Source organism: Pseudorasbora parva, chromosome 4 (assembly GCF_024679245.1).
Source record: "Pseudorasbora parva isolate DD20220531a chromosome 4, ASM2467924v1, whole genome shotgun sequence".
In the NCBI taxonomy this organism is placed as follows: Eukaryota; Metazoa; Chordata; class Actinopteri; order Cypriniformes; family Gobionidae; genus Pseudorasbora; species Pseudorasbora parva.
The window spans coordinates 55644234-55714753 of record NC_090175.1 but is presented as its reverse complement, the minus strand read 5'-3'; the positions used below and the strand labels follow the sequence as shown (position 1 = coordinate 55714753).

The 70520-nt window shown below is 38.1% G+C and overlaps 5 protein-coding genes across 11 annotated transcripts; 1 reads left to right on the top strand and 4 right to left on the bottom strand.

The window, feature by feature from the left end:
• Window positions 1-10662: 10662 nt before the first annotated feature.
• On the bottom strand, window positions 10663-15862 carry LOC137073599 (uncharacterized). 2 transcript variants are annotated; one of them, XM_067442266.1, is made up of 7 exons: window positions 15687-15862; window positions 14390-14689; window positions 13840-14097; window positions 13427-13687; window positions 12929-13186; window positions 12691-12779; window positions 10663-12471 (listed from the first exon to the last, which is right to left on the bottom strand). In XM_067442266.1, the coding sequence occupies exons 1-6, from the start codon at window positions 15748-15750 to the stop codon at window positions 12703-12705; spliced, it is 1218 nt and encodes a 405-aa protein (XP_067298367.1). In that variant the 5' UTR covers window positions 15751-15862; the 3' UTR covers window positions 10663-12471; window positions 12691-12702. The 2 variants fall into 2 exon arrangements, with proteins under 2 accessions (XP_067298367.1, XP_067298368.1); XM_067442267.1 differs by lacking the exon at window positions 12691-12779.
• A 2703-nt stretch (window positions 15863-18565) lies between these two features.
• LOC137073600 (CD48 antigen-like) lies at window positions 18566-22049 on the bottom strand. 3 transcript variants are annotated; one of them, XR_010904790.1, is made up of 6 exons: window positions 21871-22049; window positions 21321-21620; window positions 20761-21018; window positions 20477-20571; window positions 20250-20293; window positions 18566-20166 (listed from the first exon to the last, which is right to left on the bottom strand). XR_010904790.1 is itself a non-coding variant. In XM_067442268.1 (5 exons), exons 1-4 carry the CDS (start codon window positions 21932-21934, stop codon window positions 20489-20491), a joined length of 705 nt encoding a protein of 234 aa, XP_067298369.1. In that variant the 5' UTR covers window positions 21935-22049; the 3' UTR covers window positions 18566-20166; window positions 20477-20488. The 3 variants fall into 3 exon arrangements, 2 of the variants coding, with proteins under 2 accessions (XP_067298369.1, XP_067298370.1); XM_067442268.1 differs by lacking the exon at window positions 20250-20293; XM_067442269.1 differs by lacking the exons at window positions 20250-20293; window positions 20477-20571.
• Window positions 22050-26512: 4463 nt separating this feature from the next.
• On the bottom strand, window positions 26513-34834 carry LOC137074181 (T-cell surface antigen CD2-like). Its single transcript, XM_067442867.1, has 6 exons — window positions 34605-34834; window positions 29904-30212; window positions 28790-29047; window positions 27054-27120; window positions 26834-26867; window positions 26513-26622 (listed from the first exon to the last, which is right to left on the bottom strand). Exons 1-6 carry the CDS (start codon window positions 34660-34662, stop codon window positions 26617-26619), a joined length of 732 nt encoding a protein of 243 aa, XP_067298968.1. The 5' UTR covers window positions 34663-34834; the 3' UTR covers window positions 26513-26616.
• A 1326-nt stretch (window positions 34835-36160) lies between these two features.
• Window positions 36161-66933, bottom strand: LOC137073596 (uncharacterized). Of its 3 annotated transcripts, none has more exons than XM_067442262.1 (8): window positions 66793-66933; window positions 64825-64914; window positions 39900-40055; window positions 39248-39604; window positions 38456-38608; window positions 37741-38173; window positions 37365-37627; window positions 36161-37283 (listed from the first exon to the last, which is right to left on the bottom strand). In XM_067442262.1, exons 2-8 carry the CDS (start codon window positions 64865-64867, stop codon window positions 37018-37020), a joined length of 1671 nt encoding a protein of 556 aa, XP_067298363.1. In that variant the 5' UTR covers window positions 64868-64914; window positions 66793-66933; the 3' UTR covers window positions 36161-37017. The 3 variants fall into 3 exon arrangements, with proteins under 3 accessions (XP_067298363.1, XP_067298362.1, XP_067298361.1); XM_067442261.1 differs by lacking the exons at window positions 64825-64914; window positions 66793-66933 and adding an exon at window positions 41243-41587 and having other exon boundaries at window positions 39248-39361; window positions 39443-39604; XM_067442260.1 differs by lacking the exons at window positions 64825-64914; window positions 66793-66933 and adding an exon at window positions 41243-41587.
• On the top strand, window positions 46519-70244 carry si:ch211-132g1.1 (T-cell surface antigen CD2). 2 transcript variants are annotated; one of them, XM_067442263.1, is made up of 7 exons: window positions 46519-46655; window positions 53535-53834; window positions 53969-54205; window positions 64744-65043; window positions 65172-65408; window positions 66795-66956; window positions 68965-70244. In XM_067442263.1, the coding sequence occupies exons 1-7, from the start codon at window positions 46589-46591 to the stop codon at window positions 69261-69263; spliced, it is 1602 nt and encodes a 533-aa protein (XP_067298364.1). In that variant the 5' UTR covers window positions 46519-46588; the 3' UTR covers window positions 69264-70244. The 2 variants fall into 2 exon arrangements, with proteins under 2 accessions (XP_067298364.1, XP_067298365.1); XM_067442264.1 differs by lacking the exons at window positions 46519-46655; window positions 53535-53834; window positions 53969-54205 and adding an exon at window positions 63227-63634.
• The last annotated feature ends 276 nt before the right edge of the window (window positions 70245-70520 follow it).

The following is a 70520-nucleotide window of genomic DNA, read 5'->3' as shown; positions in this document are numbered from 1 at the left end:
CAGTTTAAGGGTAGAGTTAGGGTCAGGTGTGGTGGTGTGGGTTAGTTTAAGGGTAGAGTTAGGGTCAGGTGTGGTGGTGTGGGTAAGTTTAAGGGTAGAGTTAGGGACAGGTGTGGTGGTGTGGGTCAGTTTAAGGGTAGAGTTAGGGACAGGTGTGGTGGTGTGGGTCAGTTTAAGGGTAGAGTTATGGTCAGGTGTGGTGGTGTGGGTAAGTTTAAGGGTAGAGTTATGGACAGGTGTGGTGGTGTGGGTCAGTTTAAGGGTAGAGTTATGGTCAGGTGTGGTGGTGTGGGTTAGTTTAAGGGTAGAGTTAGGGTCAGGTGTGGTGGTGTGGGTAAGTTTAAGGGTAGAGTTAGGGACAGGTGTGGTGGTGTGGGTCAGTTTAAGGGTAGAGTTAGGGACAGGTGTGGTGGTGTGGGTCAGTTTAAGGGTAGAGTTATGGTCAGGTGTGGTGGTGTGGGTAAGTTTAAGGGTAGAGTTATGGACAGGTGTGGTGGTGTGGGTTAGTTTAAGGGTAGAGTTAGGGTCAGGTGTGGTGGTGTGGGTAAGTTTAAGGGTAGAGTTAGAGACAGGTTTTGTGGTGTGGGCCAGTTTAAGGGTAGAGTTAGGGACAGGTGTTGTGGTGTGGGTCAGTTTAAGGGTAGAGTTAGGGACAGGTGTGGTGGTGTGGGTCAGTTTAAGGGTAGAGTTAGGGACAGGTGTGGTGGAGTGGGTAGGTTTAAGAGTAGAGTTAGGGACAGGTGTGGTGGTGTGGGTCAGTTTAAAAGTAGAGTTAGGGACAGGTGTGGTGGTGTGGGTCAGTTTAAGGGTAGAGTTAGGGTCAGGTGTGGTGGTGTGGGTCAGTTTAAGGGTAGAGTCAGGGACAGGTGTGGTGGTGTGGGTCAGTTTAAGGGTAGAGTTAGAGACAGGTGTGGTGGTGTGGGTCAGTTTAAGAGTAGAGTTAGGGACAGGCGTGGTGGTGTGGGTCAGTTTAACAGTAGAGTTAGGGACAGGTGTGGTGGTGTGGGTCAGTTTAAGGGTAGAGTTAGGGTCAGGTGTGGTGGTGTGGGTCAGTTTAAGGGTAGAGTTAGGGACAGGTGTGGTGGTGTGGGTCAGTTTAAGGGTAGAGTTAGAGACAGGTGTGGTGGTGTGGGTCAGTTTAAGGGTAGAGTTAGGGACAGGTGTGGTGGTGTGGGTCAGTTTAAGGGTAGAGTTAGGGTCAGGTGTGGTGGTGTGGGTCCGTTTAAGCGTAGAGTTAGAGACAGGTGTTGTGGTGTGGGTCAGTTTAAGGGTAGAGTTAGGGACAGGTGTGGTGGTGTGGGTCAGTTTAAGGGTAGAGTTAGAGACAGGTGTGGTGGTGTGGGTCAGTTTAAGGGTAGAGTTAGGGACAGGTGTGGTGGAGTGTGTCAGTTTAAGGGTAGAGTTAGGGACAGGTGTGGTGGTGTGGGTCAGTTTAAGGGTAGAGTTAGGGACAGGTGTGGTGGTGTGGGTCAGTTTAAGGGTAGAGTTAGGGACAGGTGTGGTGGTGTGGGTCAGTTTAAGGGTAGAGTTAGGGTCAGGTGTGGGTCAGTTTAAGGGTAGAGTTAGGGTCAGGTGTGGTGGTGTGGGTCAGTTTAAGGGTAGAGTTAGGGACAGGTGTGGTGGTGTGGGTCAGTTTAAGGGTAGAGTTAGGGTCAGGTGTGGTGGTGTGGGTCAGTTTAAGAGTAGAGTTAGGGTCAGGTGTGGTGATGTGGGGCAGTTTAAGGGTAGAGTTAGGGACAGGTGTGGTGGTGTGGGTCAGTTTAAGGGTAGGGTTAGGGACAGGTGTGGTGGTGTGGGTCAGTTTAAGGGTAGAGTTAGGGACAGGTGTGGTGGTGTGGGTCAGTTTAAGGGTAGAGTTAGGGTCAGGTGTGGTGGTGTGGGTCAGTTTAAGGGTAGAGTTAGGGTCAGGTGTGGTTGTGTGGGTCAGTTTAAGGGTAGAGTTAGGGTCAGGTGTGGTGGTGTGGGTCAGTTTAAGGGTAGAGTTAGGGTCAGGTGTGGTGCTGTGGGTCAGTTTAAGGGTAGAGTTAGGGACAGGTGTGGTGGTGTGGGTCAGTTTAAGGGTAGAGTTAGGGACAGGTGTGGTGGTGTGGGTTAGTTTAAGGGTAGAGTTAGGGACAGGTGTGGTGGTGTGGGTCAGTTTAAGGGTAGAGTTAGGGACAGGTGTGGTGGTGTGGGTCAGTTTAAGGGTAGAGTTAGGGTCAGGTGTGGTGGTGTGGGTCAGTTTAAGGGTAGAGTTAGGGTCAGGTGTGGTGGTGTGGGTCAGTTTAAGGGTAGAGTTAGGGTCAGGTGTGGTGGTGTGGGTCAGATTAAGGGTAGAGTTAGGGACAGGTGTGGTGGTGTGGGTCAGTTTAAGGGTAGAGTTAGGGTCAGGTGTGGTGGTGTGGGTCAGATTAAGGGTAGAGTTAGGGACAGGTGTGGTGGTGTGGGTCAGTTTAAGGGTAGAGTTAGGGACAGGTGTGGTGGTGTGGGTTAGTTTAAGGGAAGAGTTAGAGACAGGTGTGGTGGTGTGGGTCAGTTTAAGGGTAGAGTTAGGGACAGGTGTGGTGGAGTGTGTCAGTTTAAGGGTAGAGTTAGGGACAGGTGTGGTGGTGTGGGTCAGTTTAAGGGTAGAGTTAGGGACAGGTGTGGTGGTGTGGGTCAGTTTAAGGGTAGAGTTAGGGACAGGTGTGGTGGTGTGGGTCAGTTTAAGGGTAGAGTTAGGGTCAGGTGTGGGTCAGTTTAAGGGTAGAGTTAGGGTCAGGTGTGGTGGTGTGGGTCAGTTTAAGGGTAGAGTTAGGGACAGGTGTGGTGGTGTGGGTCAGTTTAAGGGTAGAGTTAGGGTCAGGTGTGGTGGTGTGGGTCAGTTTAAGGGTAGAGTTAGGGTCAGGTGTGGTGGTGTGGGTCAGTTTAAGGGTAGAGTTAGGGACAGGTGTGGTGGTGTGGGTCAGTTTAAGGGTAGGGTTAGGGACAGGTGTTGTGGTGTGGGTCAGTTTAAGGGTAGAGTTAGGGACAGGTGTGGTGGTGTGGGTCAGTTTAAGGGTAGAGTTAGGGTCAGGTGTGGTGGTGTGGGTCAGTTTAAGGGTAGAGTTAGGGTCAGGTGTGGTTGTGTGGGTCAGTTTAAGGGTAGAGTTAGGGTCAGGTGTGGTGGTGTGGGTCAGTTTAAGGGTAGAGTTAGGGTCAGGTGTGGTGGTGTGGGTCAGTTTAAGGGTAGAGTTAGGGTCAGGTGTGGTTGTGTGGGTCAGTTTAAGGGTAGAGTTAGGGTCAGGTGTGGTGGTGTGGGTCAGTTTAAGGGTAGAGTTAGGGTCAGGTGTGGTGCTGTGGGTCAGATTAAGGGTAAAGTTAGGGACAGGTGTGGTGGTGTGGGTCAGTTTAAGTGTAGAGTTAGGGACAGGTGTGGTGGTGTGGGTCAGTTTAAGGGTAGAGTTAGGGACAGGTGTGGTGGTGTGGGTTAGTTTAAGGGTAGAGTTAGGGACAGGTGTGGTGGTGTGGGTCAGTTTAAGGGTAGAGTTAGAGACAGGTGTGGTGGTGTGGGTCAGTTTAAGGGTAGAGTTAGGGACAGGCGTGGTGCAGTTTAAGGGTAGGGTTAGGGGTAAGGGAAGTACCAACAGTATAATTACAAATGTAACTACAGAAATTAATTACAGATGTAATTACATGCAGGTATTTAAAAAAATGTAAGTACCATGTAAAAACATGTATGTACACAATAAATGCATTGTATTAAATTATTAATTACAATGTTAGTACATAATAGTTAAGGCCACCTAATATAAAGTGGGTCCAAAAGAGTTTTTAACAAGAGAAGAAATATGAGGGCCAAAAGATAGATTTGAATCGAATAAGACACCAAGGTTACGAATCAATGACAAAAGCTTAATGTGAGTTCCATGAACATCAAAAGACTGGTTTATCCTTTTGACTGTGGCAGTAGAACCAATCAATAATATCTCAGTTTTCTTATCATTCAATTTAAGGAAATTCTGGGACTTCCAGTACTTGATGTCCCTGATACATGCAGTGAGGGAGTCAGGCAGAGATGGCCTATCAGACCTGGTGGTGACGTAGATTTGAATATCCTCAGTATAGCAGTGGAACTGAAGTCCATGCCTGCGTATGATGTCACTGAGTGGATATATGTAGATGATGAATAATAGTGGGCCAAGAACCGAACCTTGAGGAACACCCTATGTAAGTGAACAGTAGCAGATCTAAAACCCTTGTATAGTGATATAATACTTTCTGTCACTAATGTAGGAAATGAACCAAGAAAGTGCAGAGCATGTTTATTGGGTTAAATTTGATCTGTAAAAATTGTAGGGGCCCTGAAATGTTGTTTTCCATAGGGCCCAGAATTTCTGGCAGCACCCCTGCTCACAGTATCAGATGTCGCGAGGGATATAAGGATAGAAATGGAGAGGGCTCATAGCCGATCTGTGTGACAGGATCAGGGCCGGCGCTCCGCACACGCACATCACGCACTGCGCGTAGGGCACCAAGTGCTTGGGGGGGGCACCAAAAAATCTGGGTCGTGAAAAAATCATCACAATAGTCTAGCCTACTAGTATAAATAACACATAAAATATTTCTAAAAGCATGTTAATATACAAATGCAATACAAAAGTAATATAGGCTGTTATGAAGGACTGTCACGTGTACATAATAATGTACTATGATTGTTTAAAATCATAGTTTACCGCGAACTGAAAGTATTAGTAGCATAGATCCTTCTATCGCAATCGTGCATAGACAATTCTAATGGAGAACGAGTATTCCTCTGCACTATAATTATTATAAGACATGTTTACATATATTTACCATGAGTGCTATATTCTTTGTTGTACATTCGCGAGCTAAATGTGTATGCCGTAAATGCACCGTTGTGTTGTTTACATAAAGGCAGCCGGAATGGCGCTAATGACGTTACGGCCGGGAGTTCGAGCCCCGCTCAGAACAGGATTCTTACATGATGATAAAATAAGCCTACATGACAATTTATAGGCTAGTAAGTGCGGATTTCATTTCTTGTGTAACAGTTTAGTACTTTGTACTGTTATTTGTCCATTGTTATCATAATTACACATCATTTATGTGTACTGCTATTGGCATCCTTTTGTATATTGTTATTTACCAATTTGTATGTATATTTTCAGAACCACAAACTTGCCCCGACTTATGGTGGAGAATAAATGTTACAGAAGAAACATCAGAGTCCTTATTGCATTCTAACTGGATGTGCCATAGTGATTGCAACCAATTACAACCAGACAATTTAAGTACTTCAAAACATAGGCCTAGACCAAATTAGTCGAGAAAAAGGTGAATCTCTGTGCCAGACTCCCTCTGGTTTTCAGTAGAATCCCTGAATATTTTGTCTTGTGGTTATCAATGGGGACGTGGCTCAGAAACTGTCATATGATGACCTGATAGCTGATTTTGCAGCTAGGAAATGTAGACGTGTGCCTCTGTAGGGCCTCTGACAACTGATGGTAGTGAAAATGTTTAATATAGTTCTATAGAATAGCAGAATGGACTCTTTATAGAGATGTAGTCCCTCTGTTGAGTAATTTGTACTGTGCAGTTATGCATGGTTATTAGCAGTTTAAAAGTTGCACTTTAAAATTCATACTTTATCAAATTCATAGACTTATTCTATTTACACAAAACTTTTTTTTTGCACTTTTAACTTTCTGTGTTTACATTGTTCAGTTTCAATTATTCATTTGCAGCAGTTATTTTGGAAGTAAAGAGAACCTAAATAAGAAATTCTGAATGGTAGTTATTTCTTTGGTGGGTGGGTGTTTGTTTGGGGAGGGGAGGATAGGGTAGGGTGGGTTGGGTGGTGGGGTGTTGGGGGGGGGGGGCACCGCCAAGCATTTGTGCTTAGGGCACCCAAATGGCTAGCACCGGCCCTGGACAGGATCACGAAAACAGACAGGTCAGTTATCCAGAAAACTCTTTTAAGCATTTTTAATAGTGCAGGAGTTGTTTTGATGGTGTAAAATAGTCCAGTGAAATAATCCAAGAAGGTTGATGCAAAAAACATATCCAAAAGAAAAGCAGACGTGACAACAGCAGACAAACAGGTACCAGCGTGAAGCAGCAGCACAGGTGCGCCTAGTGTTCTCACACCGGACGTGACATCAGACACTGAGACCATAATAAGTAACATATACCATGGCACTGAATGATTGCCATATATGGAATTCACACAGCACTCAACACTCTCTGGTCAAAACCGCGGTAACTTTTATTAGTGTAATAATAGTTTTTTTTACAAGAAACATATATTAACAATATAAATATGATTATAACTTTTCACAAAAAATAAAGTTGACAGTTCATGTTGTTTATATTATGTTAAAAAACAAAACATAAGATGCTTATATAATCAATATTCACTCACCCTTAACAGTCAAGGTGAATCTCTGTTCCTGCTTTATACTGTTGATGTCAATGGTATAAACTCCACTGTGTTCAACTTTTAAACCAGTTATAGTGATTACTCCAGTCTTCTCATCAAGAGCTGTGATGTCTTTAAATCTCGGATTCGGGGTGTTTAAACCGTCATCTACATCCCATTCAATCGCCTTAATAACATCAGCGCCTTTTCTGTGTTTCCAGATAATGCTGCTGACAGAAGGAGGAAGAGGTTTGTCTGGATGAAAAGAAACTTTATCACCCACTGCTTTCATCACATCTTCACCTGATGGATAAAATATGAGAGAGTGTGTTAGTCAACATTCAACAAGCACGTCTCTGTCATTCACTAATCATTCAATTTTCGTAAATTAGGTTACAATACTATAATATAATTAAAACAAAACTACTTTAGGTTCGACAAAAGTACATGTGCAAACTTCGATAAAATGTTATAAAGATCACTTACCTGAAGCAGCTTCTGTGGTGACGAAAACAACCAACATCAAGCATCGAAGGGACATTTTTGTTTAACAACGTACACGTTAATGCACTTTTCCTCTATATTTTACTCAGAATGTCTTTAACACGCCTGAGACACGGTTAAAGAACAGAAAATTTAGGAAGTGCGAAAATAGAAACCACAAACTTGTGGCATTGAGTTGGTCTTTTTATCTGAGTTATAATGTAGGACAGTTTTAAACTGTTTTGATGTTCACGCTTCCCTAAAGACACATCTCCATCTGAATTATATTTTTTATTTTAAATAGAAGTCAACACATTTTACACTTGAAATAAAACACCCCCTTTGCCTCGGTTGCGAAATAAAACAGAAAAAAGCCTTCTCTACTCTTCACCCCAAAGGGAAGTCAAACAGAACGTTTTTGAGTAAAATTTATTTTCGTGTTAAACTTCTAAATTAAGTGTAGAAGTTTATAATCGGTTGGCTACTGATTATGCTCTTGTTTGTTGCCATGGTTACCGATTGCTTTGTGCACCTGTTTCTTGTTCCGTTTGTTTTCTCCGGTGTATTTTAGCCCTCAGTTTAAGGCCTAGTCCACACGTACACGGGCATTTTTATTACCGGAGTTTTTCCTCCTCCGTTTTAAAATACAATCACGTCCACACAAGCACGGTTTTAAAAAAAAATCTGTCCACATGAGAACACAAAACTACGCTATAATTGTCTGGCTACGCTATGAACGGCATGCAATTCGACTTAAAAAGCCGAAATCTCTGGTTTCACCATCTACACGACAACGCTGTAACCGGAGTTTCTAAAAATCTTCACCCTGGCCGGAGTTTTCAAAAAAGTCCGGTTTCAGTAACCGGATACAGCGTTTGCGTGTGGACGAACAGCCAAACCGCGTAGAAAAAGCTGCGGTTTTGAAAATACCCATGTTCGTGTGGACGGCCTAAATCTCATGATTTGGTATTGTCTTTTCTTTAGTGAAGCTGTTGAGATCCTCTACTCTTCTTGCACCATCACACATTTTTAGCAGCTGTTTATTTATACACAAAATTTGGTGTAATTAAGAGATTCTCCTCTTTTCCTAGCCTAGAAATCTAGACGCACCCTAGCGACAGCAAATTTAATCTGCCCGCAAGTGTCGTCTAGCAACTCTCAATACCCTTCTGAACTGTATTCCCCTCACTCTGGACGGGCCAATCACGTCATGTATAGAGTCGGTGGGCGGGGCCATAATGACGACGGCCGAGTTGCATGCTTCTAGTAAACACAGAAACTGGCGAACGGCGGCGGTCTTTCGAATCAGCTTTGACCGCGATTCTGGAAGACTTGGAGTTAAGCTTTTCTCTGAGAAAAGAACAAAGAACGGCACTGAAGTCATTCTTAAAAAGGGAAGATGTGTTCGGGGTTTTGCTGACCGGATACGGTGAATGTTTAATCTGTCAACAAGCTCTGCTTCACCTTCGTTGCGCTGGTTGGTGGTAGCGCTATCCTATTGCGTGCAGAGGGAGTTTTTCTCTCTCATAGACCCGATCACTGGTCTTTTTACTCGCGAGTCGAGCCATTATCGAGTGTGCAGGTGTATAAGTTTCCTGGATCTCCTTTTTTAGTGTGTGTGTGTGACTGTGATGGACTCTCCTTTTGGAGAGATTGGTGAACCCTTCAGGGTTTCTCCAGCAGAATTCTTCTGATTAGTTCACTGTACATATCTGAAAAAATGGCTTCTTGAACAAGAACAAATAGGACGGTGCTTGTTTTGTTCGATGGGGAGTCAACCGTGAACGTTTTTTTGCCTGTGCATATTAATTTTGGAGTGAATATTTGGGAAGTGCTCCCAAAAACAATAGCTGTTTTATATGAACTGATTGTAAATATGTAACTAAATTATACAAACAAAACGGATGTACCCAATTAGAAATGTATTAAACTTCTTTTTATTGGCGTGAAATGCATGTATTGCTGTTCATACATCTCTCATCAAATCAAGAAACAATTTTACATTTGACAGAGGATTTTTAAAGTGACTTACATTGCATTTAGTGTGAACTATTAAATTTTATGTAAACCATTTTTATTTTATGAGGTTTTTCAACATTAATATGAGTTCCCCAAGCCTGAATGTTGTCCCCAAGTGGCTAGAAATTTTGATCGGTGTAAAACGAGTTCTGGCTGTCTTTCTCTGCCTTTGAGAAAATGAGAGCTCAGATGATCTGATCTTGAATTCTCCTGTTATGACGTTATACTAGTAAAGGTTACCGCCCCTTCCTCTGCTTTGCCCGCCCAGATAATTAGGCCCCGTCCACACGGAGACGGGTTCAGCTGTATACGTATATATTTTGTGCCGTATCAGCGTTTCGTCCACACGGATCCGGCGTTTTAGAAGCATGAATCCGATATTTTTTGAAACCGGGTCCCAAAATGGATAAATCTGAAAATGGCAATCTTCTGTTTTCGTGTGTACAGCGAATCCGTATATTTTCTGAAACGGTGATGTCATCACACTACATCCAGCACGGTGAAAGAGTTAAGGGATAAACTACGGGCACTAGGCATGCGCACATCAATATCGCGTCATTTAATTAACGTATCTGCATTATTGTCATAGACAATAAAAGAAATGGACAGAGCGTTCCCATAGACTTCAACGGCGAAAAGTGAGGTCAATTAGAAGCACTCACTTCCTGAGGCTGAGCGAACTGCGCAGGCTCAGACTGAGCTGGAGGACGTAGATGTGACGTGAGCCTCCTGTCTGACAGTCGTAGGTCTTCTAGTAGTTGTGGAAAGTGAAATCTGAATCACATTGTTTAAAGGCCCCGTTCTTCACGATTCCATCTTTCAAATTTAGTCATTGTGAAATGTTGCTGTTGGAGCATAAATAATACCTGTAAAATTATAAAGCTCAAAGTTCAATGCCAAGCGAGATATTTTAAGTAACAGCAGTCCCCTTTCAAAGCCTACAGCGAACGGCCGGTTTGGACTACAGCGCTGCACTTCCTGCTGTAATGACGTCACTAGAACCGTTTGTTGATTAAAGCTCCGCCCACAAGAACACGCAAAATAGGGGGCGTGGTCTCGTTGCTCTCTCACGTGGAGAAGAGCGCGCATTCAGCGCTTGCATCGCCCCGTTATGGTAAGAGGCGGGACCTTTCCGGGCAAAGTGTGCTAAGCTGCTGTCCAATCACAACACGGGAAACGCTGGCCCAATCAGAACTCGTTACATATTTCTGAAGGAGGGACTTCATAGAACAAGGAAATCATCAGGCCGTTTTTAGGACAGAGGAAACAGCGCTGTACAGATAAGTAAATTGTGTAAAAAATACTGTTTTTTTTTACACGTGAAACATGAACTCATGTTATATTGCACACTGTAAACACAATCAAAGCTTCGAAAACACGCAAAGAATGGGACCTTTAAATGTTTTCTCCCGTTGCTTTTAGCTCACTATCGGCTTCTCCCCATTCTTCTCCCTTGACTTTATCAGACTTTATGTCTCCACGTCCCCCCGACTGCCTCATAGACAGTAAAAGATTGCCTGCGAGCGTCTCCTCAGGTCTATACGGTAATTTCTCAACTGTGAGACAGAGTCGCGTTGGTTATGACGCAATAGTTAGCCTATTTTTACAAAAACTGCTTAGTGTAAGATACAAGGTAATGGAGCCTTTTATGCATTGTCGTGTTTTTTTAGAAATAACCACTGGGCAAATGGAGTCTTTAAACGCCTCATATGTAGTTATTCACTGTCAAAGTGACTCAAAAATGAATGGGAGTCAATGGGATCTATACTTTGAATTCGGACCGAAAATAGTAAACCATCCGGGTATCTTTGGAATACTCTTTTCTACATAATATAATTTGGGACATACTAATCCTATTTTCGAATACTATTTAGTATGGATAGTATGCGAGTTGGGACGCAGGGTCCATCTCTCTTGACTGGCAGCGCTGCAGCTGCTCTCCTGCTCGCCCCTGACTAAACCACGCCCCCTCCGCACGTAATCTCATTTCAAATGGAAAGATGTCAGCCAATCACAACAGTGGGTGTTTTCACTGAAGACTCACAGCAGACACGCCTCTGAAAACAAAGCATTCCAGACAGAGGGCTAATATCAGTATAGAAAAAATGCCTTTTATTTCTAAATTATGACATTTTTTGATATGGTAAAACAAACAATATAAGTACACCCCAGGAAACATTATAAAATAATAAAACAATCCATGCTATGGGACCTTTAAACAGAATTAGACACTTAATCTTTCCTCCAGCACAGGGTTCTGAAGAACAGTTTTTAAAGCCTCAAACCTGGCCGTTGTCATCTTGGTAGTGCATCACTCCCAGATAACAGTAAATAGGCAAAGAGGCAGGACGTGGGCGGAGCTGAGGTGACAATGACAACAGACAAACGGCAATCCACCTGTCACTCAAAGTGACCACGCCCTTAATTATGGAGATCTTTAAGGCTTTATATAATGTAAATAACTGAGTTATAAAAAAAAATTCACCCCCTCACTGTTGTCATGAAGGGCAAAATTAGCCATATAGACCAAAACCACAATTTTTGAGAAGGGTCCAGCTGTGGCTTGGGCGTTCGCGTCATAAAACAAAAACGCCTATTGGGCGTTCCTGGTAGCGTCTCATCGACCAATCGCGATGAGTCTCTCAAGGCACACTGGGTATGATGTCATTTCCCCTTCCATATGCGTGATTTCTCCCCCCAAACCAGTTCAGAGGAAATGCCCTGCAACTGACTCTTAACATTTTCATTGGCCATGTCAATCACAACGATTGCCTGCACCCAACCCTGATCCCTAAACCTACCCATCACAAGAAACATTCTGCATTTTTACATTTTCAAAAAAACATAATTGAGTACGTTTATAAATCCATTTACATTGTGGACACACACACACACAATGGTTTGTTTCGGCATAGACATACATGTGAAATCACATGCGGGGATGATGGACATTCACGCTGAAACACACGGCGTAGACATACACGCGGATAGCTCAAAATGCGCACAGATATACAAACTTTCTAAAGCCAAGTGGCGTGTATGTTTACGCCAAGTCATGATGACATGTTGCAAGATGCTAGATCTTATTTTGAAGCTTCTGTCTGAGAAAAACTAACTAGCGAATGTTGAACATATTAATCTGGATGTTGACAGCTAGAAGTTCAGCAGAAGATGCGAGGAAGAAGAAGAAGAAGGGGGCGTTCCAGTCTGCGAATACGGTAACCCCCACCAGCACGATAATGCCCATTTGTGGCCGCAGTTGGATGATATTGCAATTTTTACAAGACTGTTAACATGTTTTTCTGCTGTAAAGTTGGGCATTTTAACATTGGACTCAATGAGATTCTGCTCCTTCTGGAGCCTGTCCATGTCCATAGTGGCCAGTCGATGAATTACAGTTTAAGTCACTTTCGTATTGGCTTCAAGAGACACTGGGAGAAGTTGCCATTTGGTCCCAGCAAACAGAAAGGTCAAAAAGCAACAGTTAAAGTGATGAAGAACAGACGGTTCAGAGCTCCAGATGATTCAGTAAAGCTGGGATTCAGAGTCCATGGTGAGACGCGTCCATCACACACTCACAGCTGATATTTCTGAGGGGAAAACCGTACAATTGTTTTATTACATTATAAAAGAAATAGTAATGATTTTCCATAAAGAAAAATACAGTCCACAGGAAATCATTATCAACTTTATTACTACAGATGTATCGTAAAATGACTCGAGTTAATGAATGGTGAAATGTTTGTTTTGAGCAAATGATAAGCTCAGATGAAAACAGATTAAAAGATTAAACACAATAGTTGTCTTACCGTGAACAGCAATCATAGGAAAAGCATTATAATAATAATCATAGTCACTGAAGGAATGACAGGTGCGGCGACACATCCTTTGTTTGATGCTAATGAGGGGAAAAAGATGTTATGGCTATGAAACCAATCCTTGGAACACACATTAAACTATTATAATAAATTACGTGATTTTAGGCATAATCTTAGGAAAAAGTATATTTCATCAGATTATGTCGTTAGCTTCCATCCAGCGTCTCACCTTTAAACAGATCTCTCTCATAGACCGGATCACTGGTCTCTTGACTCACGCCGTTATCGAGTGTGCAGGTGTAGAAGTTTTCCGGATCTCCATTCTTTTCAACTGTGATGGCCTCTCCTATCGGATGAAGTGCTAAACCCTTCAGTGTTTCTCCAGCAGAATTCTTCCAGATTATTGGTTCATTGTATTTGCATGTCAAATACACAACATCAGGGTTACTAGTCTTCTCTAGCTCTATCACAGGTCTGGGGACACGCTCTGTGAAAGCAACAATTAAACTATGAACGTTCAGTCCACAGACAAAATCAAAATCAATCTATTATATCCTTGGAAAAAGTCTTGTAACAGTGTATCATTGTTAAATTATGTAATATCTTTATGCAAATGATGTAATTTTATGCAAACCATAACTAACAAAAAAAAGTACAGCATAATCTAAAGAAAAACAACATTTCCATTCATTCAGATTATGTGACTAGTGTCCCTCCAGCGTCTCACCTTTAAACAGATCTCTCTCATAGACCGGAGCACTGGTCTCTTGACTCGCGCCGTTATCGAGTGTGCAGGTGTAGAAGTTTTCCAGATTTCCATTCTTTTCAACTGTGATGGACTCTCCTATTGGAGAGATTGGTGAACCCTTCAGTGTTTCTCCAGCAGAATTCTTCCAGATTATTGGTTCGTTGTATTTGCATGTCAAATACACAACATCAGGGTTATTTTTTATCTTCTCTAGCTCTATTACAGGTTTGGGGACACGCTCTGTGAAAGCAACAATGAAACTATGAACGTTCAGTCCACAGACAAAATCAAAATCAATCTACTATTTACAAAAAAAAGTACAGCATAATCTAAAGAAAAACAACATTTCCATTCATTCAGATTATGTGATTATTGTCCCTCCAGCGTCTCACCTTTAAACAGATCTCTCTCATAGACCGGAGCACTGGTCTCTTGACTCACGCCGTTATCGAGTGTGCAGGTGTAGAAGTTTTCCAGATTTCCATTTTTTTCAACTGTGATGGACTCTCCTATTGGAGAGATTGGTGAACCCTTCAGTGTTTCTCCAGCAGAATTCTTCCAGATGATCATTTCATTGTATTTGCATGTCAAATACACAACATCAGGGTTACTAGTCTTCTCTAGCTCTATCACAGGTCTGGGGACACGCTCTGTGAAAGCAACAATTAAACTATGAACGTTCAGTCCACAGAAAAAAAACGTCATCAAATCAAACAACTACACTAGACTAGTCTTGTAACAGTATACCATAAAATGATGTAATATTATGCAAACCATAACTAACAAAAAAGTTATATAATACTATACACTGTTTTTGGAGTATATGAATGATGGTATTATTGTACAATGACATTGTTTTTCTGTATGTGAAGCTAAGTACAAACAAGCAATAATATGATGCCTTTACATTATTGATAATTGATATAATCAATATTCACTCACCCTTAACAGTCAAGGTGAATCTCTGTTCCTGCTCTTTACTGTTGAGGTCAATGGAATAAACTCCAATATGATTGAAATTTAATTGAGTAATAGTGATTTGTCCAGTCTCTTTATCAAGAGTTGTGATGTCTTTAAATCTCAGATTTGGGGTTTTAAAACCATCTTCTACATCCCATTCAATCGCCTTAATAACATCAGTGCCCCTTCTGTGTTTCCAGATAATGCTGCTGACAGAAGGAGGAAGAGGTTTGTCTGGACGAAAAGAAACTTGATCACCCACTGCTTTCATCACATCTTCACCTGATGGATAAAATATGAGAGTGTGTTAGTCAACATTCAACAAGCATTGGGTCGAACGGGTGCCTGGCCATGTAGCCCTGGCTTAAAGCTACACTGTTTGATATTTCCCCCCATCTAGCGGTGACAATCCAGTGAATATTAGTTTCTGTTCCTCTCAATTCCGATTTCGTTTAAACTCCTATGGTGGCCGATTTAGTCCAAGATTAACATGGCTTCCAGTTCGACCTCGTCAATGAGTGCCATCGAGTGTTAAAATGCGAAAAGCGAAGCTTGAATTTACGGGTATGTCCCTCTTTGGCTAATGTACTTTCAAGATGGAGGGGCAACATGGCGACCGGCATTCAAACCCCTCACCCGTATGTATTTTCAATGGCATATTATAACCTTACGAGAATACTTTATTACTTGAAAGAAGTAAATATACATTAATGAGCACGTATATTTTTGAAAGAACTAAGTGTTTTTAGCTAAGAATAAACTAAAAAAGTTACACAGTGTAGCTTTAAGGGTAACAAAGAATAATCAGCAAAAAAAAAAAATTAAGCAAAAATAATCAATGGTGAAAACTGAATTGTTGTCTTAAATGTTACCAGATTATTGGTTGATTTCTCAAATATTACAAAGCTGTATTTTTAGTGATAACAGTCACACACAAAAATACAGAAAGAAATATTGAATTTTTTTTTGGTGATATGTTTTTTGTTCTTACTGTAAATAATCCATAAAAGAGTAATCTACATTTTTAATTTGCAGGGTATAAGATGGAATAACATTCATAGCATAATACTCACTACTCTTGAGTACTTTTAAAAGGGCTACTTATTACTCCTACTTTGAGTAGTATTTAGGACAGTTTTACTCTACTTAAATTAGATTTTTTACAAGTAACAGTACTTCTACTTGAGTATGCTTTTTCAGTACTCTTTCCACCACTGCAACTTACAACTGTTTTAATCGGCCACGTCGTGTCAGTACCGATTAAAAATTAAAAACTCACCTGAAACAGCTTCTGTGGTGAAGAACACAACGACGGAGACCACCATCAAACGTCGAAGTGACATTTTTATAATTAAAAACTACACTTTGTTTAACTTTTCTTCTAGATTTTGCTCAGACATGTGAACACGCCAGAATGAGAAAATAGGCTACAAGGAAGTAGAAAACTAGTGGTAATTCATGTGGTAAATGTGTTAAAAATTAACTAAGAAAAAGGGCTAAGTACGCCCAGAGTGCAGTCTAGTCGATGGGGTGGGGTGACACGTACGCTCCAATAATAACCATTGGCAGAACCACAGATCCCAAGCCTGCAGCACCCTCTCAGAAACTGAAGCTTTCGCGCCTCAGGACCGGTGACCGGTGCCAGTATAGCCGCACTTCCGTGTTTTCTAATGGACGCGAGGTAAACTAAACAATCAAATTACACTTCAAATATTTTTTTCCCAAAGTAAGTAGTAGGCAGTTATCATCACGATGATTCCGTTTCAAGTGTTTGTTTTTTAAATAAGTTTAGTTTTAGTTAGTTATTTGATGCTATAAAAGCGGGTGTGTGACGACATGATTGACAGCTTAGATCCATGTCTTCTCTGAGTGAGGCACTAACAGACTTTTTTTTCGGGATTTTTGGGAGCAGATTGGAGCTTTAGCTTTAATTTCTACATTCCATAACTGTTTATTTCACAGTTATGTGAACATAATTCATTGTTCTGCATCTGCCAGAGTGTGGGTGGGCTTTTGATATCGCGACTGTACTTCCTGCCCTCTACTGCGCAGACTCGGTCCCAAGATGTCAGCGCCGTGCAGGCCGCCTGAAAGCTTCAAATCTGCCGAGCAGAAACGGATGATGTCGAGTCGTCCATATTTTTTTATGATCTATGGTTCTGATGGGCGTGCAGCACTGGAGACTTGGAAGGAAACGCCCACGGCTAGGATTGGATAAGATTTGCATATTTAATGAGCTTAAGCTCCCCTGTCAGTTCACATGAGAGAGGAGAGAATGAGGGAGAAGCGGCAACCAGAATGATTTTCTCGATCACAGGGCTCGTAAACATCTTTATCAAACAACACAATATTTTATTTCTCATCGACCCGCGACTGATTGGACTATTTAATTTTATATTAGACATAGTCTGCAAGATCGGACGATATAAGCGTGAACCGCACACACACACATACACGTTCGGCATGCGTGCTGCCGTTCAGATGTCAACTTGAGAGAGAATTAAAGCGCAATATAATGAGACTCATCGGCCTGCTGGGCTTTGCGAGCGATGGCCCATACGTGTCTGAGTCCAGCGTGCTAAATGTATGCTCTGCTAGACACGTACATATATACGCAAAACGATCTATAACAATGCAATACTATTACATATAAAAACACGTTTTACTCACATAAGTGTGTTGCAACATTCCTGTCGGATCCAAATCCAGCATCGCCTGGAGATTGGTTTGCAAACGATCCCGCAGTGAACTGAAGTGAACATGTCTTCCCCACGTCAGCTGGAACTTCATTAAAAATAAAGTTCAACCACTCATTCCTAATATTAGGATCAGAAGGAAGCTTATGCAGCGACTGTGTTCTTCCACAACCAGGAATAGCGCAATATTTTAATATTCCTCTGCATATTTATTGATGTTGAGCAGCTAGCACGAGCCCTCCATGAGTCGGTGGGCGGGGCTAAAGGATTAGACGCCGGAAGAGGCGGTGCTTCGTCTCGCACTGACGTCAGTATAAAGCACAGGACCGTTTGCTGAGCCTGGTGTCTATAAAAGCTTTTCTTTGGGACATTCTAAAACGCTTAACGTGGCTTAATGCACTAAGACAGTGTTAAAAATACACCAAACTCAGGAAATATAATATTAATAAATTATACTATGCACAAAAAAATCAGGTGAGCCCAGAATATGAACGCAACGTGTTTTATTACACGGGCTCACCTGATTTTTTTGTGCATAGTATACTTTATTAATATTTTATTTCCTGAGTTAGGTGTGTTTTTAACACTGTCTTAGTGCATTAAGCCACGTTAAGCGTTTTCTTATAATGGTTTTCTATGGGAGAAAAACGCTTAACGTGTAATAAAACGCGTTGCGTTCATATTCTGGGCTCATCTGATTTTTTGTGCATAGTATACTTCATTAATATGATATTTCCTGAGTTTGGTGTGTTTTTAACACTGTCTTAGTGCATTAAGCCACGTTAAGCGTTTTTCACGTTAAGCGTTTTAGAATGTCCCTTTTCTTTGACTAACAAGAAAGTTTTCAGCTCTGAAACTTACAGGATATTCATATATTACCATGACCTTTTATATATCAAAAGCTTAAGGGAAAGTTGATTCGTCAATTCATCACCCCTTTAAAAGGCTCTCATAAAGACATAAGCTACTTATACAGATAGTGTGTTGTCATATGTCACATTTTACAAGAATGTTCTGTTTTAGACAGTTCCTGCTGCTCTATTGACAGCACAATCTTTAATAAGAAGTAAGAAAAAGAAGGGAATGGTAAAACTTGTTGTTGTTGTTGTTTTTTTATACGTGCTTCTCTTTATTAGGATAAAAAACATGAGGGCTTTTCACACTTGAAATAGTTAACTCCGGGCATATTCTGTTTGCATTTGATGTTTTCCTCTCCAACGCTGAATTTATTATTTATATTGAATGCACAGTGTTTCAGTGAGTGTCCAAAGCACGTAAATATAAAAGTGTTAACTGTTACTTTAAGCCAAGGAGTAACTTTACCGAAGGTTAAAGTGTTTAGAATGACGATAAGCTCAGTGTGAAAAGCCCTATGAAGAGCTTGCCTTTGATTTCTGTATACATTTTGAACTGAAAATGATTAATTACTTTGATTGTGACAGGGTATGTCAGAAATATAGACATGAGAAAAACTGAATTTCACAACTTTATTATACATGCTACATTCTGACTTCACCATACGATATTGTTAAAACACTTCCAACATTTCATCCTATCTTTTTGTACCCTTGTCTCATGAAGAAGCCACGGATCACAGAAGACCTCTGCACGTCAGTGTAAAGACTGTGGAACAAGCAAAAGTTGTCAGAGGTTTAGTGGAAGAGCCGTGATTCCTGAAATTTGAAAGTGGAAGATTTCTTCCCTTCAACTTTCACAGGCTGAATGGTTGACCGATAACTGGCCAAAGTTGCCAATGTTTATAGAGGTTACATTTATTTTAGATTTAATTTGTCATGTACCTGCTGTGCAATAACTTTAAACTTAGTTCAATTTATTCCCCTTGGTCTGATTGTGTATTTTTTTTAAAGCAAACCACAGCTAGTATATGATGCCTTTGCTACTTAAAGGGTACTTCAGCACTGGAAATATGAATCTGTATTTAAACTGGGTCATTATTGTAGTAGAAATGTGAAATTATTTTTGAATTTGGTCCCTTCTAGACTGAGAAGACAGAAAATATATTTTTGTCTCATGGGGATGAAAGACTACAACTCCCAGAATGCTTCGCTGCCCTGTGAGGCCGTTCCCAAAGCCACCGCTACTGGATTACTGTGACTGATTACTCATTTGATTATACTCCAGGGTTTCTACTGATACAAAGCCATATGCTAATCGCTGAAGTAACCCTTTAAGGGGACATTTTATAAATGTATTTTTTTTGTGTGTTTTGGGGTTTGATTAATCTGAATTAGATTGAATCATGCATTACAGTGTAGAAATGTGTAACGTATATTATGTACTATGAAAAAAAAGGTTTATTCTGATGCTTGAGTAAAAAATATATATTGTGTCATAAAAATAAATGTTCAATCTTTGTTTTCATTTTTAGTGTGTTAAGCTTTGTGTTCAGTTTATTTAATATAATATTTTAAGACATAATATAAATAACAAATAGCAACTTTTTACTTTAAAAACATCAAAAAGTTTTTTTTTATAAAAATAAAAAAAATAATGTAAATAATTTTATTTTGTATTGTGATCCAGTATTGTTTATTTTAAAACTTATTTATATGATTTAACTATGCGTAAGTATATCTGTCTTGTGCTGGTTTTGAGATAACGCAGGTAAAGGGGAAGAGATGTGGTCTCTGGGCCACAGTAGTTTTACGATCGGTTCAGGGTTCGGAGAGGGTTTCTCTGGAATGTTTTGTGTCGACTCGCTGCTGGAATATACATATTCCAGCACACCAAATTTAAAAATAATTTCACATTTCTACTACATTAAAGACCCAGTTTAAATACGGATTCATCTTCCAGCATCTTCCTTCTGGAGCCTGTCCATGTCCATAGTGGCCAGTCGATGAATTACAGTTTAAGTCACTTTCGTATTGGCTTCAATAGAAACTAGAAGAAGTTGCCATTTGGTCCCAGCAAACAGACAGGTCAAAAAGCAACAGTTAAAGTGATGAAGAACAGACAGTTCAGAGCTCCAGATGATTCAGTAAAGCTGGGATTCAGAGTCCATGGTGAGACGCGTCCATCACACACTCACAGCTGATATTTCTGAGGGGAAAACCGTACAATTGTTGTATTACATTATAAAAGAAATAGTAATGATTTTCCATAAAGAAATGAAATAAGCTTACTCTTATAACTAAATCTTGCGTCTCCCACAGCAAACAGCAGTCACCTTAAAGAACAACAACAGCGACACGTTCAGTCATTTACAGTCCACAGGAAATCATTATCAGCTTTATTACTACAGAGGTATCGTAAAATGACTCGAGTTAATGAATGGTGAAATGTTTGTTTTGAGCAAATGATAAGCTCAGATGAAAACAGATTAAAAGATTAAACACAATAGTTGTCTTACCGTGAACAGCAATCATAGGAAAAGCATTATAATAATAATCATAATCATAGTGACTGAAGGAATGACAGGTGCGGCGACACATCCTTTGTTTGATGCTAATGAGGGGAAAAAAGATGTTAGGGCTATGAAACCAATCCTTGGAACACAATAAACACATTACACATTAAACTATTATAATAAATTACATGATTTTAGGCATAATCTAAGGAAAAATAAAATTTAAATAAAAATTAAATTATAAAATTTCATCAGATTATGTGATTATTGTCCCTCCAGCATCTCACCTTTAAACAGATCTCTCTCATAGACCGGAGCACTGGTCTCTTGACTCGCGCCGTTATCGAGCGTGCAGGTGTAGAAGTTTTCCAAACTTCCATTTTTTTCAACTGTGATGGACTCTCCTATTGGAGAGATTGGTGAACCCTTCAGTGTTTCTCCAGTAGAATTCTTCCAGATGATCATTTCGTTGTATTTGCATGTCAAATACACAACATCAGGGTTACTAGTCTTCTCTAGCTCTATCACAGGTCTGGGGACACGCTCTGTGAAAGAAACAATTAAACTATGAACGTTCAGTCCACAGAAAAATAAATAAATCATACACTAGACTTGTCTTGTAACAGTATACCATGGTAAAATTATGTAATATTATGCAAACCATAACTAACTAAAAAAGTAGATACTATATACTGTTTTTGGAGTACCATGTAATATGAATGATGACATAATTGTACAATCACATTGTCTTTCTGTATGTGAGGCTATACAAAAAAATCTATAATATGATGCCCTGGCCCATTACAGTATTAATATTAACATAATATAACAATAAATATTTACTTACCCTTAACAGTCAAGGTGAATCTCTGTTCCTGCTCTTTACTGTTGATGTCAATGGTATAAACTCCAATATGATTGAAATTTAATTGAGTAATATTGATTTGTCCAGTCTCTTTATCAAGAGTTGTGATGTTCTGAAATCTCAGATTAGGGGTGCCAAAACCGTCTTCTACATCCCATTCAATCGCCTTAATAACATCAGCGCCTTTTCTGTGTTTCCAGATAATGCTGCTGACAGAAGGAGGAAGAGGTTTGTCTGGTTGAAAAGAAACTTGATCACCCACTGCTTTCATCACATCTTCACCTGATGAATAAAACAGGACAGTATCAACATGCACGTCTGGTCGAACAGGTTAAGTTTTGGGAAGGGAACACCCTGGCTAGCTTGAGGGTAACAATGAAATTAAAACGTAAAAATAAAGTCAAGACAGAAACACTTTACTCGTTTCAGTCGTTTGATATTTGTTAATTAGACTACAAAACTATGACAATAAACAAGTTCGTTTCAATAGGCCACGAACGTCGTGTCAATGCCGATTAAAATAAAACCTCACCTGAAACAGCTTCTGTGGTGAAGAACGCAACGATGGAGACCAACATCAAACGTCGAAGTGACATTTTTGTAATTGAAAACTATTAAAAACTTTATTCACTTTTCTTCCAGATTTCAGACACGTGAACACGCCGGTGTATGAATGAGAATATAGGCTACAAGGAAGTAGAAGTGAGAAGAAGTGGCAAAGCGTGGTATCAAATGTGTTGGTATGTCTCTAAGCAAAAACGGTTAGCTACTGCTGCCATCTTGTGTACGTTTATGGCAAATGTTTCTGATATCAATAAATGTTTCCATCCACTTATTTGTATGCGCATTTTTGGGATATCGCATCAAATGTGTGTATACTTGTGCATGTGTGTTGTTGTGGTACTAATGATTTGACTAATGAGACATTCAGTCATTGAGTGTGATTTACTAATTAATGGTTCTCTGCAATGATTGGCCATGTTACCTTTTTAAATGACATGGATTTTGAGAATGATATGCCTGATGAAGGTCATGAGACCGAAACGTTGTTAATAAAAAGTTTTTAATTTGTGCAAGAATTTATAGTGTGCGGGATTCCCTTTGTTTGTTTATTGGGATATCGCATCAAAAACTGCTGAATGGAAGATGCGCTTAAAAACTTGAGCGCTGGTTTTGAGTTGGGTATGTTAGCCTACATTTTCTATCCGATATCATACAAATCATGCGCATTATTTAAGATGGAAATGCATACCGAGTAAATTCCCCGATGCGCATGAAAATATCATGTGACTTTTCGCGATGTAACAGCATGTACTAGCGGACTAGAGGAAAAATCTTACGGTCAGAAAGTATGTCTTTATTAAAAAGAGATGCTCGGTAGGCTATAGGCCTATTTCCCCCCTAGAACTGTCTTGCACGACTGCGTTCCCAAACAGCAGCTCTGCCTCTGAAAACAAGACAACGATCTTCTCTGAGACGCAAATGATATACGAAAATTATTATGGTGTGTTCTTGTAGCTATGTTTCTTAGTGATTTTTTTAGCAGCAGTTTATCAAGAAGTGACGATTATGTTCTCTTTGACTCAATGGATGGACACGGTGCTTTATGCGATACCGCAATTTAAATCCGCAACTTTGGATGGAAACTGAGCCTCTATTAGAAGAACTACGATATTATATACTTCTACTATAGCCTATTGTGGTTAGAAAGTTCCCATTTTTTATTTCCATGGTAATAACACAAAATGAGTTGAAAAGGATGTGTTCTTTTTATTTCTATATCTAGCTTTCTGCTTTTATGAATGCATATGTAACCTACACATTGTGATCATCAGTTTTTTTTCTTTTTTATATGCTTTATTGTCAACAAAAAGCATGTACAAAGTCCTATAATCATTGTTTAACAAGACACATTTCACCTCAACATAAAGGAACAAGAAAATAATATAAAAAAGAGAGGGTACATAATCTTTACTTTACATATATTAGCCTACATATCATTACATTTGTATTTTAATTCATTGTTAAGACTAAGAATATACTCTGTATGTAAGCACCACTAAATACATTCACTTTCTGTAGGAATGTTCAAGGAGGAGCATATATTAATTGTTTTAACTATTTTTAGATTTTGACATCACTAAAAAAATTTTTTTTCAAAGACTAAAAAGAGGTCTTTTGTAAACTTGCATTTAGGAATGTGAAATTTACAATAAAATAAAATAAAATTTACATCCTTTAAAGAGTGAATTCTTTAATATAACAACCAAAAAAAATCACCTGTGTATAAGGTAAAGAAAATGTTTTTAAATGTTCATCAGAAATGAAGGCCTTCACGTTATTCCAAAATATTGACAAGACCAAAACAAATGAGAATTTGTTTCTGTGTAGCCTTCACAAAAAGAGCATTTTAAATCAATATCAATTTGTAATTTGTGTAGGAATTCTTTTGTAGGATACACTCTATTAATTAATTTAAATGATTTTCCCTTTACGTTATTAATAAGGAGGAACTTTTGAGGTAATGACCACCAAACTTGAGGCCAGTCTATATTATTGAAGATATTGTTCCAGTAAAAAATGGCAGGCGGAGTAGAAATATTTTCTTCAACAAACAAGGATCTAATCTTATGGTTATTCAGCTTTAACCCAGAAAAACTAATCCATGGTATGTTCAGGTCTAGGAGGACGGACAGAGTGTGCTGATGTACACACACCGCTTTTGAACAGCATATCTGAAGGTGGCTTTGGGAAGCATCTTGAATTCTTTTAAAGTAACAGGTATATCATATCTTGAGACAAAGTCTTCAAACGTAAGCAAAGGTCCATCATTTATTAAATAACTGATTCACTAATAACAACCCAGTACTAAACAATTGTGACAAAATAAAGTTTTATGTCTATTCCAGATGAGAAAACTTTGAGGGGAAAAATTGAAGTAATTGGAATTTTGTCTATTTTATAATTACATATTAATAGAAATGATTTGTGATCATCAGTGCTTGAGTAGGCCTAGTAGTAAATCTATAGATTACTTACGAGTAGGGCAAATGTTGATTTATACTACTTCAATATGTATAACTTACCAGCCGGATCTCACGAAAATGCGTATAAATAGTACGAGTGTGCAATATCGTGGAATGTATACGCCAAAACTCATATTGGCGTGTCTATGCCACGCTGTTTTTCGCGTGCATGTGTAACCTACCCAACAGCGTGTCATATACGCCATAAAGTGCGTATCATATGCACGCGAAAATGAGTTTTGGCATATAGCCTACAATCCACCACACTGCACACTCGTGCTATTTATACGCATTTACATCGGGTTGCAGCAACTGTTTAAGTTTGCCGAAAAACAATGTAATTTCCAATTATAAATTAAAAACTCACCTGAAACAGCTTCTGTGGTGAAGAACACAACGATGGTGACCAACATTAAACATCGAAGTGACATTTTTGTAATTAAAAAGTACGCTTTTATTCACTTTTCTTCTAGATTTTCCTCAGACATGTGAACACGCCGGATGCAGTAATGCAGATTTATTTTTACAGCCATCTTTGATCATATTTACTAGGGGTGCCAATATTTCTGGCCATGACTGTAGGCCTATATATATAGTTTTAAATGGCTGTGTGCATGGTCCTTTTTGCCAAGTTCAAGGGTGTATAAAAACAACAGGTACTGTAAAAAAAAAAAAAAAAAAAAAAAAAAAACATGTTCAAAATGTGTATGTCCTTAGAGTAGTAAGTCTTATATTAAGAACTAATGTCCAATTGAATGCATCTGTGGCGGTGGAGAAACCATGACACAAAATGGGCTGATGGGACTTTACAGCTGTGTGCATTGTCCTATTTGCCAAGTTTAAGGGTGTATAAAGAACACTAAGAAATTTTTTTTTTTAAAGGCTTTTGTTATGTCAGTATATTATATTTCAAGGCCTTAGGTCTGATTTAACACATACTATGTGGCGGCCAAACCACACCGCAAAATGGGCTGATGGAGCAACAAATGGATCAGTGTGCACTGTCCTATCTGCTGTTTATTGGTTTCTCGTGCGTACACAGATGTCTTATAAGAGGCTCTGTAATACGGTGCTAAGAATATCATGAGAAGAAACCCAAAATGCATATAATACACCCATAATGCATTTAACCTGCATTTTTCCATAGTGAAAAAGTGCACCTTGAATTCTTCATGTTTGACAATCACCAAAAAAACACTAACCAGCTGCCATCTCATATGATGCAATTATTTTCATGAAATTTTAAACTAAATCGTCTGGAAATGCAAATATTTAATCTGCTTTCTTTTGCTTTCAAATTTCTCAGAAATGTGATACTTTATGTTTATGAAAAACCCAGAATTTATTAAATGTTAGAACTTTTTTTTTTGATAAATATGTTTTGCTTTTCATACTGCACTAATGACAAAAATCACATTTTACATTTGACAGAGGTTTTATTTAAAGTGATTTACACTGTATTTAATGATTACTGTTTTATTGGTTCATGCCCTGCATCAAACTCATCACAATTTGGCTGAGCGCAAAACAGTCCCTTTGCTAAATATAAAAACAATATCGAAAATAATAAACACCTTCTCTACTTTCCACCACAAAAGTAAAAAGTTTTGTTTATTTAGACATAACCTTATCAAGCCAGTAAGAGATTCTCATCGTGTCCCTCCTTCAAAACAAAGTATTTGCATATGTAAGTGCAGATTTATATAATATTCAGAACCAAAGGAGAAAGATTTATTACATCTTCTCCATGCATATATAAGATTAGACAGCATCAGCGTCAGTATAGGCTAGACTTATTGTATTTGCGTCACTGTGGGCTCAACGCTTCCCTCTCTCGCCTACTCTGAGCTCCATTGCTATGTCTGAGGTAAACCACGCCCTCCTCATTACACTGCACAAAGAAACATACAGAATACATGTAAACATAAATACATGTAGAAATTAATAAATGTGGAAATAAATAAAAACAGAAATGTATAAATAAATGTGGAAAAATAATAAATATATACATAAATAAGAAATTAAATGTATGAAAAATGTATGTATTTATTTATTTATTGGGCTGTTCTATGAATAGTTATTTATGTATATATTTATTTTCAATTGTGACAGACTTTCATTCCATACTTCACAGCCCAGAAGACAGAAAGGTAACAGAAAGCTGCGGTTCAGAGCCGATGAGCAGGAGAACGTGTCCAGATGATCACACGTGGCGTTACATTTGAAGAGCATCAGTCATTCACTCATGAATGTTATTTCTGATGAGGAAAAAAAAACAATGAATAATTATTTTTTAAATGTGCATAATGAAAAACACACATTCTGGATGCTGATTGATCAGACATGAAACTGAATTCATCAGCGGTGTATATCACTGGACAGAACCCATAGACACCCAGATCCATTTATTTTGTCTATAATATTAAATTCACTAAAGATTGTCCAAAAAAATGAAGGAAATAAACTTACTGTACTATATCTCCCACAAAATCTGCACACAAACCTTAAAGAATAACAGACACACGATTCATTTACACGAGTCATTTCTTATTTTTCATTTCACTAAATCACATTCTGCAAAATATTCAGACATTATGAAAGTAAAACATGCTGCAAATGGAAAATGTCCTCAAGTTTGAGATCAGCAAATGATAAAGATACAAATGTGTGAAATATTAAACAGTCTTACCATATAATCAGGATAAGCACCACAGTCAAAGGGATGACAGCAGCAACAACTGCAAGAGTGGTTGAATCTATTAAAGAAAACAATAGGTTATTAATGTTGGCATGAAATGAAAAATGTATGTTGTAAATTTTACTGTGAACAAATGACTTTAATTGCATCAATGAAATCTAAATAGCATCACTTAAATGATGAATATGGCCAGAGACACACAGTATACAGCCGGCTTTACTAAAGTATGTGAATGTAGATGCAATTGCTGGCCAGTGTGGAAGCTTTTTTTTCTGCCGCAGAACATATATATATATATAAAAAATCTACTTTTGAATCTCAATTGAGACTATATGACTAACAATTGTGAATTTATATCCTAAAATTAGGAGAAAAAGTCAGAAGTGTAAGACACAAACTCAGAAGTTTGAGAGAGAAAAAAAGTCCAAAGTACGATATATAAACTTGGAAAAAGTGAGAAGTTTGAGATTCACCGATCAGGCATAACATTATGAGCACTGACAGGTGAAGTGAATAACACTGATTATTTCTTCATCACGGCACCTGTTAGTGGGTGGGATATATTAGGCAGCAAGTGAACATTTTGTCCTCAAAGTTGATGTGTTAGAAGCAGGAGAAATGGGCAAGCGTAAGGATTTGAGTGAGTTTGACAAGGGCCAGATTGTGACGGCTAGACGACTGGGTCAGAGCATCTCCAAAACTGCAGCTCTTGTGGGCTGTTCCCGGTCTGCAGTGGTCAGTATCTATCAAAAGTGCTCCAAGGAAGGAACAGTGGAGAACCGGCCACAGGGTCATGGGCGGCCAAGGCTCATTGATGACCGTGGGGAGCGAAGGCTGGCCCGTGTGGTCCGATCAAACAGACGAGCTACTGGAGCTCAAACTGCTCCAGAAGTTAATGCTGGTTCTGATAGAAAGCTGTCAGAATGCACAGAGCAGCTCAGTTGACCAGTCAGGGTGCCCATGCTGACCCCTGACCCCGCCAAAAGCACCAACAGTGGCACGTGAGCATCAGAACTGGACTACGGAGCAATGGTCACGTTTTCTTTTACATCACGTGGATGTCCGGGTGTGTGTGTGTGTGTGGCTTACCTGGAGAACACATGGCCCCAGGATGCACTATGGGAAGAAGGCGAGCCGGCGGAGGCAGTGTGATGCTTTGGCCAATGTTCTGCTGGGAAACCTTGGGTCCTCCATCCATGTGGATGTTACTTTGACACGCTCCACCTACCTAAGCATTGCTGAGACCATGTTCAGCCTTTGATGGAAACGGTATTCTGGTGGCTGTGGCTCTTCCAGCAGGATAATGCTCCTGACACAAAGCACAAATGCTTCAGGAATGGTTTGAGGAGCACAACAACCAGTTTGAGGCGTCGACTCGGCCTCCAGATTCCCCAGATCTCAATCCAATCGAGCATCTGTGGGATGAGCTGAACAAACAAGTCTGATCCATGGAGGCCCCACCTCGCAACTTACAGGACTTAAAGGATCTGCTGCTAACATCTTGGTGCCAGATACCACAGCACGCCTTCAGGGGTCTAATGGAGTCCTTGCCTCGATGGGTCAGCAAAATGGAGACCAACACAATATTAGGTCTTAATGTTTGATCGATGTATAAATTGTAGACATGCATTTCATAACTGAATGGAAGTGTGTGTGCAGGTCAAGCGCTTGCATCTGCATTCACTTGTAAAATATGTTTGTGGCCCAGTAAGTTAATTAATGCCTACCATGAAACAGATCTCTCTCATACACTGGATCACTGGTCTCCTTGCTCACTGCGTTCTTCAGTGTGCAGGTGTAGAAGTTACTGCTCTCGGGCTCTGGATATACCGTTATATTACGATCTCGTTTGTACGGCATCTCTCCAGCTGAGGTTATCCAGCTGATCGATTCACTGGAGCCATCATCGCCATCACAACTCAAGGAACATCGAAGAACATCTTCCAATTCACACTCTTTTGTAATATAAGGTTTGAGGACAGGCTCTATGAATAAAGACAAAAATTAACAACTGTACACTTAGAAAATATTTTGATCCAAGTGTTCTTTCACAAGGTAAAAATGCACCCAATACACCAAATATATTGTATATTATGTCTCTTATAATGATACATTTTTACTAAAAAATGTCATTATTTTATGTACCCTTGTATTGCACGGTTATTATCATAAACAAAAACTATTTAACATACTTCTGTTCATATGAATAAAGCTGAAATATAATATACAAATAAAAAAAAACGAAAATTAGGAATGTTGCAATTCCTTAATTGGCAATAAATTGAATTAAGTTAAGTTTGAAGCACTTAAGTTATCAACTTGAAAACGAATGAACTAAAACTAAAATAAAAACAAATAAACTTGAAACGTGAAAAATATTTTATATATATATATTACATTTATTAAAAATGAAAAAAAATTGCATTGAAATTAAATTAAGTTAAATAAATAAAAAGTTAAAAACTTAAACTAAATTAAATGTTTATATTTTTTAAGTTGAAGAAGTAAATTATTAACTTAAAAACTAAATCTAACTAAAACTGTAATAAACATAAATGAAACCTAAATGAAATATTTAAAACCAAATTATTGATTAAAAACAGAAAAAGCACAAAGATTGTAATAAAATGAACTTGAAAACTAAAACAATATAATAATAAAACTATGACAAAATTAAAATAACATTTTTCAAAAAATTATAAAGAAAAAAAGTGATAATATTTAAATACATTTTTGTTATATGACCACGAACCAATACATTATTCATTAAATTATTTCTAACACAGCTGTAAATGAATAATTATGATGTAATGTGAAAGTATTGTTTTGGTTGACACTGACTCATAACAGTCAGCGTGAATCGTTGTCTTTGCTCTTTACTGTTGATGTCAATGGTATAAACTCCAGTGTGTGTGAGCTGTAAATGTTTTAGAGTGAGTTCTCCATTGTTTTTGTTCAGGCTCGCGTGGGACTTGAAGTTTGGGTTGGGAATGTCAGTGCTGCCCTCTTCCCGGTCCCATTCAATGACCTTCACAACAACTCCAGCATTGTCTTTGTGCTTCCATATAATGCTGCTGGTGCTAGGAGCCACAGATCCAGTCGCCGGAGAGAACACAGTTTCACTATTCACCGCTCTCATCACATCAAGGCCTGAAAATGACAGAAATTATACATTAGAAATTATATTGACAGCAGGAAACTTAGAAGTAAATCAATGTAGGGCTGCACAATTCATCAAATTTGTAATCGTGATTACATTTACGGATGTGTCAATTATGTAATCGCCCTTACAGAAAAAACACATGAACTTCACATGAGCAAAAACACATGATCTTCACATGAGCAAAAACACATGAACTTCACATGAGCAAAAACACATGAACTTCACATGAGCAAAAACACATGAACTTCACATGAGCAAAAACACCTGAACCTCACATGAGCAAAAACACATGATCTTCACATGAGCAAAAACACCTGAACTTCACATGAGCAAAAACACATGACCTTCACATGAGCAAAAACACATGAACTTCACATGAGCAAAAACACATGAACTTCACATGAGCAAAAACACATGAACTTCACATGAGCAAAAACACATGATCTTCACATGAGCAAAAACACCTGAACTTCACATGAGCAAAAACACATGACCTTCACATGAGCAAAAACACCTGAACTTCACATGAGCAAAAACACATGATCTTCACATGAGCAAAAACACATGAACTTCACATGAGCAAAAACACATGAACTTCACATGAGCAAAAACACATGAACTTCACATGAGCAAAAACACATGAACTTCACATGTGCAAAAACACATGAACTTCACATGAGCAAAAACACATGAACTTCACATGTGCAAAAACACATGAACTTCACATGAGCAAAAACACATGAACTTCACATGAGCAAAAACACATGAACTTCACATGAGCAAAAACACATGAACTTCACATGTGCAAAAACACATGAACTTCACATGAGCAAAAACACATGAACTTCACATGTGCAAAAACACATGAACTTCACATGAGCAAAAACACATGATCTTCACATGAGCAAAAACACCTGAACTTCACATGAGCAAAAACACATGACCTTCACATGAGCAAAAACACATGAACTTCACATGAGCAAAAACACATGAACTTCACATGAGCAAAAACACATGAACTTCACATGTGCAAAAACACATGAACTTCACATGAGCAAAAACACATGAACTTCACATGTGCAAAAACACATGAACTTCACATGAGCAAAAACACATGAACTTCACATGAGCAAAAACACATGAACTTCACACGAGCAAAAACACATGAACTTCACACGAGCAAAAACACATGAACTTCACATGAGCAAAAACACATGAACTTCACATGAGCCAAAACACATGAACTTCACATGAGCAAAAACACATGAACTTCACATGAGCAAAAACACATGAACCTCACATGAGCAAAAACACATGAACTTCACATGTGCAAAAACACATGATCTTCACATGAGCAAAAACACATGATCTTCACATGAGCAAAAACACATGAACCTCACGTGCCAAAACACATTAACTTCACATGAGCAAAAACACATGAACCTCACGTGCCAAAACACATGACCTTCACATGAGCAAAAACACATGAACTTCACATGAGCAAAAACACATTAACTTCACATGAGCAAAAACACATGATCTTCACTTGTGCCAAAACACATTAACTTCACATGTGCAAAAACACATGATCTTCACATGAGCAAAAACACATGAACTTCACATGAGCAAAAACACCTGAACTTCACATGAGCAAAAACACATGAACTTCACATGTGCAAAAACACATGATCTTCACTTGAGCAAAAACACCTGAACCTCACATGAGCAAAAACACATGAACCTCACGTGCCAAAACACATTAACTTCACATGAGCAAAAACACATGAACCTCACGTGCCAAAACACATGAACTTCACATGTGCAAAAACACATGAACTTCACATGTGCAAAAACACATGAACTTCACATGTGCAAAAACACATGATCTTCACATGAGCAAAAACACATGAACTTCACATGAGCAAAAACACATTAACTTCACATGAGCAAAAACACATGATCTTCACTTGTGCCAAAACACATTAACTTCACATGTGCAAAAACACATGATCTTCACTTGTGCCAAAACACATTAACTTCACATGTGCAAAAACACATGATCTTCACTTGTGCCAAAACACATGAACTTCACATGTGCAAAAACACATGATCTTCACTTGTGCCAAAACACATGAACTTCACATAGGCAAAAACACATGATCTTCACATGAGCAAAAACACATGATCTTCACATAGGCAAAAACACATGATCTTCACATGAGCAAAAACACATGATCTTCACATAGGCAAAAACACATGATCTTCACATGAGCAAAAACACATGATCTTCACATAGGCAAAAACACATGATCTTCACATGAGCAAAAACACATGAGGCTTGTTCGACTTCACCTAGCGATGCGCAGACCGATCGGCGGCTGACTTAAAGCAGTGCATGCCGGTTAGAAATGTTGTCCGACTTGAGACAGCGCCGACAGCACGTGACTGTGACGTATGTCAACAAAGTACCGCGAGAGCGAATCGAGAGCAGCCGGCTGATGCAGCCGGTGCAGATTCTCAAGGGTGGCTGCAGGAGGCTGCTCGAGCTCTGATGACGACACAGCTGATCCACGATTGGCCGGATTCACCGCATGACAGCGACCACGTGTGTTTCATGTTTATTCTAAAACCTTATGTTACACTAATGCTCACAAATCATTTATTTATAACAGTAAAACCTCTTTTCATGTAGTCGCGACGTTATATTGTCATGTTTATCAAACTAAAACTGAAAAAAACCGTTGACAACACTTATATGTTGAACTTTAATCTTGTCCAAATAGACGCTTTATTAAACAGTACATAAAGTATTGGATAAAAATATCATTTGAAACATCTGTGTATTTGAGAAATACTGCATTTATTTAACTTCAGCTGTGATAAAGTTTGCAAACGCAGTGCAAGCGTCACCACGAGAAGCTGAAAGTGTCCGACTTCACGTCTCCGTTTGCAGCTCCTCCCCGCCTGCACTCGGCTACTCTCGCCGATCGCATGCATCCAGCCGCAGCCGATGTCGAACACACCTATGATCTTCACATGAGCAAAAACACATGATCTTCACATGAGCAAAAACACATGATCTTCACATGAGCAAAAACACATGATCTTCACATAGGCAAAAACACATGATCTTCACATGAGCAAAAACACATGATCTTCACATAGGCAAAAACACATGATCTTCACATGAGCAAAAACACCTGAACCTCACATGAGCAAAAACACATGAACCTCACGTGCCAAAACACATGATCTTCACATGAGCAAAAACACATGACCTTCACATGAGCAAAAACACATGACCTTCACATGAGCAAAAACACATGAACTTCACATGAGCAAAAACACATGATCTTCACATGAGCAAAAACACATGACCTTCACATGAGCAAAAACACCTGATCTTCACATGAGCAAAAACACCTGAACTTCACATGAGCAAAAACACATGAACTTCACATGAGCAAAAACACCTGAACTTCACATGAGCAAAAACACATGATCTTCACATGAGCAAAAACACATGACCTTCACATGAGCAAAAACACCTGAACTTCACATGAGCAAAAACACCTGAACTTCACATGAGCAAAAACACATGAACATCACATGAGCAAAAACACATGATCTTCACATGAGCAAAAACACATGATCTTCACATGAGCAAAAACACATGACCTTCACATGAGCAAAAACACATGACCTTCACATGAGCAAAAACACATGACCTTCACATGAGCAAAAACACATGACCTTCACATGAGCAAAAACACATGAACTTCACATGAGCAAAAACACATGAACCTCACATGAGCAAAAACACATGAACTTCACATGAGCAAAAACACATTAACTTCACATGAGCAAAAACACCTGAACACCTGCGACCACATGTACATGTGATTTTGCACATGTGAAATTTAACATGTTAAAAGCACATGTGAAATATGTGAATCACATGTTTTGCACATGGGAAATGTGTGCTTTTGGAACATTAACACATGTGAAACACGTTATTACATGTGAATCCCATGTAAGCACATGTATATTCCCATGTAAAACACGTGAGATCACATGTGAAACAAAATTTCCATGTAAAAAAAACTGAAATATGAGTTTCCATTGTTTTAACAGCTGCTTATTTTTCAAAATATGTTGTCAGATTTAAGATATTCAATTCAATTCAGAGTGCAATGGCTTTAACCCATTCTTGAAACTCCAAGGCACCAAATTAAACAAATATACATTTAGACATGTATCATACTGGGACCATGATGCAGTTATAATGCTTTTCTCGAGCATTAAGTATCTCGGAGTGCTTTATAAATGGGAAATAATCATTTAGTATCTTGCTTTGCATATGTATTTGTATCTATTACCTGAAACAACATCGCAGATGATCAAGATCCAGAGAATATGAGAACGTCTGAAGACCATCTTCACACTGCTTTTCCTCTCTTTCGCTCTCCTTGTTTTTGTTAAAGTGTGTAATCTAGTGAGTTTGCTGAAGGCGTGTGACAGAGCTCTGTTGTCTGTCTGGAGTCTGTAGGTTTGGGTTGAGCCATCCTCGTCTTTTAATGCCCTCTTGTGGCAGAAATGAAGATTCAATGAGAAATTAACACTGGAAATACAAGAGAACCTCTTCTTGATTGTGTGATAAATGTTAAAAGGGCTCATATAATGGCCCTTTTCACAAGATTTACATTTAATCATTTAGCAGACGCTTTTATCCAAAGCGACTTACAAAAAGGGGAGAGCAATAGAAGCAACGAAACAAACAAGGCCAACAACCAGCAAGAGCTTAAAGAAGTCTCAGTTAATCGAGCACAGTACACAAACAATATATATATATATATTAAGAGAACAAAACAGAAAATTGAATTGCATAGTTAAGTGCTATTCTGTATTGGTCAAGTGCAATTGGAAGAGATGTGTCTTAAGATGTTTTTTAAGAATGGCTACAGTCTCGGAACCACGAATTGAGATCGGCAGGTCATTCCACCAGGTGGGAACGGCCCAGGAAAATGTCTGCGAGAGCGATTTCATGCCTCTTTGGGAAGGAACGACGATAGGAGAAGCCGTGTTTCTGAATGACAGAACCTAATGATGACATGTAGATGGAGATGAGAAGTGGTCCAAGCACTGAGCCCTGGGGAACCCCAGTAGCTAGATGATGTGACTTAGACACTTCACCTCTCCGAATCATGTCCTCATAAACTGCGAGTAAAGACACACAAATGTTGACAGGCCACTAAATACAGTCCATACCACAGAGACGGACGTCCTGCTGTTGCCGTTTCTCCTGTTCAATTTATTTCAGCCTCCGAATGATTCTGGATCATATCTGTATTAGCTGAATCTGATCGATAGCGATGGGCTTCTCCACGCTTGAGGACGTCACCGCTTTGCGCTCGTCATTCTTTAGCTCCGCCCACACGATACGCCTCCAGGCGCTCGTTTTTTTCCGGAAAGACTCGGTACAGCCCATATTTCTTTTATAAATATAATAAAACTAAAGACTTAAGATTGACATGAGAGTGTTTCAATATGTGGTCAAGGCCATATGCAGAGCACAGAAAACAATATTTTACCTTATCTCTATTTTCTTTATTGTATTGAATTCTTTGTTGTAGACTTACTGACTGTAATCTCACTGGTCAGTGCCCTGAAAGTTTGTCTTCTTCTCTACAATCGTCACACTCCTCACTGAGAGAGCTGGACCTGAGTCCAGGATGGAGATGGACAGAAACTGTTACTGGTATCTGCCCTGCTCCTTCAACACTGTGACATTGAGTAAAACTCTGAGAAACTCAGTAACTCCAAGAAAAAACTGGGCCCAGATAGCAGGTCATGCTCATTACTGAGCCCTGACACCTAGCAATGCCCAAACCACCCAGAACAATCTGGACACTACAGAGCAAAAACACTTCAGCGATTAGCATATGGCTTTGATCAGTAGAAACCCTGGAGTATATTCAAATGATTGTGCTTTCCCCCCTCATATCCCCCTGAGACAAGTGATTTATGCATTTTATTTCTGGAGAAATTCCTCCTATGATGCAAATTGACGATATTTGCATCATAGGAGGAATGTTTGGCCAAAGGCTAAAGACTACAGCCAGCAGAGGGAGCCATTACCTCAGCTCTCATCACGAGAGCTCATCAGCTCATTTATCTCACTCCTGCAGTTAGTGCTCAGTGCTGTGATACTCGCGCGGCAACTCACTCATTATATTGAACACACACGTTCAGTTTTTAATTGTAGTGTCTTCTCCAACTCAGTCACAGGAATCCAGTAGCGGTGGCTTTGGGAATGGCCTCACAGGGCAGCGAAGCATTCTGGGAATTGTAGTCTTTCATTCCCATGAGACAAAAATACATTTTCTGTTTTTCTCAGTCTAGAAGGCACCAAATTCAAAAATAATTTCACATTTTTACTACATTGATGACCCAGTTTAAATACAGATTCATCTTCCCAGCTTTGAAGTACCCCTTTAAAACACCAGTAACACTTCCAGAATTATCCATTAGTTAAGCGTAAATACACTAGCAATACATGATGAACCTTAACATATAGTTAACCAACAACTTTATAAGACATTAATTGCCACATATTCAGTGTTCCTTAAAATGTTTATGTAGGACAAACACCGTTGTTTTGTTTTCTATTTTATTTTTCAATCCCTCGCGCACACACACACTGTGGATGTGCTTAGGTCTGTAACTGTGTGTTTCTTTTTCTTCGCACTTAATGATTTTCTCGTGTTTTCTTCTGTTTCTTGCTCTGTGTCTTTACTTTGTATTGGTGGATTTTTTCTTCTTCAGGACTTCATTTTGGCTGCCTGCTTGTGTGTCCTTTAGCTGTTGTTTTCCTTGCTCAAGATTCCGATTGAGGACTGCCAGCTGCTTCAGGAACTCTGTATCAGGCTTGATGTATCTCACCTTGATGAGATTATCAATGGCATCCTCCACAGTCATGTTATGGTGGATCATGAGGTACGCCAGAAAAAATGTAGGGGCGTAGCTGACACCGTCTGTGCAGTGAATGAACACCTTATCTGTGGAAATAAAAACAGACACAAGTTAAAAAAAAGTCTCAAACATTTTGTCACTCCAGAACGCTTGATAAAAGATCTTACTTTCTGTGCTTTTCTTGGCCTTCTGGATGAATTTGGCAGCTTTGTAGAGGTATTCACTGATGTCTGAACCTTGCGATGCAGGCAAGCCACAATAAGAGATGTTCATTCCTTTGTAATAACTCGCCCCTGTATTAACTGCTTCTCTCAGGTCTTTCTCCCATGGCACTCCCAACAACACCCTCAGTTTGGTCTTCACTGCAGCCACATTCAGGACGTGAGTAATACCCAGCTCCTTCAGTCTCATTCGGTCTTTTGCTATCTCTCTGCACAAGAACACAACAGCCTAGATTAGCCTTTCACTAAAGAGGATTTACAATGTAGAAATATACCCTGTTCATTCATGGTGTATATTAGTGTAAATGTGTTGTAGACTTACTCATTTCCAATGAAGATGTTGTTCCAGACCGCAGTGACAGGTCTATGACGCTGTGTGCAGCCCTTCATTCGCTTCTCTAAGAGTAAACAGTGCTCTTCTGGAGATTGTTCCTGCTTAGAAGGTTTTGGCACAGAACGGCTTGGACCTGGGAGACGCGAGTCATCTGAATCAAACAGATCCAATTCAGGTTTGGTCTCTGGGACACACAGGGGCTCAGCCGGATCCAACGGGAAATACTTTTTCAAGAAAGCACTCAATTTCATTTCTTTTTCAGGAGAAGCATCCACACCATCACTGACGTTAACCTCCCGAACTTCTGCAGACACAGGTTTACTCTCAGGAACGATTGCATCTGGGACACACGGGGGCTCAGACGGATCCAACGGGAAATACTTCTTCAAGAAAGCACTCATTTTCTTCACTTTAGTACTTTCTGAAAAAAGAAGAACACAAATATGTTATTAGAAACATCACTTACCACAGATCAAAAATTAATTATTAGTCCAACTTGAAAGAAATTTCATTTTTCATTTGTTCTGCACACACACAGTTCAGTAATTTACGGGAATGATGACCGCATTTACAAAAACTATACACAGTGTGTACGGAACAACTTCTTGTTAAATTACATTAAATGCGGTCGTCACTCCTGAAACTTCACAGTGTGTGTGTGGACATTGTAATGTTGCATCTCAAATGCTCTGTTGACATTCACCTCTTTTTGGGCTGTTCTTTTTGTTCCCTGCCCAGCCGACACTAACCAGATTCACTTCAGGTTCAGGAGTTGGCTCTGGAACAGCCGTATCAATCCAAAACAGCATTGGGAAGAATCCACTCATTTTTCTCGCCATCCACTCTGTGGTACTTTCTGAAAAACAAATAATATGTTATTAGAAAAATCTCAAACCACAGATTAGACATGAATTATTAGTCTGAAGAAACTTTTCTGTTTGCATCTTATTCGTTCTGTACACAGTTCAGTAATTTACGGGAGTGACAACAGCATTTACAAAAAACTATACGCAGTGTCGGAACTGAACTGAAAAACTAGTTGTTAATGATGTACGTTGAGAGATGATAAATGATAAGACCAGAGATGTATCTCGTCTGTATGTGCGGTGCAAGAAATCACAGGGAAAGTGGTATGAGCCTTGACTAATTCGTGTTGCCAAATCATGCAAGCAAATCAGCTGAAAGACCCGTGAAAAACGAAATAAATGAAATACTGCAACCCACACCAGTACACATTAATAACGGCATAAACTCGATTGCTGAATGAGCCAAGCTTAAATAAAATAAAATAAAAACTGCTTATAATAAGTGAACATGGCAACACTGCAAGAATGGGCTCTGTGAAGTTTCAGGAGCGAGTCGTGGTCGGTACACACGTGGAATGATCATTTTGGGGACTCACTCCTGCATTTAAATGCATTTATCACTCCTGAAACTTCACAGTGTGTGTGTAGACATGGTAATGTTGACTCTAAAATGCTCTGTTGACATTCACCTCCTGGGCCGATCATTTCAGGAGAAGCCTTCATGCCATCACTGCCATCCACCTTCTGATCTTCTGCAGACACCGGTTCAGTCTCCGGGACAAACGTGGGCTCAGACGGATCCACTGGAAAATATTTTTGGAAGAAAGCACTCATTTTCTTCATTTTTTCAACATCCATATCACCACTGACGTTAACATCCTGACCTTCTACAGACACAGGTTCAGTCTCAGGAACGTTTGCATCTGGGACACACGATTCCTTGGGTTCGACCAGATCCATGTCAGGTTCCGTCTCAGGATCACACAAAGGCTCAGCCGAACTGACCGGAAAACACTTTAGGAAGAAGGAACTTATTTTCTTCATCACTTTAGTAAAAAAGAAGAAGAAACAAATATGTTATTAGAAACATCACTAACCACAGATCAAAAATTAATGAATAGTCCAGCTTGAGAGAAATTTCCGTTTGCATCTTATTCTTTCTGTTCACACAGTTCAGTAATTTATGGGAGTCACGGCCGCATCTACAAAAACTATATGCAGTGTGTATGGAACAGAACTGATAGTTGTTAATGACGTTAAATGTGGTCGTCACTCCTGAAACTTTACAGTGTGTGTGTGGCCATTGTAATGTTGCGTCTCAAATGCTCTGTTGACATTCACCTCTTTTTGGGCAGTTCTCTTCGTTCTCTGGCCCTTCTTCTGGCCAGCGGACAGTAACCAGATTCACTTCAGGTTCAGGTTCAGGAGCCGGAGCCCTCCAAAAAAGTGTTTGGATGAATCCACTCATTTTCCTTGCCATCCACTCCGTGGTACTTTCTGAAATTAAATAATATGTTATTAGAAACATTTCAAACTACAGATTAGACATTAATTATTAGTCTGACTGGAAAGACATTTCTCTATTGTGAGTTTGCGTCCTACATTTCTGACTTTTTTCTCAGAACGGCGAGATTTAAACTCACAATTGCATGCTATAAAGTCAGTGTGAGATAAGTCACAATTACCTTTTTACATTTTTTTGTTATAAAGTCTCAATTCTGAGAAAAATCATTAGCCTTTTTCCCCCTCAAAATTGGACATTATAACTCGCAACTGCATTATGTCTCACACTTCTCAGAAAATAATTATTGAATTGTTTTTATGATCCCAGATCCCTCTTATTTTGTTAAAAAATAAAATTAAATGCATATTCTGCAAGGGGTATGAAACTTATGAGCAGGATCTTAGGCTGCTTTTGCAGACCGTCAGAGTCTGAGAATCACTGAGAGTTAGTCGTTAAGTGTGTCCCCGTCCCTTACCTGGACCCATCCTATTCCTATCTGATCACTACCCTTCCTTCACGATTCCCTGGCACACCGAGAACACCAGATTGGATCTCTGTTTGTTTGACACTTTATTCCCCATTTTGAACAATTCATTATTATTTATGTTAATAAACCCCTCTTTGACGCCTGACGCCACACCCACTGTCTGTAGTTTGCTTCACCCACCACAACAATAAAACCACAATCATTGAAATACATAATGAAGAGCTATACACTATGAAGAAACTAAATAAAATATCAAATATCAAAAACCCAAACTACACAAAAGACATCACTGAATACTAAAAGCACGTCTGCAGTTCTCAGAGGACATTTGAAAACAGACACACATTCAGATGTGCTAATATCAATTGGCAAACTATTCCATAATTTCTGAGCCCTCACTGCAGATCTCCTTTAGTTTTATATCTAGTTCTTGGAACATCCAGCAGCTCGTTAAAGGATAACCTCAGACATCTCCCTGCTTCATAAGGTCCCAGGAGCTCAGTTAAATATGTCAGCAATCAAATCTTAAAATCAACCCTTGAATAAACAGGCACCCAAATCAATACAAATCATGTAGGCTATTCATTTAAGCTGAAATGATCTCATGAAAACAGTTATTGTTATAAGTTGTGCTCATCATAATGATTACAGTAAGTTATATAAAGTTGTGAGAGGTGCATGTTGAGCATTCACCTGTCGGGCTGTCCTCAGGGGTTGTACAGATACAGGCTGGGCGCTTCATCATATCGATGTCGATATGCAGATCCTCGCCCTCTAAAGCGGCGCGAGTGACTGACAGGCACTCATCCGAGTCCACCTGCAGCTGTGCGGTTAGGTCGCCCGGTGAGCACCCGAGGAGCTCGTAGATGCCGTCGGTGACCATAAAGTCCACCTGCACATTCTCCTCATCCGGGACCCAGACACTGTCAATGCAGTACAACTCGCCGTTCACATACACCTCCAGAGACACCTCTCTGCAGTTTGTGTTTGAAGACATTTTGTATGCTAATTAAAATCAGATCCAAACGAAAACGGGTGATATCGATGCACAAAACTGTGTGTGATGCAGTGAGAGTCTATAATCTGTGGTGATGCTGCTTGTAAAGTTGTTTCTAAAGTATCGGTAGGTTATTTGCTGTAAGATATCGGTAGTCAGAAGATGTGTGTCGCTCGGATTATCGCTGTTCTAAAGGAACCGCGGGTGAGTGTTTATAGTAAGTGTTTATCTGTGACGCGATGCTGTCTGTGACGCAATCATACACGACGCTCCATGGTTACCATAGTAACGGATTGATTGAAAGTAGCAGCTTCTCAACGGTTTAATGTTGTCGCTGACTCACTCATGATCTTATTATTAATCTAAAATTAATAATTTAACAATTTGCTGTACTTAGATTATATTTACTGACTCGATTTCAGTCACTTAATTCTTCTGTTGAGTTGTCCTTCCTTGCGAGCTGAACGCCAAATCAAACAATGCGAATCCAGCCATCACATATTCATTATAATTAATTCACTATATTACATATTCATCAATATTTGAATTTGAGTTTGTTTGAATAAATCTAGCAAGTTTTTACGACAGTCACCATTTAAATGTTTATATTTCATATTAAACTTTTTTTAAAAGTGTAAAATCACATTTTACCTTTAATATTAAAGTAGACTATAACTGACTCATAGTTTACAGCATTAGTTCAGAGATGTTTTCTTTAAGAAAATTTGCCATGCATTGTACCTGATATGCATCAAAATTATCAAATTGTGGGTTTTGTGTCAATACCGAGCCCTCCTAAATATATTTTGCAGCATCATTCTTGCTGTATAAAGGACTCTCTTCCAGTGATCTATAAAATATCACCAAAATGAATGCATCAGTCTCAATTAAGTTAAATGATATTTCTCCATTATGTACTATAAAATAGATCTATACTTACAGCATTTAAAGGCACAAATACCTGTCAGAATAAAGTGTTTTAATGCAGATTTTTGCTGTTCGAACAGAGTTTTCATGCATTGGCATGAATATAAAATATGACCATAAACTTCAGACATGGTGTGGATTATCATTTATTAATTTCTCTTTGAATAAATAGTTATAACATTTATTAAAACGTCTCAAGAAGACTTACCTATTTTAAAGTACATTTTAACATACATATTTAAATCCCTGTCAGTCAGATAGAGAATCAATCAACAATTTAATTACCGACACAAAGAGTAAAGCTGTTTATTCTTCAGTAAAGTATCGACAATAGTGTAAAGAACTTCAAAGCACAAAAAGTAGCATTAAAACTAAAATAATAATTTATAAGTTCTGAATGCCCAAAATAACGAATGCCCCTGTGAAACGACAACCAGTTAAACATAAAATCACAAATAATACATAAGAAATCAGCAATCGAAATGTACATTCAACATGATCTGTATTAGAGAATCAAGGCTTTCTGTAATATCACTTGAGCCTAACACTTCACCACCATAAGTGAGCAAGAGACACTACTCTACCGATTATGAAACGTACGACGCTCAATTTAACCACTAAAGCAAATACTACGACAGAACTGACACTACCATATCGACAAAGACAACGTGAGGATACACTTCTGAGGCCAGTGGCACAAAAATGGTTTAACTGAGTAAAGGCGATGAGTTTTCAATCTAAACAGACAGCTGATTAGGTCTGAAATAAAGTGCACTCACAAAATCCTGACACTACAGCACATAAACACTTTAAACATTTATCATGCATGACAATGCCACAACACTGAGGTGAACATTAGAAAGAGAACGGCTCTACGGGCTCGCGTGCCACACACAAGTACAAACAAGGGTCTACGGTAAAGATTCCTTCATGATGAAGTAAAGGGATAGAGAAATGCCTTCCATGAGAGAATTATCCATATTAATATTGAAAGGTTGTTCATAAAACAGTCAGACTTATTAAAACATCTGGTACTCTATAACTATAAAGGGTATTTACCTACTCATATGTCATCAGAAATATTTATGAGCAGAAGAGATTTCTTTCAGAAGCATTGTTTCTAAAGTGTTGACTGGTACTGTATATTATATCACTCCTGTATGGGGTTTCATTTTTATTTTAAGTGTGAGTATTACTCCCTCTTGTGGTTAAATTGGAGCGTTTTCCATGAATTTAGCATTAGCTTGTTGACCATCTCATGAGTGTCCTGCAGTTCCATCATCAGTCACTAGAGGTTGGCAAACGCTTGCCTACAGTAACAGTGAACCTGAAGCACGTGTTCCTGGATCAACATCTTTGATTTATTCCAATCAAACAAACAAACAGATTTGAGGCATAAGTTTACAGTTTATTATTAAAGTCAAGTTTAGGTTTTAACTAACCTCATTTTTAAGTACCATATAAAATTAAATTGACAATACAAGTAAAGATGTTTAGACATTTTAAAACAAATATACAAAATATGACATAAAAAATGACAAATATAGCCTACCGAAAATTATGACAAACATACTAATGAAAAAAAAAAAAAAATTTTATATATATATATATATATATATATATATATATATATATATATATATATATATATATATATATATATATATAAAGTAAAAATGTTCTGCATAAAATAGCAACATTTTGTTTGTCGAGAAGTCAATTGTGCCATTTAGATATTATTCAAACACAGTTACATCTTCCTCTGATTTGAATGTTGTACTCTGTAAAACCAAAAATTTAAACCATGCAAATGTCATTTTATTCTTGTCCTGTAAGTTTGTGAATAAAATGGTCAATTATCAAGCCTTGTCCCTGCACGCCGCTTCGCTGCCCCGCGTGTGTTGTTTCTGTTTGAAATCATGAAGACTGTCTTTATAGATGTTATAATGGACTACAATTTTGTCTTCCGCCACATGCGTTCAGATTTCTTGCATTGTCTTTTCATTATTTAAACAGCTGTTGAATTTCTCCAAGGTGCTTTTTGTGTGTCTCTCTTTTTCCTGACTTTCAGAGGGGCAATTTCATCAATTACACTCTTAACAGTATAATAACAGTAATAATAACCTGTTAACAATAACAGATATAAGAATAATTTAAATCAAGTAACCCCTTAAAAAAAATGATACTTTAAAGTAACTCAATTAAATTATGGACAGTGGTTCCACACAACCACCATATTTAAAAAAACAAAACAAAAAAAACATTAATGTTTATTTTTAATCTATGTTTTAGTCAAGTAAAAATCTCACAATATTTTCCACTAAAGCAACATATGCAGGACTCAATCAAACAGGACTTTCACATCCCATCATACTTTGCACAGGGGCTGAATTAGGAGTGTACACTTAAACATAAATTAAACATGTTAAAATTACATTAGTAATAAACTCAATGTGATGCATATATGCCATTCATATATAAATAAAACGGGTAAGTTTTATGTAATAGCACACAGAAAAACACCCATGTTAAAGGGGTGATGAATTGAGAAATCAACTTTCTTGAGCTTTTGATATATTTAAGGTCATGGTAATATAAGATTATCCTGTAAGTTTCAGAGCTGAAAACGTCCTTGCTAAGCTAAAGCTTTAATAATAAGTTTAATTTTTAATTTATATAGCACCTTTCCCAAGCTCAAGGACGCTTATAGACACCAGTCCCAGAAAACGAAGATAGCAAGATATTGTGGGAGAACATAGTCTCTGCATAAGTTTCCTTTGGATCCTAATATTAGGAATGTGTGATATTAATTTATTTTTAAGTTCCAGCTCACGTGGGGAAGACCGTACGTGTGTTCGCTTCATTTCACAGCGCAATCGCTTGTAAACAAGACTCAAGTGCTGGATTTGCAGACACAATGTTGTGCCTTCTATATTAGATCCGACAGGAATGGTGCAACAAATTATGTGAGTAAAACGTCTTTAACTTGACTTAAACGTGTTTCTGAATGACAGAGCCTAATGATGACATGTAGATGGAGAAGTGGTCCAAGCACTGAGCCCTGGGGAACCCCAGTAGCTAGATGATGACTATAGCCCCTTTCACACTGCACGTCGGACCCGCAATATTCCCGGAGCATTGCCGGATCGCCTTCTGTGTGAAAGCAACCACGTCCCGGAATTGATTACCGAATTGAACCCGGGTCGGGGACCTAGTAACATTGCGGGGTTCGATCCGGAACGAGCGCTGTGTGAACAAAAGCCAAAACTAATGCCGCAACGTGTACGTAGTTATCGTGCGACTCCTAGAGCTTGTTTTTTTCAATAATACAACCCTGCAGTGCCAGAAGAGCTCGTCTGTGTTTTAAACGCAGAGAGTGTTCGTATACAAAAGAAACTAAAATTAAACAAGCAGAAATGGAGACAAGTCGAGACCACGGAGCTCCTTACTATCCGCGCTGAAGCTGAGATCGCTCGCCGTTATACGTCACATCAGGATGTCACGTGTCAACTCGACCCGGGACATTTAAGTGTGTGTGTGTGTGTGTGTGTGTGTGTGTGTGTGTGTGTGTGTGTGTGTGTGTGTGTGTGTGTGTGTGTGTGTAATTTGCTGTAATTGTCCAGCCCTTGTCCACCTGCAAACCCCAGATGATATATGTAGTCTTGATTTGGGGGGTCACTCTGCATGTGAAAGTTTGAAAGGGTTTTATATCTTCAAAATCAAGTAAAATGACCCAAAATCAAGTAATTTAAGCATGCCAAAGTCAACTTACATTCAAAATGTAATTTCCAAACCGCAAAATTGTGGCCAGTGAAAATGCTGAGTGTCTAGTAACTTTGGAAAACCACTAGCCACAGTGGCTGGTGAGCAAAAAAGTTAATGTCAAGCCCTGGTTATGACAGATCCAATAGTTTTAAACTTCATCAGAGTTCCCGCCTTCAAGGAAGTTAATGCTTGTCAATGGAAAGTGGCCAGACTCTCTGAACAAATTAGATGAACAAGAGTCTGTTAAGACCAGTCTAGCCAGCTCTCTGATCGCAAACAGGACATTCTTTCTGTTTCCTTTGGTTGATTGAGAAAAAGGTTCTGGAACACTTGCTGTTTTCAGAAGAACAATGCGCTGCCAATATAACCTCTTATTTTTATTCCTCTGTGGCTTCGCTGCACGCTCTGCACTCTCTGGTAGGTTGAGTCTTTATTTTGTATAGATATGTTAAGTGGAAAAGATTTTTGAGTCGAGATCAAAAGTTACATTGTGATTAAAAGGTATTAAGATTAGTAATCCATATTAACATTTGTTATTCTCATGTATACTGCGTCATTTTAGATCAGCTCAATATTACAAGTTTTTGTCAGAAACCGTAATGAGGGCAATTTTTATGTCAGATGAGATCAAATATGTCCTTAAAGCAACAAATAAGCAACTTTAACAAACAGTAGTCATTTTTGGACACTTTTAAATTAAATCTAGTGCCGTTTACATGCAAACGTGTGTGTTTGTTCGTGTCTACCTTTAATAGAAGACAAGAAGAAGAATATTTAGATGTAGTCAAATTATAGTGTTACACTCTTAAAAAAAGAGTTAACATGAATTTAAAAATAACAGGTTTGATTTTCTTTTAAGGTAGACTTATTTTACTAAAGATCAAATAAAGGTTCTTCATTGGCATTTTTGGTTTTGTGAAAAATATTTAACATCCTTGGAATCTTTCCATTGCACAAAATGTTTATTGTAGTGGAAAAGGTATTTTAGATTATTAAGACATTCTTAAAATAAGAAAGAAATGGTTATTTTAAGAACTTCTGGCTGTGAGGATCTTTGAGGGACCTAAAATTGCTTCTGAAACTCCTCTTTTATTATTGTCTCACGGAGAGCTCAACAGAAAGTCTGTCTCTCAGGAACTATAAGGGTTTGAGTCTTATTTGTTAATGTTAGTTTCAACCATAGTTGAAAACCAGTCTTACAGTTTTTGTCCGCTGCTTGAACACTATAGACCCATGCTTAGACTAAAGTAACACAACTTGAAGCTTTTGTTACCGTACCTCAAACACATGTACTATTCCTTAAAGGCCCACTGAAGTGCTTTGAAACGCGTTGCATTATTCAATGTGTTGACGTGATTTCCCCTGAAACGGCTCCAGCTGTTAGAAGCTCCTCCCCTTTTTTGAAACAGCCAATAGCGTTTCGTTAATATACAGTTTGACTAGAGCGCAAGAGCGGACCTTCTCTCTCTGTTTGGTAAAGCCAGTTTCCTCTAACACTGTTTATCATCATAATCTCCTCCATATTGCTTTGAAATGCAGCATTCTGTGCAGAATTCAAATGGGTTGATATGTTTGTTGTCAGCGCTGACTCGCGCATATGATCCGCGCTGCGCTCTCGTGTCTGTAGTCTAAATTTAGACCAGAGCCGTTGTTGTGTGTGCGCTGCTGCGGTGTGTGAAACTAACGTGAAAACAGACTTTATTCGCCTCAAATGAAAGCATATTTACACACAATCGTTTCCTATCACATATATAGTGTGCTATGTGCTTTCACCATGTAGAAATTAGTAAATGTGTGTTAACAACTGACCAATTTCAGCCTTAGCTTCGGCAGTGTAGGGGCGGGCTTTAGATTCTAGAGCGCATTCTGATTGGACAGAAGATTTGACGAGAAAGTGAAGATCTGCGATGATGTCACCAAAATCTGAGATTCGTTTTAAAGGAAGTGGGAGACTGTAAATTTTGAATGCTCATTTCTCCTAAATGCAAAATTTGTCATAGTTTTGGAACATACCAGCTTATTCATAACTTTAAGGCTAACACAATCATACTAAAAGCTAAAAAAGTTAAATTTTGATTTCAGTGGACCTTTAAACAAAAGCGCTGCTTAGCACTCTAGTTTCAATTCTGCAACACACTTGGTCCTGCATACTACACTCTATTTCATACATAAGACACATGTATCCAAAATACAATACACACCGTGCAATTGCAACTACTCAAAGACACACCTGAAGGCACTTACTTGCAAAACTGAACACCAATCAGCCAACCACAAATAGGCCTCAGTTAAGCCATTTTGAGAACTTTTCAAGCATTGAGGCATGGAGAGAGAGAGAGAGAGAGAGAGAGAGAGAGAGAGAGAGAGAGAGAGAGAGAGAGGCTATACACAACACAGAACAATATTTCAGATGATATTAGAGCAACTTTGGTGGTTCACTTGGTAAGTCATGGCTTGACAGTGAGGGAACCTGAGCAGAGAGTCCACCCATATCTAAGCCGGTTCACAGTTCATCCAGGCCATTCAGACTGAAAAACAGCAATTCTCCATTCCAGACTGTATCTACAGTATTTACAGTACTGTACCGTATCACATTACTGTATTGCAAGTTGGCTAGTGCTCCTTTTGTAACAAAAAAATGGTAGTTTTGTGTAACATACAGTACAGTACATAGCACTGTACCATTGAGATTGTACTGTAGTCTGAAGTATAGTACTGTGATGTACAGGATTATGTCTTTTGTAACATTTCAGTACTTTCATTTTTGGTTGTTGTGAAAACCTTTGTTGGGAAAAAAGAACAGAAACTGTAAGTGCATTGCTTCACAGAATGCTAACCGATGAACTGAATGAAAACAGTGACAATTAAAGACTACAGTGCTTTATATAAAGTAGACTAGTGTGTTCCACCTGATCTGAGTTAAGGTTTTGATAGTAGAGTTAAGGTTTTGATAGCAGGGTTAAGGTTTTGATAGTAGAGTTAAGGTTTTGATAGTAGAGTTAAGGTTTTGATAGCAGGGTTAAGGTTTTGATAGTAGAGTTAAGGTTTTGATAGCAGAGTTAAGGTTTTGATAGCAGAGTTAAGGTTTTGATAGCAGAGTTAAGGTTTTGATAGCAGAGTTAAGGTTTTGATAGTAGAGTTAAGGTTTTGATAGCAGAGTTAAGGTTTTGATAGTAGAGTTAAGGTTTTGATAGCAGAGTTAAGGTTTTGATAGTAGAGTTAAGGTTTTGATAGTAGAGTTAAGGTTTTGATAGTAGAGTTAAGGTTTTGATAGTAGAGTTAAGGTTTTGATAGTAGAGTTAAGGTTTTGATAGTAGAGTTAAGGTTTTGATAGTAGAGTTAAGGTTTTGATAGTAGAGTTAAGGTTTTGATAGTAGAGTTAAGGTTTTGATAGTAGAGTTAAGGTTTTGATAGTAGAGTTAAGGTTTTGATAGCAGAGTTAAGGTTTTGATAGTAGAGTTAAGGTTTTGATAGCAGAGTTAAGGTTTTGATAGTAGAGTTAAGGTTTTGATAGCAGAGTTAAGGTTTTGATAGTAGAGTTAAGGTTTTGATAGCAGAGTTAAGGTTTTGATAGTAGAGTTAAGGTTTTGATAGTAGAGTTAAGGTTTTGATAGCAGAGTTAAGGTTTTGATAGTAGAGTTAAGGTTTTGATAGCAGAGTTAAGGTTTTGATAGTAGAGTTAAGGTTTTGATAGCAGAGTTAAGGTTTTGATAGCAGAGTTAAAGGTTTTGATAGCAGAGTTAAGGTTTTGATAGCAGAGTTAAGGTTTTGATAGCAGAGTTAAGGTTTTGATAGTAGAGTTAAGGTTTTGATAGTAGAGTTAAGGTTTTGATAGCAGAGTTAAGGTTTTGATAGCAGAGTTAAGGTTTTGATAGCAGAGTTAAGGTTTTGATAGCAGAGTTAAGGTTTTGATAGCAGAGTTAAGGTTTTGATAGTAGAGTTAAGGTTTTGATAGCAGAGTTAAGGTTTTGATAGCAGAGTTAAGGTTTTGATAGCAGAGTTAAGGTTTTGATAGCAGAGTTAAGGTTTTGATAGTAGAGTTAAGGTTTTGATAGCAGAGTTAAGGTTTTGATAGCAGAGTTAAGGTTTTGATAGCAGAGTTAAGGTTTTGATAGTAGAGTTAAGGTTTTGATAGCAGAGTTAAGGTTTTGATAGCAGAGTTAAGGTTTTGATAGCAGAGTTAAGGTTTTGATAGCAGAGTTAAGGTTTTGATAGTAGAGTTAAGGTTTTGATAGCAGAGTTAAGGTTTTGATAGCAGAGTTAAGGTTTTGATAGCAGAGTTAAGGTTTTGATAGCAGAGTTAAGGTTTTGATAGCAGAGTTAAGGTTTTGATAGCAGAGTTAAGGTTTTGATAGTAGAGTTAAGGTTTTGATAGCAGAGTTAAGGTTTTGATAGCAGAGTTAAGGTTTTGATAGCAGAGTTAAGGTTTTGATAGTAGAGTTAAGGTTTTGATAGCAGAGTTAAGGTTTTGATAGCAGAGTTAAGGTTTTGATAGCAGAGTTAAGGTTTTGATAGCAGAGTTAAGGTTTTGATAGTAGAGTTAAGGTTTTGATAGCAGAGTTAAGGTTTTGATAGCAGAGTTAAGGTTTTGATAGCAGAGTTAAGGTTTTGATAGTAGAGTTAAGGTTTTGATAGCAGAGTTAAGGTTTTGATAGCAGAGTTAAGGTTTTGATAGCAGAGTTAAGGTTTTGATAGTAGAGTTAAGGTTTTGATAGCAGAGTTAAGGTTTTGATAGCAGAGTTAAGGTTTTGATAGCAGAGTTAAGGTTTTGATAGCAGAGTTAAGGTTTTGATAGTAGAGTTAAGGTTTTGATAGCAGAGTTAAGGTTTTGATAGCAGAGTTAAGGTTTTGATAGTAGAGTTAAGGTTTTGATAGTAGAGTTAAGGTTTTGATAGTAGAGTTAAGGTTTGATAGCAGAGTTAAGGTTTTGATAGCAGAGTTAAGGTTTTGATAGCAGAGTTAAAAGGTTTTGATAGTAGAGTTAAAAGGTTTTGATAGCAGAGTTAAGGTTTTGATAGTAGAGTTAAGGTTTTGATAGCAGAGTTAAGGTTTTGATAGTAGAGTTAAGGTTTTGATAGTAGAGTTAAAAGGTTTTGATAGCAGAGTTAAGGTTTTGATAGTAGAGTTAAGGTTTTGATAGCAGAGTTAAGGTTTTGATAGTAGAGTTAAGGTTTTGATAGTAGAGTTAAGGTTTTGATAGCAGAGTTAAGGTTTTGATAGCAGAGTTAAGGTTTTGATAGTAGAGTTAAGGTTTTGATAGCAGAGTTAAGGTTTTGATAGCAGAGTAAAGGTTTTGATAGTAGAGTTAAGGTTTTGATAGTAGAGTTAAGGTTTTGATAGAAGAGTTAAGGTTTTGATAGCAGAGTTAAGGTTTTGATAGCAGAGTTAAGGTTTTGATAGTAGAGTTAAGGTTTTGATAGCAGAGTTAAGGTTTTGATAGCAGAGTTAAAAGGTTTTGATAGTAGAGTTAAAAGGTTTTGATAGCAGAGTTAAGGTTTTGATAGTAGAGTTAAGGTTTTGATAGCAGAGTTAAGGTTTTGATAGTAGAGTTAAGGTTTTGATAGTAGAGTTAAAAGGTTTTGATAGCAGAGTTAAGGTTTTGATAGTAGAGTTAAGGTTTTGATAGCAGAGTTAAGGTTTTGATAGTAGAGTTAAGGTTTTGATAGCAGAGTTAAAAGGTTTTGATAGCAGAGTTAAGGTTTTGATAGTAGAGTTAAGGTTTTGATAGTAGAGTTAAGGTTTTGATAGTAGAGTTAAGGTTTTGATAGTAGAGTTAAGGTTTTGATAGAAGAGTTAAGGTTTTGATAGCAGAGTTAAGGTTTTGATAGTAGAGTTAAAAGGTTTTGATAGCAGAGTTAAGGTTTTGATAGTAGAGTTAAGGTTTTGATAGTAGAGTTAAGGTTTTGATAGTAGAGTTAAGGTTTTGATAGAAGAGTTAAGGTTTTGATAGCAGAGTTAAGGTTTTGATAGCAGAGTTAAGGTTTTGATAGTAGAGTTAAGGTTTTGATAGCAGAGTTAAGGTTTTGATAGCAGAGTTAAGGTTTTGATAGCAGAGTTAAGGTTTTGATAGCAGAGTTAAGGTTTTGATAGTAGAGTTAAGGTTTTGATAGCAGAGTTAAGGTTTTGATAGTAGAGTTAAGGTTTTGATAGCAGAGTTAAGGTTTTGATAGCAGAGTTAAGGTTTTGATAGCAGAGTTAAGGTTTTGATAGTAGAGTTAAGGTTTTGATAGTAGAGTTAAAAGGTTTTGATAGCAGAGTTAAGGTTTTGATAGTAGAGTTAAGGTTTTAAGGTTTTGATAGCAGAGTTAAGGTTTTGATAGCAGAGTTAAGGTTTTGATTGTAGAGTTAAGGTTTTAAGGTTTTGATAGCAGAGTTAAGGTTTTGATAGCAGAGTTAAGGTTTTGATAGTAGAGTTAAGGTTTTAAGGTTTTGATAGCAGAGTTAAGGTTTTGATAGCAGAGTTAAGGTTTTGATAGCAGAGTTAAGGTTTTGATAGTAGAGTTAAGGTTTTAAGGTTTTGATAGTAGAGTTAAGGTTTTGATAGCAGAGTTAAGGTTTTGATAGCAGAGTTAAGGTTTTGATAGTAGAGTTAAGGTTTTAAGGTTTTGATAGTAGAGTTAAGGTTTTGATAGCAGAGTTAAGGTTTTGATAGTAGAGTTAAAAGGTTTTGATAGCAGAGTTAAGGTTTTGATAGTAGAGTTAAGGTTTTAAGGTTTTGATAGCAGAGTTAAGGTTTTGATAGTAGAGTTAAGGTTTTGATAGCAGAGTTAAGGTTTTGATAGTAGAGTTAAGGTTTTAAGGTTTTGATAGCAGAGTTAAGGTTTTGATAGCAGAGTTAAGGTTTTGATTGTAGAGTTAAGGTTTTAAGGTTTTGATAGTAGAGTTAAGGTTTTGATAGTGGAGTTAAGGTTTGACACAGATGTGAATGGTATATTTCCCAGTGTTGTGTCATGTTTACTTGTGTGTAGAGTTTTGGCACAGTGAGCGAAGTTTTGCTAAATGTTTTCAAGCAACGGGCAAAAACTGTAAATTATAATATTCTTTTGTGAAGTTCCAGATTCATGTTATTTTTGTGTTATCTGTTGAATAATCAGAACAACAAGACAAACACACGAACAGAAGTCAGTATAGATATATAAATGTACAGTATGTGCTGTAATTTCAAGTTCTGTTGGCCTTATCAGTGGTTTAGTATTTTAAGTTGTGTTTATGATGTTTAAATTCTGATTTACCATATATGAGCAGTTGAACCCTGTTGAGTTTTATTAAATACTAATATAACTGTATTTATTATAGTCTCAACAGAAGAGTGTGGAAAAGATCTACTAGTGGGAACGTCCTGCTTCATTAAACTGAAAATAAAAAACAATGAGAAACCTTTTGAGATTAGATGGGTCCATGACTCCAGAACTGGCAACATTCTTCGCTGGAAAGATGGGAATATCAAAGCAATAGATGACGGTGTATCTATGGAAGAAGACGGATCAATAAGATTTAAAAGTCTTCGTCTGACTGACACTGGAAAATACACATTCAACGCAGAAAATAATGTTGGTAAAGATATTGGTAATGGACAAGTGGAAATTAAAGTTTATGGTAAGATGACAAATATTTCTACCCTTACAACACAATAATAATAATAATAATAATAATAATAATAATAACAAAATAAGACTGTATATTTCTAGTAGTTACAGTGTTAGGGAATAACCTCCATGTGTCTGTTACAGAAAAGGCCCCTAAACCGACTGTGAAGATCAGCTGCATTGGCGGGAACGTTACTCTCACCTGTGACATTGGAAACAGAGAAGATCTGACTTTATCCTGGTTTAAAGACAACACAGACATCAAGAATGATAAACCTCAAGTGTTTCTGTCATCTACTGAAGTACAGGAGAATAAACCGTATTCATGCGAGGCAAGGAATCCTGTCAGCAAAGCAAAGAGTGAGAGTATTAAAGTATCATGTAAGTTATTTTTATTTCACGTTTTTATTCTTGAATGCTCTGTTAGGCCTAATTATATATTTTTTTATCTTTGTTAATATGCTCTTTAATGGTGTCTAAATCTAGACCTTTCTGGGTTTTGAACAGACCAGATTGATGTAAAACATGCCCTGGCACTTTCCACGATTTCACTTTTGTTTCACGAAGTACATGCACTGGTTTTTGGTCTGGCCGTTTCCTGTTTTTGCTTCTGACGTATAATCTCGTCTCTGTGACAGTAAAACATTTTTCAAGTGCACGTTGACTCCAAAAAATGGTGTTACTTACTGAAGATGAGTCAAATGTTTGCACACATTTATGTACCGTTAAAAATGTGTGCAGTTAGCTATCACAACTTAAAATGTATCATTAGAATAACTTCCCTGAATTGAGCTTGAGATAACTCAAATATCCAAGTTGATTCAGCTTCACATTTCAAGTCATCAAATTATGAAACTGGAAGTCAGGGAATTATGTGGTGACCAGAAAAGTTAGATTCATTAACTAATGTATTTAAAAGGAAGGAGAAAATGCTTCCTATCTCAAAAAATTAGCATATCATGAAAAGGTTCTCTAAACGAGCTATTAACCTAATCATCTGAATCAACTAATTAACTCTAAACACCTGCAGAAGATTCCTGAGGCTTTTAAAAACTCCCAGCCTGGTTCATTACTCAAAACCGCAATCATGGGTAAGACTGCCGACCTGACTGCTGTCCAGAAGGCCATCATTGCAGGGTATTCTCACAAAAATGCGTATAAATAGTACGAGTGTGCAATGTCGTGGAATGTATACGCCAAAACTCATTTTGGCGTGTCTATGGCACGCGGTTTTTCGCGTGCATATGAGACGCATTTTATGGCGTATTATACATACGAACCCCCCACCCCACCACCCTAAACCTACCCAAGCGCGTGTCATATATACGCCCCGCTACCCTAAACCGACCCAAGCGCGTGTCATATATACGCCATAAAGTGCGTCTCATATGCACGCGAAAAACAGCGTATCATATCCACGCCAAAAGGAGATACAGAAAGAAATTTCTGAAAGTGGGAAGTCTGTGGGAAGGGAAATCAAGGCACCTCAGGTGAGCGGACCCTGAGGAAGATTGTGGAGAAGGACCGATTCCAGACCTTGGGGGACCTGCGGAAGCAGTGGACTGAGTCTGGAGGAGAAACATCCAGAGCCGCCGTGCACAGGCGTGTGCAGGAAATGGGCTACAGGTGCCGCATTCCCCAGGTCAAGACACTTTGGGCTACAGAAGCAGCACTGGACTGTTGAAAACCCAAAATCATCAGTATTAAAACAATTTTCTTTTTTTTTGGTCGGATGAAATATGCTATTTTTTTTAGATAGGAATTTTGGGTTTTCATGAGCTGTGTGCTAAAATCATCAGTATTAAAACAATAAAAGACCTGAAATATTTCAGTTGGTGTGCAATGAATCTAAAATATATGAAAATTTAATTTTTATCATTACATTATGTAAAATAATGAACTTTATCACAATATGCTAACTTTTTGAGAAGGACCTGTATATTTGGCTACAAAATGAATTCCAAGAACATATATGGCAGTTTAAGAGCAAATTCGATGAAGTGTGTCCAAATATTTGACCCTCTTATAAAATAATAATACAGCAGGGGCATTGCTAGTCATAAAGCTCTACTGGGGCACAGGCCCCTCATAATATATATATATATATATATATATATATATATATATATATATATATATATATATATATATATATATATATATAATATATTTTAAAGCAAGAAGTGTGCCACAAAATGCACTATGATTTTTTTTAACAAGTACTGGGGATGTAAACGTGTAGAGATATTAATAGGCCCATTTATAAAAAATATTGATCTAAGTATCGTCTACATACTCAGTATTTCCCATAGGATTTTGTGAAACTGTGGGTGGACCTCCCGGGGGTTCGGGGGCATGTACCACTGGAGGAAAATTTTGTGCATTTTAATGTTAAATTCATTAATTTGGTGCACTTTAAGAGTTCAAAATTCAGAGCTCAACCCCATATTCTGTGAGCAAAGAAAAAGTCTTGACTTTTTTGACTTGAACCTCAACTTTAAAGGGACTCTTACACTCCATAATAGTAATAATAATAATAGTTATAATATAAATCAATAGCAATATATTGTAAAATAAATGCACAGGAAACAAATGCGTGAGCTTTTATTTTGATGTAAACTGCAGTCGAGCATTTATTTTGGTGGAAAATATGTTTACAAACACTCATTACAAATCCAGTAAAATGCGGTAATGGACAACTGTGCAGATATGAAAATAATGCATAAGTGAACCCCTTATGATGCCCGCTATGTTCCCAAATGCACGCTAAACGCACAGACGGAGTTCACCGTGTTCATTCACTGTTAACTGAGATGGGAGCCGATCGCGCACTTTGATAAGGACACACAACCGTATCGAGCTGTGATATCTGTTTGTAGCAGTCAGTGTTGATATTGTGGCGGGCACCACAGGATAAACAAATGTATGGGAAACACTGATACTTTACATTCTCAGCATGTTTTATGGCATACCAGTCATACTAAATATGGAAATAATACAACTGGGGAGAACTTTCTTGCAGATTTGCATTCTTCTTCATTACACAATGATTATAATGACTAATTAAATATTTTTCAAGAATTTACAATTACAACATATCAAGAAACCTTGTCATTTTATGACAACAAGTAAAATTAAGAGCATAAATATTCTAAGAGAAAACCACAATATAGATGAACACTTTACATTTGGTTTTTAATAACTAACTAAGGCTAGTGTGTGCACTGCAGTGTACATTGTAGAAAGAAACGTAAAACTATCGTCCAGTTTACTACAGGCTTTATTTGTAGATTGTTTTGTTTTTTTAAGGATACACTTGACTGTTATTGACTTCATGACATCTGATCCTGTCTTACAGGTCCAGGTCCAGGTCTGAGTCTTGTTAATCTTTTTGGCTTTGACATTGATTGGATCATGTTGAGCATCATAGCCGGCGCAGGAGCCCTTCTGCTGCTGCTACTGTGTGTTCTCATCATCTGCGCGTGTCGAAGCTGTCGTCAACGCAAAAAGCACCAACTAGGTCAGAGACGTCATCATCGCCTCCTAAATAAATCAATGAGCATTTGTATTTTCAACCAAAGTCCAAACTGAAGCAGTCATTGTTCTTGTTGAGCTCGAGAAGTTCCCAGGCCAAATCTCAAATAGTCAATTAAAACAAATATACATTTCTCAGCATTCCTATAAAGGTATTTTCTAAGAACTGGTTCTAACTAACCAGTTTAAAACAGGAAAAGAAAGGCCTTTACCACAGTTTCCTGTATTAAATTCAAAATTATGATTTAATGATTAATATTAGTACATTTTGAATATGTTAGGCCACTGTGAGATTGTTGTATTTAAGTTTATTGCCACATTTAAACATTTATCAATATTATATCATAAATACAATATAATAAAAAATAAAAAAGTTTATAAAATGAATGCATTTGCCAAATCTCTTTTTTATGCAGCACTAGACAGATCTAACCGAGCTCTGCTTACTGCAAACGTCTTCATGTGGTTTTCTGTGGCATTTAAAAGAACATTCGTCACTAAAAACAGGTTTTCTTAGTAATCCACATTAACATTTGTTATTCTCATGTATACTGCGTCATTTTAGATCAACTCAAAAGTTTTTGTCAGAAACAGTAATAAAGGCAATTTAAGTGTAAGATGAGGTAAAATATGTCCTTAAAGCAACAAATACGCTTTAATAATGGCCACTTTAACAAACATTAGTCATTTTGGACACTTTTAAATGGCAATCTAGTGCCGTTTACATGCAATTGTGTGTGTTTGTTCGTGTCTACCTTTAATAAAAGACAAGAAGAAGAATATTTAGATTGAGGAACTATTGTTATTTTTATTTCACATGCTTTTCCTTTTGAATGCTGACTATATAATTAGTTTTTCTATTTTTATCTTTGTTAAAATGCCTTTGGGTTTTGAACAGATCAGAACTTAAACATTAAAGTAACGTGCCCTGGCGCTTTTCACGATTTTACTTTGATGCACTGGTTTTTGGTCTGGCCGTTTCCTGTTTTTTCTGCTGACATACAATCTTGTTTCCATGCCAGTAAAACAACAGCATTTTTTAAGTAAACATTGACTCTGCAAAATGATGTTAAACTGTGTACTAACTGAAGATAAGTTTGGACCCACTTATTAACTTTAAATGTATCATTAGAACAACCTCCCTAGATTGAACTTGCTGCGATAACTCAATGTAGTTTCAAAAATTACAGTCTTCTTTAATCAAAGTTATCAAAACTAGGAAATGACAAGTCTGGGCATTAAGTGGTGACCAAAAAAGTTAAGATAAAATAAATAGGAGGAAATTATTCCTTTATGTTAATGCCATATAGTTGATTGCCATATCTCTATGTAACCCAAGACCCTTACCCCTTTTCCACCAAGGCAGTGCTGGTGCAGAGACAGAGCCTAGTTTTAAACCAGTTCTTTGTCTTTCCACACCCAAAGCACCAGCTCCGAACCAGGAAAAGTGTAGCACCAAAACATTGCTGGTCTAGAAGTAGGAACGCTTGCGTCAGCGGCTGTGGTTTATGTGACCAACAAGACGAACACAAACTTGATATCCAACATTTTTTAATCGAGCAAACAGCTGCTTGATTGTAATCTCCGTCAATACAAATTACGGCGATCTGTACGAATGTGTTGGATTTGCTGTATTTTGATGCCAGTGTAGGATCATAAAGCCATGTGCATAAATAGTAACGCAACATTTACCATTGTTGATGTGTGCAAACCAATCGCCCTGTGACATCAAAGTACAGCAAGATCATATTACTCCTTATGCTTTTGAAATGCTCATGCAGTATTTTGATATTATACGCGGATCGGTCTGCACGACACATGCGTCTCGAACAGGCCTGGTGTGTTTGTATTTCCCGCATACAGTGACGTAAGACCTGGCTCTGTGCTACTGGCTCTCTAGCCCAAAGCCAAACCGGTTCTTAGAAGGCTCGTCAGTTAAACCAACTCTGACCTGGCACTAGCACTGGCTCTGAACTAGCACCGGTTCCTTCTGGTGGTAAAAGGGTATCTGTGGTCAGTGTGGGTCCTAACACCCCAGTATAGGGATGGGCACACTAAACTGTAACAAGTAGTGATGTTACGTCTCCAGCGCTCCGAGGTTTGCTTCAAACTCGAATGGTCCTTGCAATGAACCACTGCTTCGGAGCTTGTATCATTACGTCAAGCAAACACATTGCTTCACTCCTGTAGTGAACCTCTTGACTGCTTTGACAGCCCAATCCAGTGTTGACAGGTTTGAAACCATAGACTGTAAAAAAAATATGGACGTAGTGTCCGTGACGTCACCCATAGGATTCCGATGAGCCGTTCTGAAGCGTAAAGTATAAACGAGCTGGGCGTCGCCATCTTGCGAGCGAGTCATCGCGTGTCACTCTAAGATAACAGAAAATGGGCAAAGAGGCGGGACATGGGCAGAGCTTAGGTGACGCAATAACTATACGACAATTCACCATGACGTCACAACAGTAATAAACGATCTTCTGGGTGGCAAAAGCCGAAGCGTTCCAATGGCAACGCTAGTAAATTGCTTGGGATTCAGACAGTTAACATGATTATTGAGGGACTGATTAATTAATTCGGGAGATAGCAATACATGAAATCCCTAACCTTGCTCCAGTAGATGTAGAGCTAGTCTAATACCATCATTTTTAAATGAGCCTCAGCCTACATTGAGCAGTTATTTTAGTGACTGTTGCTGTTTGACTTATTATATGTTAGGCTATCGTAGATGGTCTATTTCCCTGTTATCTAACTCAAAAAGGCTATGATGGTTTTCTGTTGCTCGGTTGGGGTCGGATCAGATGGCACAGACGTGAGCTTCTGACGGTCAGAAGGATAGCGTGCGGTAGACTAGCGCTACTCCACTAACTTTAGGCATTCACTCAAACTAAACTTGCGGTGATGATGACACGCATCAATCATCCTTCAGCCTACAAATATGTTTTGCGTTTCCTATTTCTTCCATTGACATTCGATCAGTAGCCTACATGACACTAGAAGTTTGATCTCTTCCTACCTTTACTTCAGGCAGTGATTGGCAATGAGTTCGATCTTTAAAAGAGATCTAAAGTTTACTAATATTAGTCTCAAATTTCCCCAGCTGAAGATAATTATGCTCTGCTATGATTTTGTCGATGGACCGTTTTGAGAATACTTCTCTGTAGCGCCACTTTTGACGATGTCCACTCGCTTTAGCCTCCTCCCCACAGGTTTTGCTGGATATATTAACTTTTTTATGAAGGAACTCGATACAATCCTACACCTTTTGCTGTATCTATGACCCTTTGTTCACAAACATTCTGAAATGGTCTATAGACGTCAGATAAACGGCTATCCACCTGTCACTCAAAGTAACCACGCCCTTAATTATGCAGAACTTTAAGGCTTTATATAATGTAAACAATGAGTTATAAAAAAATTCACTGCCCTCACAGTTGTCATGAAGACCCCCCCCCCCCCCCCCCGCTTGACATTCCCAATTAACAAAACTATACAAATCAAGAGTAAATACAACCCAGACTACATTAAAAATGGTTCAATTGAACTGTATTGGGTCGTACTGTAGATTCAAGTCTTCATTATTGAAGGAGGAGCTTGCATGTGGCACAATTGTTGATGCTTTTACTTCACTATCAAATCTAAATCATCACGTGGTAGAAATTAAAATGAAATGTATACCATTTACACAACAAAATTTGGCTCCAAAATTATTTCTAAGCAAATGTGTGGAAGTTTAAGGGCAAATTTAACGAATTGTGTCCAAATATTTGACTCTCTCATGAAATAATAATACAGTTGGATCGTACAGTATTACACATGATGCAGTTTGTAGGATTTTAAACAGCTTAGAATAGATGTTTTTTAAGGATCCACTTGTCTGTTATTGACTTCATGGCATCTGTTCCTGTCTTACAGGTCGAGGTCTAGGTAAAAGTGAGGACTTTTGCCTGAAACATCAACATAAATGATCAAGATCCAGAGAATATGAGAACATCTGAAGACCATCTTCACACTGCTTTTCCTCTCTTTCGCTCTCCTTGTTTTTGTTAAAGTGTGTAATCTAGTGAGTTTGCTGAAGGCGTGTGACAGAGCTCTGTTGTCTGTCTGGAGTCTGTAGGTTTGGGTTGAGCCATCCTCGTCTTTTAATGCCCTCTTGTGGCAGAAATGAAGATTCAATGAGAAATGAACTTCATTGGAAATACAAAATAACTTCTTCTTGATTGTGCGACACGTTTAATCTTGACAGCTGTAATAGTAAAAATGTAATAAAAGTATTTGTAAGGGTTCCACATGTAATTCTTATTCCATATGCAAAGATGTCAGCCAATCAGTGGGCATTTACACTGAAGTCTCACAGCAGACACGCCCCTTCTAACAGAGTCTTTAAATCAGAGGCTAGGGCAGAAAATAGTCATCTACCAGTTTATTTATAAACGTTGACATTTTTTTGATGTAAGAATCATATAACCATTATAAGTGCACCTCAGGAAACATAAAATATATATTTTTAATCTATTTCATTAGCCATTTAAATAATTCTCACCCAAGGCATAAGCAGAATAAAGGGGTGTGGCCTGGTTGAGTTAGTAGTTTTGAAACTGGTGGTTATGGAAAGGGGCGGGATATTTCACAAACATGCTCAAAGCACTTGACCAATCACAGCACACTTCTCCAGCCGACCAATCAGAGTGCCATGTGCTTTTCATAAGGAGTGGCTTCGTAGAGACAGGAACTAAACAGAGCGTTCCTGACAGACTGGGAAGAGAGGAGCCGCAACAATGGAGAATATGAGGAAAATAATCAACATTCAATAGGTATGTAACTGTCACGTATGAGCAGGGAAGGCTTTCCCCTGACTATTTCTGGAAAAGATTCAAAGAGTGTCAAAAACAGCGCCATCTGGGGAAAAACTGTCAATGCAGGCCTGCAGTATCCCTCTCAGAAACGTCATGATTGACAGCTGAGATCGACATCTTCTCTGAGTGAAGTTGTCATCGAGGCACTAACTGACTTTTTTGGGGGGGATTTGGGAGCAGATTGGAGCTTTAGCTTTCATTTCTACATTTCCATAACTGTTTATTTCACACCAACATAATTAATTGTTCTGCATCGGTGAGAGTGTGGGCAGGCTTTTGATATCGCGACTGTACTTCCTGCTCTCTACTGCGCAGACTCGGTCCCAAGATGTCAGCGCCGTGCAGGCCGCCTGAAAGCTTCAACTATGGCAAGCGGAAACGGATGATGTCACGTCGTCCATATTTTTTTACTGTCTATGGTCAGATGAAGCAACCACAACACACTCCATTGTTTCAATGCTATGTGTACAAATAAAAGCCTTACATGTTTGTGTTTAATTTGAGGTAAAAAATGATATAAATACGGCTCGATTTCTCACACAAACTGATCATTTTGTGTCTTAAGATATCAGTGTGTCGTCATGAGCCACAGGGCTCTTTGTGCATGTTGTCTAAGCATGTTTTTTTTCCCGCTCTCATAGACTTGTTACCCATTCACATGATTATATGGCCTACACACAGCAACGGTAGAGTTAAAAATCTTCATTTGTGTTCTTCTGAAGAAACAAACACCTACATGTTGGATGCACTGGGGGTCAGCAGATAAACGTCACATTTTCATTTTTGGGTGAACTATCCCTTTAAGACATTAGGGAAGTTGCTCACAAGGTGGCAGCATTGTATGACATTTAAATTGTCTCACAATCATGTATTTAAGCCACCAGGTCACTGGTACAGACACGCAAACCATTTTTGGGTCGTGATCCACCAGTTGTGAACCACTGTCCTAGATCCAGTATAAGATAGTATGAAACACATCTAGAGCAAACCTTTCCATTAGCATATCTATATCTATAAATTATAGGCCTAAAATGTATGTAGTCTTAAATCAGTGCTTGCAAGCTTTCTAGTCTGCAAGATCAAAGATAAAAATAGCTGGCCAGCATCTCAAAAAAACACCAGACCCATTCTATATCAGTCAGACAGAAACACCTGCTTCACAACGCACACATTACAGAAGACATCCTTCCACACCTGTCAAGCGCCGTGTCAATTTCTGCAAAACTGACATCTTTAGTTCATGATTCTGTCTGCATAACCGCCAACTCTCTGATCGCAAACAGGAAATTCTTTCTGTTTCCTTTAGTTGATTGTGAAAAAGGTTCTGGAACACTTGCTGTGTTCAGAAGAACAATGAGCTGCCAATATAATCTCTTATTTTTATTCCTCTGTGGCTTCGCTGTACTCTCTGCACTCTCTGGTAGGTTGAGTCTTCATTTTGTATAGATATGTTAAGTGGAAAATCTGTTTTTCTTATATATTTGTAAAATAATTTTTGAGTTGAGATCAAAAGTTACAATGTGAATAAAAGGTATTAAGATTAGTAATCCATATTAACATTTGTTATTCTCATGTATACTGCATCATTTTAGATCAGCTCAATATTAAAAAATGTTTTGTCAGAAACAGTAATGAAGGTGAATGAATTTTTAGCTGTCAGATGAGATCAAATATGTCCTTAAAGCAACAAATACGCTTTAATAGTGGCCACTTTAACAAACAGTAGTCATTTTTGAACACTTGATGAAATCTAGTGCCGTTTACATGCAAACGTGTGTGTTTGTTCGTGTCTACCTTTAATAGAAGACACAAGAAAGAAGAATATTTAGATGTAGTCAAATTATAGTGTTACACTCTTAAAAAAAGAGTTAACATGAATTTAAAAATAACATGGTTTGATTTTCTTTTAAGGTATGACTTATTTTACTAAAGATCAAATAAAGGTTATTTATTGGCATTTTTGGTTTTGTGAAAAATATTTAACATCCATGGAATCTTTCCATTGCACAAAATGTTTATTGTAGTGGAAAAGGTATTTTAGATTATTAAGACATTCTTAAAATAAGAAAGAAATGGTTATTTTAAGAACTTCTGGCTGTGAGGATCTTTGAGGGACCTAAAATCGCTTCTGAAACTCCTCTTTTATTATTGTCTCACGGAGAGATCAACAGAAAGTCTGTCTCTCAGGAACTATAAGGGTTTGAGTCTTATTTTATCAAACACTGATTTGTAAGTTTAACCATAGTTGAAAACAAGTCTTAAATTATAATATTCTTTTGTGAAGTTCCAGATTCATGTTATTTTTGTGTTATCTGTTGAATAAACAGAACAACAAGACAAACACACGAACAGAAGTCAGTATAGATATATAAATGTACAGTATGTGTTGTAATTTCAAGTTCTGTTGGCCTTATCAATGGTTTAGTATTTTAAGTTGTGTTTATGATGTTTAAATTCTGATTTACCATATATGAGCAGTTGAACCCTGTTGAGTTTTATTAAATACTAATATAACTGTATTTATTATAGTCTCAACAGAAGAGTGTGGAAAAGATCTACTAGTGGGAACGTCCTGCTTCATTAAACTGAAAACAAAAAATGATGAGAAACCTTTTGAGATCAGATGGGTCCATGACTCCAGAACTGGCAACATTCTTCGCTGGAAAGATGGGAATATCAAAACAATAGAGGACGGTGTATCTATGGAAAAAGACGGATCATTAAGATTTAAAAGTCTTCGTCTGACTGACACTGGAAAATACAGATTCTACGCAGAAAATAATGTTGGTCAAGAGATTGGTAATGGGGAGGTGGAAATTAAAGTTTATGGTAAGATGACAAATATTTCTACCCTTACAACATAATAATAATAAAAATAATAATCATAATAATAAAATAAGACTGTATATTTCTAGTAGTCACAGCGTTAGGGAATAACCTCCATGTGTCCGTTACAGAAACGGCCCCTAAACCGACTGTGAAGATCAGCTGCATTGACGGGAACGTTAATCTCACCTGTGACATTGGAAACAGAGAAGATCTGACTTTATCCTGGTTTAAAGACAACAAAGACATCAAGAATGATAAACCTCGAGTGTTTCTGTCATCTACTGAAGTACAGGAGAATAAACCGTATTCATGCGAGGCAAGGAATCCTGTCAGCGATGCAAAGAGTGAGAGTATTAAAGTATCATGTAAGTTATTTTTATTTCACATTTTTATTCTTGAATGCTCTGTTAGGCCTAATTATATATTTTTTATCTTTGTTAATATGCTCTTTAATGATATCTAAATCTAGACCTTTCTGGGTTTTGAACAGACCAGATTGATGTAAAACATGCCCTGGCACTTCCCACGATTTCACTTTTGTTTCACGAAGTACATGCACTGGTTTTTGGTCTGGCCGTTTCCTGTTTTTGCTTCTGACGTATAATCTCGTCTCTGTGACAGTAAAACATTTTTCAAGTGCACGTTGACTCCAAAAAATGGTGATACTTACTGAAGATGAGTCAAACGTTTGCACACATTTATTTACCGTTAAAAATGTGTGCAGTTAGCTATCACAACTTAAAATGTATCATTAGAATAACTTCCCTGAATTGAACTTGTTGAGATAACTCAAATATCCAAGTTGATTCAGCTTCACATTTCAAGTTGAATATATAAGGCAGCACAAACACTTTTTTTTTTAATTGTTACAATTAAAGTCATCAAACTATGAAATTGGAAGTCAGGGAATTATGTGGTGACTAAAACCGTTAGGTTTAATAACTTATTTATTTATGAGGAAGTAGAAAATGCTTCTTTTATGTTGCTTTCAAAAGCCGCGTTTCCCGAAATTACCCGGAACAATTTTTCCCATGCAGGAACTTTTTTCTCTCAGCCCGGTTGCAGTCTGCGTTTCCATTTAGTGGCCAAGTCTTGCCCTGAGAGTTCCTGAACTTTAAAAAAAGTACTATCTCGCAAGCAGGGCTGTTTTACCGGGGAAATCTTTACCCAGAACTTTATTCAGAGCGGTCAAAACCCATTGAGTACCAGCCCTCAATCCCTATTGTTCCTGGGGAAAGTTCCCACGGTAGAAACGCGGCTAAAGCTTGTGTGCCCATTCAGACCTAATGGTATTTGAGTTTGTCAAAATGCTTGATATTTCCTCATCTTTGCAAGCAACAAACGTTTGAAAAGTAAGAGAAAACACAATTAGACTACATTAAAAATGGTACACATGGTCTTACTGTAGATTCAAGCCTTATTATTGAAGAAGGAACGTGTGTTGCACACTTGTTGATGCTTTTACTATCCATTCGAAAGCATCCAGCAGTAGACATTAAAAATTTAATTTATACCATTTACACATTTATATTCGGCTACAAAATAATTTCCAAGCATATATGTGGAAGTTTAAGAGCAAATTCAATTAAGTGTGTCCAAATATTTGACTCTCTCATGAAATAATAATACAGTTGGATCGTACAGTATTACACATGATGCAGTTTGTAGGATTTTAAATAGCTTAGAATAGATGTTTTTTAAGGATAGACTTGTCTGTTATTGACTTTATGACATCTGTTCCTGTCTTACAGGTCAAGGTCGAGGTCTGGGTCTTGGTAAATTCCTTGGCTTTGACATTGATTGGATCATGTTGAGCATCATAGCCGGCGGAGGAGCCCTTCTGCTGCTGCTACTGTGTGTTCTCATCATCTGCGCGTGTCGAAGCTGTCGTCAACGCAAGAAGCACCAACTAGGTCAGAGACGTCGTCATCGCCTCCTAAATAAATAAATGAGCATTTGTATTTTCAACCAAAGTCCAAACTGATGCTGTCATTGTTCTTGTTGAGCTTGAGAAGTTCCCAGGCCAAATCTCAAATAGACAATTAAAACAAATATACATTTCTCAACATTCCTATGAAGGTATTTTCTAAGAACTGGTTCTAACTAACCAGTTAAAAACAGGAAAAGAAAGGCCTTTACCACAGTTTCCTGTATTAAATTCAAAATTATGATTTAATGCTTAATATTAGTATATTTTGAATATGTTAGGACACTGTGAGATTATTGTAATTAAGTTTATTGCCATATCAGCATCACCGGCTATTACATGACAAATACCAATTCAACATTTATCAATATTATATCATACAATTTAAAAAAAACAAATGTTTTATAAAATGAATGCATTTGCCAAATCTTTTTTGTTTAGGCAGCACTAGACAGATCTAACCAAGCTCCGCTTAATATCCTGTATGTGAACGTCTTCATGTGGTTTTCTGTGGCCTTTAAAAGAACAATCGGCACTAAAAACAGGTTCTCTTAGAATCCACACTTTCAAAATTGAGTAAAATTGCAGATTGAGAAATATATTCAGCGTTTATCGTATGTGAAATTTGGTATTAATTTGAGAAAATTAATGCCCATTGCATTGCACGCAAATCTACCAGATTATTAAACTCTCTTTTGATTGCAGTGTTTAATTGGTTTCATGTTTTAACCACTTCCACAATATCTAAAAAAATTACACTATCTATATAGCTGATACATAATTGAGTAAATATTATGTAAATAAGTATTAATCCCTGTCATTGGTCACCCAGGGGCCTACTGCACAAAATTAGGATAGTGGATTAAGCCGGGATATCTTGGTGATCCTGGCTCAATTTATCCGCTAATATACAGTTATCTTTCGTTATCGTTCTTGGTGTGAGTGTGCCTTTATGGTACGTTTACACGACAGCGGTGTACTACATTTTGCCCATAGATGACAAGCTCACAAAGATATGCTGGCTTAATCCCTTATCTTAGTTTTGTGCAATAGCCCCCTAGCCTGACAAGCCAAACCCACATCAAGATGTTTGGTCTGGAAACTCACCATTGACGGCTCAATCCGAGGGGCGGATAAACGGTTGTCTTTCAAACTCCCTCTGCACGCGATAGGATAGCGCTACACCAACCAGAGCAACGAAGGTGAAGCAGAGCTCGCTGACAGATTAAACATTCACCGTAATCGGTCGGCTAAACTCAGAACACATCTTCCCTTTTTAAGAATGACTTCAGTGCCGTTCTTTGTTCTTTTCTCAGAGAAAAGCTTAACTCAAGTCTTCCAGAGTCGCGGTCAAAGCTGATTCGAAAGACTGCCGCCGTTCGCCAGTTTCTGTGTTTACTAGAAGCACGCAAACGCAACTCGGGCGTCGTCATTATGGCCCCGCCCATCGACTCTATACATGATGTGATTGGCCCGTCCAGATTGAGAGGAATACAGCTCAGAAGGGCATTGAGAGTTCCTAGACGACACTTGCGGGCAGATTACATTTGCTGCCGCTAGGGTGCGTCTAGATTTCTAGGCTAATAGCCCCCAGCTCTCGAAGAAAATCCATCTAGATCACACGCATCTGAAAAATTCAATTTTATTAACCACTTCTACAATATCTAAAGAATTACACAATCTATAAGCTGCTACATAACTGAGTAAATATTATGTAAAGAAGTATTAATCCCTGTCATTGCACTCTAAACAATGCTAGGTTAAAAACAACCCAAGTTGGGTTGAAAATGGACAAACCCAGAGATCGGGTTGTTTGAATGGGTCCATTTAATGGGTTCAAACAACCCAATTTCTGGGTTTGTCCAATTTCAACCCAACTTGGGTTGTTTTTAACCCAACATTTTTTAGAGTGTGATCACTCTGCTCTCGAAAAAAAAATCCAATTCAGATGCAAAATGCAATTTTATCAACATTTTGTCCTTGATATCTTCCAGATGAAGAAGAGTTCAGGCTAGCAGATCTTACTCCAGGTCATAATGGTACAAACAGATCCAAGCAGACCGCTAGAGGGCAACCGGCGCCCCCCATCCCACAAGAAGACCCCATGCCCTGCAGCCCATCCCCACAAACCACACCTCGAGCCCAGACTCAACAACCCAAAGCCCAGATCCGGGCGCGACCGCCACCGCCGCCTCAGGACGAGGATGAGGAATTTCCGCCTCCTTTACCTCGGCCGAGGAACAAACAGCAACGAACAAAGAGACAACAAGAGCCATATCGACCAATGGAATGAGACGCTTGAATGTTCACATAGTACATGGGACTTTCCCTAGAGTGATTTTCAATGGCTAAGAGACAGATTTTAATGGTAAGAGTGTCATTAAAGAAAGAGTACTTTAATTTGACATATAACTAACCATACTAAAACTTTTTTTTTGCAGAATGTCCAAGCTGTTATAATTGCCCATACATGGAAAGTAGATAGTTATTTAAGCTAACCATAAAAAGTGGGCTGTATTCCAAGTTTTTCTAGTTAATTTTCAGAATTTATTTACAAAATATTGCAAAATATTAACTTTTTTTTTTTTTTTCAAAATTGAATCTTCCAAACCCTCGCCCTAAATCAATATATTTATATTATAGAAATCCATATTATAATTATTTATATTAGCACAGTCACTTGCAGCTGCGTGATATAACTCAAAATTAACTTTTTTTTGTCTTTTATTCCGTGGCTTTTCACCTATTGCTGTCATTTTTTTGATACCAGGAAGGCTCCGCCCACAAAAACACCATGGCTGTTTGCAAACACAAAATGGTGGTTTAAAAAAATTATTTATATTTTAGAGTTGTCTGAATGGATTTCACAGGGAACTACAGCATAGTTTCATCAAACAACTCCGCGCATGTATAAGGCATATCCGTAAATAAAAGAAAGAATGCTTTACTAAATTAGCAAAAAGAGTTTTCAAGTAAAATGGGAAAGTGACTACAAATAATCAAACACGAATCCACATCATTAGCATTGCATACCATTTGCTCTGCATTGACTAGGTTCACAAAACAATGTTTATGTTGGAAATTATAAACTGTAGACAATGGAAACATCTCTTAACCCGTACTTTAACCTACTTGCCTACAAATACTAGTCTTGTCAGGTTATAGTTATCTGATGTGAAAAGCAGTTTATGCTGCCAAACGCCTGAACAATTAGTTAAAAACAATGTATTTCGATAGGTCGAAAAAAATACGGTGCATAATCTACTTGCCTGCTCATAAGACATTTTTTTAGGTGGGGGGGGTTTCCATGTCTCGCATTACTGTTACAGTTTTGATGTCGTTGGTGACATTCTCAGTGATAAGGCGATCATCTGTAAACAAAATGGCCGCAGCGCGCGTGCCTCAGATTCATCCACGAACCCACAACCTAAGCACAACCCACATAATGACCAAAACAATATTCCTCCGCGAGCGCTTCAGAGCGCCAAAAAGTTACGTAGCGTAGCTAATAATAGAATATAACTTTTTTAAATCACTTGAATATATAAAA

Coding starts and splice junctions, on each gene's coding strand:
- si:ch211-132g1.1 (XM_067442263.1), top strand. CDS start 46,589: ATGCGCTGCCAATATAACCTCTTATTTTTATTCCTCTGTGGCTTCGCT. Junction 46,656..53,534: donor TGCACGCTCTGCACTCTCTG/GTAGGTTGAGTC, acceptor TATTTATTATAG/TCTCAACAGAAGAGTGTGGA. Junction 53,835..53,968: donor AGTGGAAATTAAAGTTTATG/GTAAGATGACAA, acceptor TGTCTGTTACAG/AAAAGGCCCCTAAACCGACT.
- LOC137073599 (XM_067442266.1), bottom strand. CDS start 15,750: ATGTCACTTCGACGTTTGATGGTGGTCTCCGTCGTTGTGTTCTTCACC. Junction 14,690..15,686: donor CACCACAGAAGCTGTTTCAG/GTGAGTTTTTAA, acceptor TTTATCCATCAG/GTGAAGATGTGATGAAAGCA. Junction 13,688..13,839: donor TGAGAGAGATCTGTTTAAAG/GTGAGACGCTGG, acceptor TTGCTTTCACAG/AGCGTGTCCCCAAACCTGTA.
- LOC137074181 (XM_067442867.1), bottom strand. CDS start 34,662: ATGGTCTTCAGACGTTCTCATATTCTCTGGATCTTGATCATCTGCGAT. Junction 29,048..29,903: donor ATTCACGCTGACTGTTATGA/GTCAGTGTCAAC, acceptor CTTTATTCATAG/AGCCTGTCCTCAAACCTTAT. Junction 27,121..28,789: donor TGAGAGAGATCTGTTTCATG/GTAGGCATTAAT, acceptor TTTCTTTAATAG/ATTCAACCACTCTTGCAGTT.
- LOC137073596 (XM_067442260.1), bottom strand. CDS start 41,546: ATGTCTTCAAACACAAACTGCAGAGAGGTGTCTCTGGAGGTGTATGTG. Junction 38,174..38,455: donor AAAGAACAGCCCAAAAAGAG/GTGAATGTCAAC, acceptor TTCTTTTTTCAG/AAAGTACTAAAGTGAAGAAA. Junction 37,284..37,364: donor GGCCAAGAAAAGCACAGAAA/GTAAGATCTTTT, acceptor TTATTTCCACAG/ATAAGGTGTTCATTCACTGC.
- LOC137073600 (XM_067442268.1), bottom strand. CDS start 21,934: ATGTCACTTCGACGTTTGATGTTGGTCTCCATCGTTGCGTTCTTCACC. Junction 21,019..21,320: donor ATTCACCTTGACTGTTAAGG/GTAAGTAAATAT, acceptor TTTCTTTCACAG/AGCGTGTCCCCAGACCTGTG. Junction 20,572..20,760: donor TGAGAGAGATCTGTTTAAAG/GTGAGATGCTGG, acceptor TCCCCTCATTAG/CATCAAACAAAGGATGTGTC.